The 61,292-nt window shown below is 40.0% G+C and overlaps 1 long non-coding RNA gene across 1 annotated transcript; it reads left to right on the top strand.

The window, feature by feature from the left end:
* Positions 1-18,025: 18,025 nt before the first annotated feature.
* On the top strand, positions 18,026-24,084 carry LOC121929606. The gene is made up of 4 exons (XR_006103700.1): positions 18,026-18,181; positions 18,561-18,688; positions 18,953-19,061; positions 24,025-24,084. It is a non-coding gene; the product is annotated as an uncharacterized LOC121929606 (long non-coding RNA).
* Positions 24,085-61,292: the final 37,208 nt, after the last annotated feature.

Here is a 61,292-nt window from a genome sequence, read left to right as displayed (position 1 = left end):
AATAATAATAATAATAATAATAATAATAATAATAATAATAATAATAATAATTTATGTGTGCAATGGAAAAACAGAATTCTGAGATATTTGCTAGAAACCTTCCTTGCCCCTCCCTTTGTGAGAACAAAGCTCTTTTGCTGTTAGCCTTTGTTGGAAACAAGAAGTAGCCCATATGCTGCCAGAGCTAGATTTGACAGACAAATGCAGGGCCTTGGAGAGCAATCATTATAGGGAAATAAGGCCCAAAACACATTGCAGAAATTATCCAGTTTGAGACCGCTTTAACTGTCCTGGATCAATACTAGGGAATCTTGGGGTTGTAGTTTATTGTGGCACCAGAGCTCTCTGACAGAGAAGGCTAAATGTCTCACAAAACTCCAGTTCCCAGAATTCCCTAGCATTGAGCCAGGACAGTTAAAGTGTTCTCAAACTGCATTATTTCTGTAGTGTGTTTTGGACTTAAGTCAATTTAGGAACTCAGGGCAGAGTGGCAGTGTGGTGTCCACACAACACATGCCTTGATGTTGCCCTGGCACCACCATTATGCTGTGAGCCCAACCACATGGTGAGAGGCAGCACAGTGCTTCTGTGGCATTGTGTCCAGATGACACTGTCCTGGACTGCAGCCAGCACTCACAGACACACACCGATAAGAATGGCTCAGCCAAGCAAGTGGATGCAAAACACAGACCTTGCAAGGATTCAGCGTGAAAGCAGTCCGAGAAGTCAAGCCGAGGTCAGGATAGCAGAAGACAAAGCAAACCGAAAGCCAAGCCGAAGTCAGGATACTGGGAGTCAGAGTGGTCAAAGCAGTCCGAGATCAAAGCAGCCAGAAGATAACAAGGGTCTGGTCCGAGGTCAAAGCAACAAGGAATCAAGATACAAGCCGCCAGTGCTAGCAGCAATCACACCAAGGGATCATGCAATAAACTCTGGCAAACAGTGAAGGTCTCTCAACAGTTTAAGTAAGGGAAACTCTCCCCCGTGCCACCTGAGGCTGGTTGGCTGATTGCCTCTCTGCAATCCTCTTGGATCTGCGTCTGCAAGCACTCTCAGCCCTTCTCTCTTTGAACGTAGGCACCTCCAGGCAAGCTTCCTCCCCAGAGTCACCACTAAGCTGTTGCACCATAGGAGACCCCTCTCAAGCACTAGGACCTGGTTGGGCCTCCTCCTCTGGGGCTGGGAGAGCAAAGCTGGGACCAGGCAGATCAGGATTGCCACCTGGTGTAGCCTCAATCAGCTCTTGCTCTGAAGGAGGCTCATCCTCCTCCTCATCCTTCGAGAGCTGATCTTGGCTGGCTATGACAGACACAGTGCCAAAAGGAACACCAGAAGGTGCTGCCATGGCAACAAAAGTGCCCTTTCTGCAGCACAAAAAGGAGCCACTTTTTGCAGCTCCTTTTTGTGCCATGGAAATGCCAGAGCAGGGCTGTGGCATGTTGTTGCTGCAGCCCTGATTCAGTACTGAAAGGGGAGGCAGCACGCCATCCCTTGGGGTGGTCTGTTCGGCCACTTATTATCCCAGTTAGTGTATTGTGGACCAGAAAAGAACAGAGGTATGCACTAAAACTTCACAACAGCAACTAGATTTAATTAAGTTCTGTGATAAAATTTTCAAAATGTGAAAGGTGCAGAGAACGTGTCTCATAGTACTGGAATATTGCATCACCCAGTAAAGCTGAATGGTGGGAGAGGGAGGACAGATAAGAGAAATATTTTTATTCACACAGCACATACTTAAGCCTATGGGATTCCTAACCACAAGACATAGCTATGGCTGCCAAATTGGGTGTTTTTAAAGGGGAATTGGACAATTTGTGATGGATGAGGATATCAGTGACTACTAGCCATGAAAGAAAGAATAGAGCCAGTGTGGTGCAGTGGTTTGAGGATTGGGCTAGGACTCTGCAGAACAGAGTTTGAATAAGTCCATATTCATTCATTCTCCAAAACAACATAAATGTAACAACTTGCTAAACCAATCTACCTCACTGTTTGCAACAGAAAGACATTCATGAACCATTTCTTACATCACCTAGCATCTATGGAAAGCAGAATATGTTATTTTGAACTCTGTCTCATGAGAAAGAAAGTTATGACAGCACCTTTCACTTGTTCCTGCATGCTTTCAGGTCAACTCTAACTTATGGTGACTCTGTTGTAGGATTTTCTTGGCAAGATTTATTAAGAGTATATCTACCATTGCCTTCCTTTGAGACTAAGTGAGCATAACTTGCCCAAGGTTACCCAATAGATTTTCCTGATGGACAGGGATTCAAAGCCTGATCTCCACGAGTCTCAGTTTAACACCAAAAACCACATGCATATCTCAACATCCTATTTAGTACTAAGAAAGATTTCCCCTACGGGCCATGCAGAGGAGAATATTTATGGCTGATTTTGGAAGGCTGTGTTTATGGAGTAGGGATTCATTGTTGCTTTCCCTGTACTTCTTGGTGACTAGACAGGTACATTTAACATCTAACTCTTTGTGTGTATGTGTAAAACTTTAAACAATGAATATTTGAAGCAGAGACAAATTGCTACTGCATAACTGGGCAAACCAGCAAGGAAGTCATATTGTCCTGCAGTTAATGACTGCACACATTTGGAGCAATTTCCTAGCAAAATGCTTTTGGTCTGTGAATATCTTCCTTTGGTAACCCAATGCAAGAAAAGATCAAGGATTTCACAAAAGCTTAAGTTCATCATTTATGGAGATTGATTGGTTATAAAGATAATTATAGAGGTAGTGTTTCAAACAATAAAGTGACTCAACAATAACAAAGCTTCTGACACAATGGGTTTAGAAGAGAGTAATAAAAGAAAGTACAATGCGCCCTTGCTTTACACAAGGGATCCATTCCAGACTCCTCCGTGTAAAGCAAATTCTGCGCATGCTCAAGCCCCTTTTAAATGAACGGGGCTTGTGCACGTGGCAGCACAGCAACGCGGCAGCACACATGCACCACAGGTGCACAGCCCATTACTCACAATGGGATGTGCAACCCCTTCCTCCCTGCATGGCTTTCAGTGTATGCTGAAAGCCGCGTAAAGCACGCCTGCGTATGATGCGGGTGCACTGTATGTTTTTTTTTATTACCTTAAGCATTCTGAATGAAGTAATGCCAAAGCATTACAAATATCAGCACAAATATCAGTTACCTCTTTGTAAGGAAAGATTTATTCAAATCAGATTTATATCAGCCTTTTGTTCTCTCAGCCAGGACATAAAAACATTGAACCAATTTCTGGACAAAATCTTAAACCATAGTCCTATTCAATCATTTTTGTATGAATGTTCAACACACAAGGTTGGGAGCACAATAGTTCTTTCACCTCTCTTATAGCTTTGCTCATTTGAAAAGCAATATTTGAGCCTGTTCGTTGAGAGGTTTATAACCAACAGAACTTCTATTTTCTTGGAGCAACTGTGGGAGGAGTGGCAATAAACTCAATACTGTATTTGCTACATGCATGACAATAGATCCACCAGCCATCCCACACCTTGAGAGGAGAGACACTTCTACTTGTGGAGGATCTCCTATGAGCCAGGATATGAGAAAAGTCAAGGGCCTAGATTGTTCTTTTCTTCATACTGGAAGGGTTGAGGTCTGCCTTGGAAGTGTGAATACTAAGGAGATTATTGTGCTGTTCTTAAATAGTGGGATAGAAGCAGAATTTCACAGAAATGGTGGGATCCTACAGCACAGCCTAGTGGCAGGGCTGTAGCTATCCTGTAGCCAATCCATGCTTTACCCATAACTTTTAATGAATGGGAAAATCACATGAATAGCTGTCAATTACACAGTTAACCTGCTATTGAGCATGTGTGAGATAGGTCATTCTGGGGTAATTTATGATTGATGATCCCATGTGGTGTGAGTTGGTATTACTCCCTTCTTTCCCCCTCCTTGTCCATGAACATCCATAGCTATTTTGCATCTATTGCTGAGAAAAGAAGCTTGTTTCTCAAAAGTGGCAGCCTTTCCTAAGCCTCCTTTTTGTTTTTATTTTGTTAAAAACCATATTTGTGCAAAGTTAATGAACTACCAAAATGCATTTCCATGATGTGAAAAATATGCAAACCATACAGGGAAGTAAAAATAAAAAAAAATTATTCAAAAAATTATTTTACCTCACTAGGGGAAGTTTTTTCTCCATGGGGGAAAAGGAGCACTAAAGAAATGGTTTGTTGGACTGATTTCCCACCAAGCAAAACCATGCACACATGAGGCAGTTTAATCTTGGATAGCTGATGAGTGAATCCTGAAAGTTATGGCTGAACAGAACAGTGTGCAATAAAATTAATTGCCAACCTACTATGAATTCACAATTATGCAGATACACAAAAAGAAGTGTTGCTGTTTCAGTTGTTTAAAAAGATGCAACTATATTGGGAGGGAAGCTTCATGGGATAATCTCCTAAATTAACAAAATATTGCATAGAAGAAGTCAATGTGCATATGTTTTGCTACCATGCATTGTCTCTGGCTGAATCTGCACAGCAGAAATAATGCAATTTGATATCACTTTAACTGCCATGGCTCATTAGTATGAAATCCTAGGATTTGTAGTTTGTTGTACCAGAGCTCTCTGACAGAGAAGGCTAAATATCTCATAAAACTACAAACCCCAGAATTCCACAGCACTGGGCCATGGTAGTTAAAGCTGCATTAATTCTGCAGTGCTGATTCAGCCTCTGTTGTTTCTTACTTCAGATAAAAATACTAGAATCCCACTAGTTAGAATTTAATACATGATGACATGCTGGTCAAAAAGAAATCTTCTAATGCAAAGTTCTGCAGCTCTCCTTCCCTATAGCTTCAGATGGTTTGTTTTTGTTTGTGACACGAAATATTACAGATAGGTTCAAATCTGTATTCATTCTCTGGAAAGATGTTATTCGCTTGTTCAGAAAATCAGTTAGATATTATATTAACCTCTGCTAAAGCAGATGCCAGACGTAAATAGCATTTCAACATTAAAAACATATCACTGCCAATTTTAATGAGATTTTGGGGAACAAAACAGATGAGGAAGAACTGCAGTTTAAATTGCCTGTGAGTATAAAGAGTTTCATTATTTGTGGTGCTGCTACTTTTTTTAAAGGAGTTTGGTTTATGTCCTTGTCTTGCAGTATCTCTGTCCCCCACCCCATATATTTTCCTCAGTGAATAAGTCTGAAGGATTGTATTATTTTTCCCCTTTTGTTTTAAGTTTTTTGAAAAAACAAGCTGTGAATTGAGAAAAACAAAATTTTAAGCTTTAATACATGCTAAACTTTAGGAAGGGTCATGGTTTACTTATGTTACTTCTCTGACAGAGAGAGAGCACTGCTGTGTAGGTGTCATATCATCTTTGCCTTTTTATAGCCACAGGTCTCTATTATTGATTGAAATTTGATTGAAATTTTATTTATATACCGCCGTTCCTATGATCTATTATATTATTCCTTTCATGCCAAATCCTTGAGAAGATCTGAGAATATTTTCAGGAAATGAGAAAAGAGAGCCTGTTATTACAATAATTCATGTTTTAGCAATAAGATGTACCCATTTAAAATATTTCTGCGTCTCCTTTAGATATGCTCAGAACAACCCATAAGAAGAAACCATTTAACAACAGTGCAGATTTGTGGAATATGAAGCTCTCCAGATGTGTGATTTCAACCCCTAGTTAACATAGCTAATAGTGAAAAATAATGGGAGATGCAGTCAAACAACATATGGAAAGACATAAGTTTCTTATCCTTGCCATAGTGTCAGTCTACTAATAGCACTATAACAGCATAGTGCAGTATTGTGGTAAGACAAACCTATCATGGGGGTTTCCTGGACAGATTTCTTCAGAATAGGTGTGCCATTGTTGTCGCCTGAGGGCGAGAGCATGTGACTTGTCCAACCCTCATCCAAAATGCTTGGAGCCAGAAGTGTTCTGTATTTTGCATTTTTCCAGATTTTAGTGTTTGAAGATGCAGGTCAAATTAAAAGAAAGTGTATCCTTGTGTGGGAAGTCAACACAGGCTTACATGGGTCTCAGGTTGCAAGTTCGCCACAGAGAGGAATGGGTCACCCAGCTGTTCCTCTTCAGAAAACATCCCCATGACTCTCACTGCCTGTTGTTCATGGATGCAAAGCACAGGCAGGCCAGTCACAAGATATTGTGAGTGTCACAAAGGCTTCCTCCATGGTATTAACCAAGCAGGAGTGACCAAGTGGCCTTGTTGACATCCTAGCAGCTCCTTCATCTACCCCATTCTCCTCTACACAACCATCTCTTGACTTCCCATACTAAAGGAGGGATGATGCCAGAAGAAAGGATGGGGCTGCCCCACCTGCATCACACAGGAAAAGTATGTTTTGCCAAGAGCTTCTTGGAAACAGTTCTCTGGGGAGTCCATTCACCTTCTTTCACCTTGTGAACAAATGAGCAAGACCACCACAGTCTCCAGCACTTCTAAGGTAGGAGCATGTGTGTGGTGGCAAAAAGGTATGGGTTTTGTAGGTTTTCTGATTTCTGGATAAGAGCTATTCAACCTGTAGTATAATAAAGCTATTTTGCAATTAAAGTGAATGGAAGAAAATTATGAAAGGAAGTCAAAAATTAAACCTTTATCCTCCATCCTACAGGAACAGTACCTGACTATGGTTATATTAAGAGGTGCTTTTCAGGAAACAATTAATTTTGTGTGTGTGCATATACAGTTCTCATCAAAGTAATCTTTTGCCTTTCTTTATACACATTTCCTTCTGAATACTCCCTAATATTTTTCCACTAGAAAAGAATCTAATTGCCCAATTACTGGACTGTAACACTGATGAAGTATGCTTCAGATTTATCAAAACATTGCTAAATTCATTTAGCACCTTTAAAGGCATAAAATTAATTTCTCTTATATATGAATGGATTTCTTGCCATGGATTTCCGATAAACTGTACACTCTCATATTGGAGAACTGTACTGTTTTTATATTTTCTGTAATTAAAACCAACAGCAGAAGAGACATAAATCAATAGCTGAATGGGGATTTTGTTCTTCCGTAAGAATTTTATGATCACAAATGGCAATATATTTCAATCATCAGGAAGGGTCCCTAATATACATTCTAGAAAGCCAAATGATTCTCCAAGGACTTATGGGAACTAGTTTAATGTAAAGCTGTTAAAAGAATAGTGATAACGAATGCAAAAATCATCCATTAGAAAGTGTTGTGCCCCCTAAACCTGAGAAAATTGCTTGAGTTTTCACCCATCATGAAATCAGTGGCAACATTTAGTTACAGCTCAGTTAAATTCCTGTGCAATCAGCAGGACTTAAGTGTGATTGAGACAAGTTTTTTTCATATACCACATTGCAATATCAATGGATGCAATGAATAGAATAGTATAGGATTACAATGTCCTTATGCTTCTGGACTAAGGCCTCTGTTTGTATATTTGCTGGGGGGGTGGGGAGCATAAATCGCAAGCTTCTCACCAAGCATCCAAACCATCATTGAGAGTTACTGCTACCCTGAATGTTTGGATAACCAAAGACATCTCATCACAGAGATGAAATCAAGGGAACAACATTTTTTTTAAAAAAAAAAAAATCCTTAGCCTGTTGAAGGGTAAAGTTACATGAAATAGAGAATCTCAGACTGAGCTGGAATTCACTAAATTTGATATAAGTCTTAAGCATATAAGTAAGAAAACTGAATAAATATATCAGATGTACAGTGGTACCCCGGGATACGAATTGATCGCGTTACGAAATTTCCGGGATACGAAAAAGTTCCATTGGAAAAAACTGTTCCGGGATACGAAGGTTTTTTCAGGTTACGAATTTTTTTTCAGCGCGAAATTCAAACGCGCGGCTTGCCAGCGCTAACGGAAAGCCCTTTTCGGCTTGCGAAATGCATCGGGTTACGAATGGCGCGGCGGAACGAATTAATTTCGTAACCCGAGGGAGCACTGTATTAGCAAGCAAGCAATAGAGCAGGAGTTCCCAACCTGGGGGTCGTGCGACCCTTTTGCGGGGGTCGCCAGCTTGGGAATCCCCCTGCCTCCCCCTCCCCTTTTCTCCGTGGGTGCCGGCACTAGCGCAGGCACCGCGTGGGGAAAAGGGGAAGGGGCGGGGCTCCCTCCTCTTTCCCTTCTCCCTGCAAGGGCTGGCCCTGGCACAGGCCCATGCAAGGAGAAGAGGATGGGGGCGGGGCTGCCTCCTCCTCCTTCCCTCCCTTCCCGTGGCTGCCAGACAGCTGTGGGGAGGAAGGGACGGTAAGGGGGTCCCCCTGCTCCTTCCCTCCCTTCCCGTGGCTGCCAGACAGCCGCGGGGAGGAAGGAAAGTGGGGGGTCCCTCCTGCTCCTTCCCTCCCTTCCTGTGGTTGCCAGACAGCTGCGGGGAGAAAGGAAAGGGGGGTCCCTCCTTCCCTTCCTTCCCGCGGCTGCCAGACAGCCGTTGGGAGGAAGGAAAGGGAGGGGGTCCCCCTGCTCCTTCCCTCCCTTCCCGCAGGTGCCAGATAGTCGCAGGGAGGAAGGAAAGGGGGTAGGGGACCCCCTGCTCCTTCCCTCCCTTCCTGCGGCTGCCAGACAGCCATCAGGAAGAAGGAAAGGGAGGTCACCCTGCTCCTTCCCTCCCTTTCCGCAGCTGCCAGACAGCCGCGAGGAGGAAGGAAAGGGGGCGGGGGTCGCTCCTGTTCCTTCCCTCCCTTCCCACGGCTGCCAGACAGCCGCGGGGAGGAAGGAAAGGGGGGTCCCCCTGCTCCTTCCCTCACTTCTCTCCCTTCCCTCCCTTCCCTGCAGCTGCCAGACAGACACGGGGAGGAAGGAACGGTCGGGACTGCCTCCTCCTCTTCTCCCCGTGGCTGCCAGACAACCACAGGGAGAAGGGGATGGGACTGCAAGTCCCAAAGGCCTTTGCGGTTGGAAGTCCCACCCCTTCTCCCCTGGTGGCCTCCCTAATTGGTTGGGAGGCTGGGAAGGGGCGGGATTTCCAGCCGCAAAGTCTGCTGGGGCTTGTATGCAGCTGAAAGTCCCGCCCCTTACTGGTCTCCCAACCTATCAGTGGGGCCATGGGTGGGACTTTCGTCCCCAATGGGGATTGTGGCCCAACAAAGGTTGAGAACCACTACAATAGAGGGTAGAAAATCCCTGTTTATATTGGGGGACAGTGTGGTAGGCAATGATACCTCTACATGCTATTACAGGAAGCCCCCACTTATTTGACAGGTGAGGGAACAGAGTACTTTTCAAAATTGGAAATTGTCAAAATGTGGAACCATTATATGCTCTGGTCCCTAACCTGTCAAATAAGTGGGGGACCCAAAGAAAAAGGCCAAATGTTCCCCAGAAAAGAAGGGAATTCCTGACACACAGAGGGAGAGAGACACTTCCCTTGAACCCAGGAGATGGTATTTTCCATTCTCCACCCCCACCATGCTCCCCAATCTTACAGGGTGACTATACACTGCTCCCTCGGGTTACGAAATTAATTCGTTCCGCGGCCGCTTTCGTAACCCGAAAAGCCTTCGTAAGCCGAATTGCCATAGGCGCTAATGGGGAAAAGCCGCGTTTCGTGCGAAAAAGCGCCGAAAAGCACCAAAAAAATTTTTCGTAACCCGAAAAAAATTCGTAACCCGGAACAATTATTTCCAATGGGATTTTTTCGTATCCCGGAAATTTCGTAACCTGGGTATTTCGTATCCCGAGGTACCACTGTACCAGACTTGCACTGGCTGGGAGGTGTCCCAGCTCTGCTCACGTGTGTGTGTGTGTGTGTGTGTGTGTGTGTGCGCGCCTCCAATAAGGCATACATATGCACACATTCACACACAACCCCATCAGTGGTTACTGCTCCTTCTTCTTCTGCTTTGCTTCCTTTACCTCAGCCCACCTCCCCTCATCCCTTATGCTGGCTGGGCACAGGGGGGAATGCCATCCCAGCTCCACTCACCTTGGCTTTGTTTCTGTGTTTTTGTGTGTGTGTGTGTGTGTGCGCGCGCACACACATCCTCCTCTGCTTATCTTAGGAGCAAAGGGAGCAGATTAACTGGGGGAGGCAGAGAAGCCAATGGGACCTATGCAGGCTCAGACCAGGGTGACCAGATGTGCTAACCACAAACGAGGCCAAGGTACTACAGGACATTTCTTTAAAAATAAATAAATAAATAGGACATTACAAACTAGAATCTAAAAATACTACTATAAATATAAATTCAGTTCATATGGCTTACTTCCAACTGTATTACATACAGCTGCATTTTATTATGTTCTTAATTGCATTCTTCTGATGAACTTACCTTTGTTAAAATGCATTGTTGGCTTGCAATACACTTGTGGATCTCTAGGCAAGAAAGAAGATTAAAATTGTACTTTACATGCAACAAATGCTAGACTACATTTAAATTATTCCTTTCATTTGTCCATTATGCTGAAACTGAGGGGGAAACTGAGGGGGAAACACTTGCATTTTCAAGCAGCCCATGGCTCCTTTTCCCCTCCAAGAATGAGGGATGGCTTGTCTGCAGCTGCTCCTAGGAAAAAAGAACTTTTAAAGGATCCATCCTACCAGAACCACCACCAATTTGCAGCGAGGAAAGGCTGCCAAGTAGACATATTTCTTGGAAGGGAGCAACAAATGTGTTGTTACTCAATAGGCTTCTTAACTATGTTCAAAATGGAAGACATTTTAGAATTTTACCTGGATAGAAGGTTGAAATGTAGCACATGTCCTTGAAAAGGAGGACACCTGGTCACCCTGGCTAAGGCTCCATGCACACACACATGCACAAGATGAGCAGAGCTGGGATGGTATTCCCTCTCACCTGGCCTGTGCAAGAAAACATAGAATCATAGAATCATAGAGACAGTAAGAGCCATCCAGTCCAACCCCCTGCCATGCAGGAAATCCAAATCAAAGCATCCCCAATCCAGCCTCTGTTTAAAGACTTCCAAGGAGGGAGATTCCACAACACTCTGAGGGAGTGTGTTCCACTGTCAGACAGCCCTTACTGTCAGGAGGTTCTTCCTAATGTTGAGGTGGAATCTCTTTTCCTGTAGCTTGCATTCATTGTTCCGGGTTCTAGTCTCTGGAGCAGCAGAAAACAAGCTTGCTCCCTCCTCAATATGACATCCCTTCAAATATTTAAACAGGGCTATCATATCACCTCTTAACCATCCCTTCTCTAGGCTGAACATGAGCCAGATGGAAGCAAAGGAAGGAAAGTAGCTGTAGAAGAAGCAGTAAGCTCAGTTGTCTATGAGAAAAAGAAAAGAAAAGATGAGAGTGATCAATTATATCAGGTGATCAGGTCCCTGTGGCACTATACTGATGTTTAATTTTAACTCTGCTGTAGAGTGTCTAATATGAGTGAGAGTAGTACTATAGGCTGTTAGCCCCACATCTTCACTCTTTAATGCTTCTGTCGTAAAGGTAAAGGTAAAGATAAAGGTTTCCCCTTTGACAAGGTTGTCAAGTCGTGTCTGACTGTAGGGGGCAGGGCTTATCTCTGTCACTAAGCTGAAGAGCCAACATTGTCAAAGATGACTCTGATCATGTGGGCAGCATGACTGCACAGAACACTGTTACCTTCCCACCAAAGTAGTACCTATTTATCTGCTTGCACTTTTACATGCTTTCAAACTGCTAGGTTGGCAGAAGCTGGGAATAGTGACAGGTGCTCAGTCCATCAATGGAACTTGGGTCTCAAATTGCCATGTGTCAAATTGCATCTCCACTCTTTTAATCCTTTTCAATGACCCCCCTTTTTATTCAAAATTATAATCAGAACATATTAATTCAACACATAGTTGAAAGAGCAAGTCAACAGAAAGTGCAAGGCCAAAAAGTGGGGGATGCTCATATTCCATCCTGTTTCTATGACAGCAACAGCAATAAGATACTTAAGACAGCTATCATTCAAAATACAGGAAAAAAACCATCACCAGAACATCCTGACATGCTAAAATAAGGTAACATCTATTAGGGTTGGTGTCTGTGTGTCAGTGGCATGGATGTTGATATGGTATGAAAACCATTATACAGTGTAATAGTGTTCTGCTGCTGGTTATACTTTTCAAACTGTTATTCATGATCTTGTCTAAGCATAATCAGTAAGACTTCCAAGTTCCCTTTGAAATAAATCTAAGAGCATTGGCAGAAGAAGTGAATGCTGGCTGGGAAGAATCACAATTAGGAGAGTAGGAAGGAGCTGGGGAAATGTAGCTGTTAGGCTAGATTTCTAGCATCTAATTTAAATGTTCTGCTAATTTACTGGTACGTATTTGTGAAGCTGTCTTCTCAAATGAGAAGGAACTCAAATGAGAAGAAACTATATACACACTTAATTGGTAGTGAGTTTCACTGAACTCAGTAAGACTTATCAGTAGACATAGATAGGACTGCACAACTAGGCTGCAACCTTAAACCAAGATGAACAAAGTTGCCAATTTTGCTTTCTCCAACAATTGAATTTTTTAAACGCTCCAATTCTTTCTGTTGAATTTATGTAGAAATATGAACACTTTAGTAAGTTCTTATCAAATATTATCTGAATGATCCTTTTCACCCAACATTATTGTAGCTTTGTATTCCACTCTAAGTGGCAAGGCTGCATCCTAAGGCGTCCTGGGATTTACAGTTTTGCAAGGCAGTAGGGTTCCCTCCCAAACTGAAAGTCTCAATATTCTATATGATGGAAACATGATTGTTAAAGTGGAGTCATAATGCTATAAATGTGTAGTGTGAAAGGGCCTTAAAAGAATCTTATGAAACCCCTTTTCACTATGAAATTATAGCACTATGTTTCTACTTTAACTGCCATGGCTCCATCCTGTGAAACTAGAGTTCTCTGGCTCAGAATTCTAATGACCCTCAGTGATGGTGAGTCTCACACTCACCCAACTAATTTCCTCTGATGGCAGCACAATAGGTCTTTTTATCCCACCGCTGCCACCAGTACGCAACGGCTACCTCCCTAGCTGCCATCAGTAACTAATGGGGTGCTCTGGGAAATTCCCACTCCAAATGCTCTGGTTAGTTTTTTTTTATTATTATTATTTCACTCCACTGCTTTCCTTGAAATTGCATGGCAAGATTCTCAAACTCAGATCTCTCACTTGAGTTCCTTCTACACTTGTCATTTCTCAAGGGCCACTCTTTAGGAAGACAGAGCACTCAATATTATCAATGCAATAAAAGTATTATTAATTCCTGGTAGCATCTGATTTATAGTTTCTTAAAATACCTCAAGCGACCACACATTGAGCCAAAAAAAGAGAAAACTTTGTTTACAAGATAGTTGGTTACAGTATTTTTCTTATGGTTTGTACTGAGAGTTGATATTTATTGCTTAAACAGTTACAAAGATTTACAGTATATGTTACTATATTCTATAAGTGGTCTCTAGGTTGCAGTTTCATATGAGACTCCGTCACACTTTTGACTAGACTTTGAGTTTTAAAACTCTGTTGCTACATTATGACTTTACCAACCAGACTAATTCAACTTCCGCACTTGACCTATTTTAAGGCCAACCTGGGTACACAAAACCACTTCCAACTGCCCCTTTTTCAATAGCTTATCTCAGCCACCTTGGGTGTTAAAACCCCTCAGGGTCTAATACACCTCTAACCCAGAGCTCGCTTCCTATCTACCTCACACATGTCTCACTCAGCCTATTTATATTCACTCCTGAGAGTAGCCACCACCTTTTTTTGGCTAAACTCCCATTGGCTGATGCGAGGTTCACACTGATTGGATGTTGCCAAAATTCCAATCTGCCTTTTCTCCATACCCTCCTTGAACTGAAAATCTTAGAACAACATAGCAAAGGGCCCTATAACTCCCTATGTAAAAATGTCTGAAATCGCTGTCTCACTGTAGAAGTAGAGCAGTTAGGCACCACTTTAACTACCATGGCTCAATGCTGTGAAATTCTGGGATTTGTAGTTTTCTGAGATATTTAGCCTTCCCTGTCAGAGAGCTTTGGTCACCCACCAAACTACATATCCCAGAATTCCATAGCACTAACCCACGGAAGTTAAAGTGGTGTCACAGCAACCTGAGGTTTGAAATCTTCATAGAAGATTTTCTTGCAGTCCTATTACATTCACAGGCATGTCTGAGGAATGCATAAAAATTGCTTTTTCAAAGCCTGTAGAGGCTAGTCTGTTCTTTCCATTTCCATACAGGTCATTTATTTGTTTATTTATTTGATAGGCTTTCAGCCCTTAATGGGTCAAAGCAGAATATTCTTTTAATGATACTGCTGCATTTTTTCCCACCTGCTTGATTCAATGAAAACCCACTGGTGACCTTGAGTGAGTCACACAGTCTCAGCTCCAGAAAACCCCATTTTAGGTTCCCCTTAGGTTCCCCATAAGTCAGAAATGACTTGAAGGCACACAATAACAGAAAATCTCTCATATATATATATATATATGAGAGAGAGAGAAAGTCTGTAGTGGTTTTAAATGAAAGTGATTCTGCCTTTTTTTTTTAATTAATACTTTTTTCTGGTTTCCAAACTGAGGTTTTGTTTCTCATTGAATTATTTATGACACATGTGTTTGATAACTAGGGCTCTCTGGGTGATGTCCTTTCAAAGGATAAAATACAAACTATAAATCAAAGACTGCAGTAACATATTCATAGCCGATACGACCCTGTCTGTAATTTGCAATTACCATCAGATACCTTATTGTACTTTTCACCTCCTAGAGAGGTTAGTCTGGTTGGAAATCAGATCAGTGCCTTGTTGGAAGTAGCACCTTGATTGTGAAATGCCCTGCTCAGGGAATTTGGGGTTGGCTACCTCATTGCAATGGAAAGGACAATAAACATTGCTTTGTTCCATTGGGTTTTTAATGCTTTTTGTGGTTTCTCTGTCATGTTCATTTTAATTATAGCACTTGGGTTTTGTTTTATTTTGCGTTCCTGTTTTGTTTTTGTTTTATTTTGTTAATGTTAGGTTTTATTAGCATTTTACTGCACATGCCCTGGAAACTTACTAAAGGGAGGATGTGATACATAAATTATTAAACAATTTGCCATAATGTGAAAAACAATACAACTGAATATTAGTGCTATATCTTTTTTTAAACAGCAGAAGTTATACTGTTAGTAACTGTTCCCAAATGGTTCAAACTGTTCTAGAATTTCCCTCATTGGATAGCCAGGCTGACAAGCATATCTATCATCACTACTGCAAAGCAGTGATAGAGTTTGAGGTCATGCACTGGACACTTAACACAGCACAATGAAGGGTCAAAGCACTGTGGTTTGCTTGTTGCTGAAAGCTAAAACTAAAGACAAAAATGGACAAGAACAGTATTGATAAGATATGCCACAAGATGCCTGTGCCTTCTGAGGGCTAAAAATAAATCACATGAGCATATGCTTCTCTACCCTGTAATAGCCAAATTATGTTTATATCATAATATGCAGCACATTTATGTTTTGAAATACTCAAACCACAACTAGTGTTCCAGAAGAAACTTTATTATTAATATGGTGTGTATATATGTGCCTTCAAGTCACCTGTCTACTTATGGCAAACCCATGAATTTCATAGGGTTTCCTTAGTCAAGGAAATATAGCTTACAACACCTCTTACTAATTGGTGGTCTCCCATGAACTCTTGCTAAATTAATGCACAATAACATATTTTCCTGTTCTAATAATCTCTAGCAAGGATGCTGCTATCCACCTTCAACATTTGCATTTTTGGATTCATTCATTTTTGTAGGAGAAGATCTCATAGCAAATATTGATTTGGCAGCACAGAACATACCAAAAACAGCACTCATTTATTCTAATGGCATACTGTTAGGGAAGTAATGATAGCATTCATATTTCTTGTGAATGGATATAGCAATAACAATAGCAAGTACATTTCTGTACTGCTTATCAGTGCACTTAAGTACTCACTAAGTAGTTTACAATGTGTAAACTAATTGTCCCCAATAATCTGAGTATTCATTTTAGTGACTTTGGAAGGATGACAGGATGAGTCAAGCCTGAGCCCCTGGCTGTTACTGAACTCACAACCTTGTAGTTTTGTGAGCGAGTGGCTGCAGTACAGCCATTTAAACACTGCACCACAAGGGCTCTTGGAGTTGTGTGGTGTGTGGATATGGAGATGTGTGACTTTCCCAAGGCACCCTGAAAAATCTGAACTGAACAGAGGCATGTCTTTCTTGGTCTGAGACCAGCAAGCACATATTAAATTTCATTGGTTCTACACCATGTCACTGTTATGAGGATTGCATCCAAGCCATTCAGATAACTGGTTTGACTAAGCAAATATCCCAGATTTAATGGTTGTATAAATGTTGTACTTGCATGGTGCAAGATTTTAACTCACTTCTATAACCATAGTAAGGCCACGTAAAAAGGGATTATGCTTAAAAGCCAAAGTGAAACAGAAAAACCAGTCATCCTGAGCACACTGTTGTGGAGTTGTTCCTCTGCATATATTTGCTCAGTGCCTGGAAATTAGACAGGTGATCTGCCACAGTGTGTGATCTCAGTGAAAGGCCCAGTTGGTACTGTCTTATTATATCATATCCTCCACATATTTAATAAAGAAAAAAAATCCCTAATTATGTAAGTTTTGAAATGCTCAAGAGGTGGGGTTAGGGGAAGATCTTGATCTTGTTACCCTAAAAGGTGGAAGGAATTGGGGTTCTCACCAACTGTGTCAGCATCTCCCTTGTGGCTCAAAAGGAGGCTTGCAAGAGATGGACAACTTAAGGGATCTTTTTACCTGCATATATCAGTACTAACTTCAGAAATACTCCAGTTTCAATGAATAACAGTTTTATTTAGAAATGAATGCAAACAGACATATCTAATGCAATCAACCATACAAGGCTAACAGAAACAAAGATGTGATAGGTTGGATATCAAGGAATTGAGAATTGGAGGGGGTGATAATTATCAGTCCTGAAGAGAAGGCTCCATAGAAGAAAGAGAATGGCTCAGACAGAGTCCGTGGGATATACAGAGACTAGTGATCTGGTCAGCAGAACAGAGCCTCAGTCTGTAGCAGCAAATTGGACATGCGCGGGGTGGATATTCTGTTTTGCATCTCAGTGGATACTTGATGTTCCCACATGGTGTAAAAAACACTTAATTTTTTCTAATGAAATGGACAAAAGGACTCTGGAATGACTGATGGCTTTAACTCTGGAGTGACAAAACTCTGATAGGCTCTGAGACAATCCCTGGATAGTTGGACAAGAAGGGTGAATAGTGGCACAGCCCAAGGTGAGATGGAGATAAGGTTTTTGTGATGATACTGTTTAATCTTCATTGTGAGAGGATATGCAGAAAGCCTGGGAGATGATGGAGTGATCAGTAAACCCATTCGGTGTTTACTGTAGTCTTATCTAGGTCTTCTACATGCCCTTGGGCCAGCATGCCTTTCCCACATAAAATGATCCTAGTGTTCCAAAGGTCATCATGACCTCTTAAAAACATGCCTAACACTAGATATGAAATATAAAAATATGAAATCCCATATTAAATTAGAGAGATGCAGGGTATGCTAACATGCAAGCTGGGCCTCTGCTGCATTTTTCCAAGAATAGAAAAATCTCATTCTTGAAAAGATGCGAGAGGAGTCCAGTGAAGGCCAGCTGGCAACAGGGAGATGTGATAAAATCTGTCGTCTTAAAGTTACATCCTGCAACTATCATGGGAGCCAAGCCAATGTGATAAACTCAGAAGATAGCAATAATTTCATATTAGGCCTTCTGGCTATCTTTTAGAGCTCTGATTATTCTTAAGATATTAGAAAATATATTTATCCAGTATGGAACCTGCTGTTGCTAGATATCTATTGTTGCTATCCAAAATAGTTTTATTGGGTTGTACTTCTGTGTGTTTCTTGCTCTGGGGAATCAAATTACCTTGAACTTTGAGTTTTAAAGGACACTTGGAACATATCACACATGATTAGACTGATAAGGACATCAAGTTCCTAGATGGTCTTTGGATGTTTTCATACTTTCTGTGCCAACTAAATTGTCCAAGTCCTAACTTCTAGTCAATAATTGTTTTTTGTTTCCTTCATGTGTAATTTTGAAAATTATGATTCCCTGAATGTCACTTCTCTCTAGAAGCTAAACTCAAGGACAGTTACTGATCTCTGCACCATAAAATTATGGCTACCTATCTGACACCATGAGATAAGGTGAGCTACACATTTAAATAACGTATTAATCATTATGTCCTAGTGAAAATGGTAAAGGAAGCTATTTTTCAGTCAACAGTAACACACAGTTCCTCTCCTTTGCCTAGCAAGCTTGATTTTAAGAATCTAAGATTTTAAGAACACATAATGTTCTGAAGCCATTCATGTGATTGCTCTTTATATAATTATCACTGTGAATAGAATGCAGAAAATTACCTTCTGAGGGGACACTGTGCTTGAATGCATCGATCTTTAGTTTGTTGGCAATGAACAAGAAGTTTGAAGAATTTGGGAGCTTTAAATGCAGGCTCTAACAATGATTTATTACATTTTATCATTCAGCTGCTTAGTTTCTGCCTTTTCCTATCCCACTGCTCAGCTACCCTTTTACAGATAAACAAGCTGGAGGCTTGCCTCAGGCAAGAAGGGTGAATGGACGATAATGGGATTCAGCAGAAGGAAAATGAGCACTGGATGAAAGAAGGCAGCATTACTTGGAGCTGTAAGGTATGTGTTGCTGAATGTTCACTCTTGGATATAAATCCTTTCCCTAGTACTATATCATGCCATCTTGAACCAACCTGCAATGAAAAGTAAAGGAGGGAGGTTGGCCTTGCCACTATGATGGATGAGGATAATAAGAAAGGTACATGTACAAGAATGTCTGGGATTTGAACATCAGATATGATCACAGTTAAGCACACTGCTGGTTTTTGTTTTTGTTTTTTAAAAATGGTTGGATTATTCTATGCCCCTTCATTTTTTTTAAAGAAAGGAGCATTCCATGCTAAACAAGAAGGTGCTGAGCAAAAATGGTCGAATTCACACCACCCGTCTCCTCTTCTGAAGGCCAAACTCTATGTGGTACTGAAGATCCATGGTAAGAAGTCTGGACAGTCTTTTTGGTACTTCAGGGCAAGTGCAGGGGTCTCTAATTCTACACCAGAACACTGCTACTAGGAAGATTTATTTCTTTTTTTTAAAAAAACACCTCACTTCCCCTGTGCTTTTTTTAAAATGTAAATTGCTCCGCTATACCTTATGTTGGCAAAGGGCATTCTGTGCCCCCCCTTAAGGATAAGGATTTCAGCTTATACCCCTCTTATCCTGCTCACTTTTAACCTTTGTTGCAGTTATATTTGAAGTATCTCCATGTTGGAAGCTTATTGCATGCTCATTTACCCTGACTGCACCCTAATAGGATGCAGGTAGGAATTACTGCACATAATTCTCTGCCAATTTCACTGGCTGAGTACAGCCTGGCTGTATCCCAGCTCCCAGGCATGCTTTGGAGGCCACTTTTCCAAGTCGGAAAGCTTCTGGCTTTGAAATGCAGCCTCCGAAGTGCACTTGGGAGCTGGGATGCAGCTGGGCTGTATTCACCTTCACCTGGCAGACTTGACAGTGAATTACGTACGATAATTTCCACCTGCATCCCGTGTCCTGGCTGCATCCTGTTAGGGTGCAGTCGGGTTAAATGTGCATGCGATAAGCTCCTTGTCAGTGCACTGAAAACTGACCCTTGGATTGATACAAGTCATTTTAAAAAAACTGATTATAAAATGATAAATTAGAAGTGGACTCAAATGGAGGGGAAAATTTGGCTCTGGACCTTCTAATGAACCTCTGGAACCTTTCAAATGTGGCTTATAATCATGAAAAGGCTCATTTATTTGTGTGTCCTAGGCAGGTCATTGTCCTTTTGTCAGATTCCCAATGGGTATAACTGAGACCTCATCCCAGGGCTTTAAAGGTGTTACTATCTACTTAATGCACTGGAAAATTCTGTTGCAAGGAATATTGCAATGGTTCTGTAATGTATCTTGTTGAAGGAAGGACACATTGAGGTTTTTTCTTCTTTGCATGTCTAATGGAACCAGATAATCTGTGCTGTTGAGGCATGTCCTTGAACAGAATACAAAGATCTCACAAGGGATCAAGGCTTCACTTGAGTATTCTTGTAAAAGTAACATACATTTTATGAAAGATCAGGATTCCAAATAAATTGACTAGTCAGTATTGTAGGGGGAAAATCACTTTTTTTTTGGCAAAGCAGACACACTTGATAATTACTATACTGTTTCATTTGTCAGTGAATGGAAAAACTGCAAGATGTCTTTATTACATTATGGTCAGTGTCCTGACATTAAAAAATCATTATAAGTTTGACTCATGAATTCATCTGAGTGATTTACATACTCTCAGATCTCAGGTTTCAGCATGTAGATAAAAGATTTCATTTGAAATTCTTTCTTTCTTTCTTTTTTGCATAAAGAGTTTTAAAAACAGTATTGGATTGCACTTCAGAAAAAAAATATATTCTTGTCTCCTGTATGTACAACAATGGGCACATTTAATTATGTTTTAGAACAAGGGTGGGGAAAGTACAGCCCCTGGTCCATATGTGGCCCCAAACCACTTTTTGCAGCCCAACAAGCCCCCCTCCCAATTTTTTTTATTTTTAATGGCTTTTAGTACCCAAATCAATAAAAAGTGCTCAGGGCTGTTATAAAAGAGTATACCTTTGCTCTTCTACTCTCCTTGACTCTCAACCACTTAAAATGTCCCCCCAAATGGACAGAATGGCGGGATACAGACGGGCAGGGGAGGACGTCTTGGAGGTGTATTTAGCTGAATGCGGAGTCTCCAGACGGCCCGCCCCGGAGGCGTGCTTCAGGTGTTGGGGCTTCCACACGGGGGGCAGTGAAGACGCCTCACCTGGGTCCGTTTCGGACCCGGAGTTTCCAAACCGCCGCCTCGGAGGACGCTGCAAAAAGAGAGGCAGCTTCCGCACGGGCGGCCCAAACCGCGGCTTTTTTCCCCTTTTGCAGGCTACTGGATGCGCAGCTGCGCAGCTACAGCGCTAAGCAGCGGCAAAAGAAAGCCTATGGGCGCATTTAAAGCGCTCATGCCCCTTTAAAACTTTCCCCCCCCCCGCTCTGCCCAAGAACAATGGTGGTCTCCTGCCAGCTGGTGATCAGCTGGTGTTGGCATCCTTGTCCACTTGCACGTTGCCAATGTCACCAGCATCATGGATGCCTCCTCTCCTTTGGTCCCCGCGCTCCTGCTGAATCTGCAATGCACAGCCACAGCTGTCTCCGCTGCCACCGCTGTCCCCCTGCCATCCCCCATCACCTCCCTTGTACATATGTAAATATTTACAGTTTTAGCGTTTTTTATTGATAGGTGAAAATGGCACAGGAATGTGTGTAGGGGTGCACTTTAAAGTCCAAACTTTACAAGCAGCGCATGCGTACATGTTGCTCTAGGGTTAGGGTTAGGGTTAGGGTTAGGGTTAGGGTTACGAGTCTTAAAATGCGCTGCAGCTGTGCCGCAGCTTCCACACCTGCATGGCAGCAGACGTTGCAATTAAAGCCTGACTGCAAACTGCGCATGTTCCAAGACCCCAACTCACTATGCGACGGATCTTTTAAATGGGCAACTTAAAGTAGCGGCGTAGCAATTCTGGTGTACCGGTGCAGCAGCTCTCATGGCTTCTTCCCCTTCTCGATATGTGTCAGCATTCAGGTAGGACTGCTCCAGTTTCTGCAAAATGTTTGGCTGGGACCATATAGCTATGAGGTCAGCCGTCTCAGTATGAGACCAAGACGTCCCCTTGCCTTTTTTCGGGGTGCTGGTGGATGGCTGAGCCATCCTGCCTGGTGGCAAAGGGGAGCCGCCACACAGCTGTGCCAGGAGCAGCCGAACTGTGCCCGTTCCCAGGTGAAAATGGCGCAGGAATGTGTGTAGGGGGTCACTTTAAATCCCAAACTTTCCCTTTTCACTTTCTACAACCAAAACATCCGCCGGCAAAACTTACAACTTCCCGCAGTTCTACCAACGCATGCGCACAAGTGGCTCTAGGGTTAGGGTTACGAGGCTTAAAATGCGCCGCAGCTGTGCCTCAGCTTCCTCAGCGTGGCAGCCTCAGCGTGGCAGCGGACGTTGCAATTAAAGCTTGACTGCAAACTACGCATGTCCCGGGAACCCAACCCATTATGCGACGCAGCTGACACGGAGCTTTTAAACCGGCAACTTATATTTGCGGCGTAGCAATTCTGACGTATCGGTGCAGCAGCTTACAGACGGAGCTGCGCAGGTACGCCGCAAATCAAAAAGAAGCGGAAAAAAGCAGCACCTTTTTAATGCCGCTTCTTCCCGCTTGGGGCGTGCGGGGGGCGTGTTCATGGCGGCATTCAGGTAAAGCCCATCTGAAGGCTCTACCTTCATTACGTCATGAGTACATCCCTTTTTGCCCGTCTGTATCCCGCCAATGAAACTGAAAGTGATTTGCATCTTCCACATTTGCTTCTGCATGTAGCTGGTTCTGCAGGGGGTGAAAAAACAGAGGCGGGTTACAGACCGCCCATTTGGGGTGGGCTGTACCCGCCCCTTTCCCCGGTGTATCGGAAAGGGCGCACTAAGTGCCCTGGCACGGACTGACGACGTCACGTCCGCGCCACCCCGTATAGAGGCGGTGCGGTCGTGACGTCATCATGGCGGCCCCCATCTGGAAGGGGAGCCGCCATTTTGTACGGACTCCGTCCGTACTAGGGTTAGGGGGGCGCGGAAGCGGCGGGCGTGCCTCCATCTAGTACGGACTGACTCCGTACTTTCATGGCGGTGTGTAACCCACCAGAGTTAAACCTGATTTCTGCCCCTACCTCCATGTACAGGGAGACATGCCTGGCCACACAGAGCTTGCCATCCTGTCCTAGACACCCCTGTTAAACAACTGAGTTCTTCCCAGGACACCTTGTCATTGGCACTTTCTACAGAATTCCATCTGGCAACCAGACTTCACTGTGTTAGAAATGCAATGATGTCCTCTCCACAGTACATTAGGTACTGATGATCATTTGCTTCCAACCTTTATTAAAAGGTTGTTTATCTTGGCTTCTCCCAACCATTAACCTTCTCCATCCATGTTAAGCCTTGTTTTCTGGCACTGTGCAATTTGCAATACAGTGGGATTTGTATAAAATGGCAAAATCAAGGTTTGCTTGATTATGTGGAAAAATGGTTTTAAATATTTTCAAGCCATGGATGATTGAATCTGTGAGGATAGAATCCATGATATGGAGGGCTGACTGTATTGTTGCATTTTGTAGTGTTTTATAATATACTGTAATTTTTAAAGAGGGAAAGTTATATAAATAGTTTAAATAAATAATAAAAAATCAGAATAGATTCAAATTTTATTTACTCCATCAGCAACAATTATGTAATGTATGCTTCCCATTCCAAAAGGTCTTTGGCTTTCTATGCACCTACAGCCTGTGGCTCCAGGGAATCCAAAATAAGAAAATAAGAGAAGAGCAACATATTGCTTTAGTATCAGTGCCATTTTGCTTCAACTTCTGTTTTGCTGTTTTGTTTCTATAATAAATAATTCATATTAATATAAACAGAACTGCCAAGGGCCTTATCTTGTTTTCCATGGTATGGAACAAAGTAGTCTAGTAGTACATCAATGAGGCAAATAATTGAAGTAGAGGGAATTTAAGTACCATTCTGCATCTGAAAACTAGCAAAAGTTCTGCTTTGGGAACTTAGAATAATTGCACATAGAAGAGTTAATGTCCTTGGTTTACTATCCAGTGCTAGCGATTTCTGTGGGAATAGAATGCCTGGTAATTGTTATTACACAATCGCCATTCAGTTATACTCTTGACCTTGAGAGAGCATCTTTTCTCATTAAAGATTCCCCAAACTCTGAAAACACCCTGTTCTTTCTAAAGCACCTTGCTTATTTTTTTTAAGATGCTACTCTTAATAATGCTTCCATTTGTAAATATGCTGCAGATAAGAAAGTCAAGAACTTACTATTTTTTTGTCTCTAGTAGACAAGCCCTCTCTTCATCCACCATCTTGAGAGAGAGAGAGGCAGGCTAGCTCCAACAGACCTGCCTGGAAGAAGAAGAGCCCTCCCTCCAGTTCATCTGCCTTGGTCCAGGCCTCAGAGGGAGAGAATAACTGCTGGACCTGATTTCCTCCCCCCTCACTATTCCCTTCTCCTTTTGTGTCGTGTCTTTTAGATTGTAAGCCTGAGAGCAGGGAACCGTCTATTATCCCCTCTGTAGTAAACCACTCAAATTCCCAGTGATTGGGCGGTATATAAATAAATCCTATTATTATTATTATTATTATTATTATTAAGAACTATTATATCAGATATAGTAATGAGCATAGGGCAATTTATTTCAATCAAACATGCAGCAGAAATATGTGCAGGACAGAGTGTTCTGTCCCTCTCTTTGAGATCTGCTAGTAACTTTGATCTTCAAATCCATGAGAGAACCCCCATATTGCATCAATCTCTGAAGGATGAACAATGATCTCCTAACCTAATTTCGGACTTTAACCTCCCCATAGAACTTTTCCCATCATATTTTTTTTAATATTTTATTTTCACATTTTTCCACATGACATATTACATTACAAAGCATAACATAACATTAACATTAATACTTACATTACACACCTTCTCCATTCCCCCGTCCCACCTCCCACCAACACTTGCATACCTACATGTCCCTCTGACATTTTGTAAAATACATTTAACATAAAATGCACTTCCAGCTACTTGCAGCTTTGTACATAGATATATTCACTATTTTTCTTTATTTTGTTTTATCTTTCCTTTCCTTATCATGTTTTCTTCACTCCCTCTTAGGTAATACCTTGTCACTAAATCATTAACTTTTTACTATTTCATACATTTCAAAGAGTCCGGTATTTCCCATTGTTCCTTCTTTATAGCCTACACATCACATTTCTCATGAAATTTTCTTACTTCATGCTATTTGACATTCTCTTAACACACCCCAATATTCTAAAATAAAATTCCCGTTATTTCCACTATTTTTAACATAAACAATATTTTACAAAAACATTATATTTTTCCACTTATTTCTTAAGAAATCATAAAAGATATGCCACTCTTTCCCCACCTCTTCTTCTGTCTTATTTTTAGTCCAGCATGCCCGCTTGTCCATTTCTGCAACCTCGAAGACTTTCATCACCCATTGTTCTACCGAGGGGGTTTCTTTTTGTTTCCAGTATCTTGCATAGTTTATTCTGGCACATGTAAATAAGTAAAATAACATTTTCCCACAAGTTTTGTTTAGTTCATCACTTATCATACCTAAAAGAAATGTTTCTGGCTTGAAAGTAATTGGTATCTTTAGTTCTATAGTTATTGTTTTGTATATTTCAACCCAGTATTGTTTTGCTAATTTACATGTCCACCACATGTGGAAGAAGGTGCCAATTTCTGTATTACATTTCCAACAGAGTGGGTTACTTTTATTTTTACACATATATGCAATCTTTTGTGGGGTTAAGTGCCATCTATATAACATTTTATAGGTGTTCTCTTTTAGTTCTTAATTAGTTGTAAATTTTGTTCCTTTCCAAACTTTTTCCCATTTTACATAGTCAATAATGTGTCCCACATTCTGTGCCCACTTAATCATACTGTCTCTAATTATTTCTTCTTCAGTTTCCCACTCAAATAACATTTTGTAATTCCTGGTTATCATCTTTCTCTCACCCTTTTCTACAATTTCTTCCTATTTAGATTTCTTATTACTAATCCCCATTAATCTTTCATCCATTCTCCAGCTCTCTCTCAGCTGTCTATATAAATACCAATGACAATTGATACCCACTGCCTTCAGCTCTTCCTGGGATTTTAACTCTTTCATTCCCCTTACCTCTTTCATCAAATCAGAATATTTTATCCATTTAGTCCTAGGAATTTTTTCCTTGTTGAAGAAGGCTTCATGGGGCGAGCATGCTAATAGTAACTGTTGAGAAATTCTTGGTCTTAGTTTTTTCCCAAACATTCAACATAGCCTTTCTTAATATGTGGTTTTTACATTCTTTGTGTACTTTATGTTTACTATAAAACAAGTACCCATGTAAACCGAATCTCAAATTGTCCCCCTCTAGTGCTAACAATATGTCATCTTCCAGTAACAACCATTCCACAATCCATGACAGCACTGCAGCATAGTAGTATAACGTTAAATTTGGTAAGCCTAGTCCTCCACGATCTTTGTCGTCACAGACAATCTTTGCTTTTATTCTGGCTTTCTTCTTTTCCCAAACAAAACTCAAGATTTCTTTTTGCCACGTATTTAATGGTTTGAAAGTGTGTAATATCGGTATGGTTTGAAATATGAATAGCATTTTAGGCAATATACTCATTTGAATCACTGAGATTCTGCCCAATAGGGATAGCCTTAAATTTCTCCACCTCTCAAGGTCTTTCTTACATTCTTTCCATACTGTTTCATAGTTGTTATGGTAGAGATCTACATTTTTATTAGTGATCCATATTCCTAAGTATTTAATTTTCTTTTTTACCGTGAATCCACTTATTTCTGCTAATAAAATCTCATCTTTCCTCTCCAGGTTTTTCGTCACCATAGATGTCTTATCTTTGTTTACTTTCAGGCCTGAGACCTTTTCAAAGTCCGATAAGATTTCTGTTAGTTTTTCTATGCTTTCTGTAGGATTTTCCAATATGTACACAATATCATCTGCAAATATACGCATTTTGTATTCATTATTTCTAATTTTCATACCTCCTATCTGTTTTTCTTCTCTGATTCTGTTATTTAATGCTTCTAACACAAAGATAAACAGTAGTGGGGATAGTGGACATCCCTGCCTCGTGCCTTTGGTGATCTTAAATTCTTTTGTTTTGCTATAATTTACAATTATTCTGGCACTTTGTTCTTTGTATATTTCTCGAATCCATGTCTCAAATTGGGTTCCTACCTTCGCTTCTTCCATCATGGTGAATATTACTTCCCAGCTGATATTATCAAATGCCTTCTCCAGATCCATAAATACAAGTGCCAGACTTTTCCCGTTGTTCCTCTCATAATACTCTATGGCATTTAGAATTACACGTATGTTCTTTTTTAGTTGTCTTTTAGGCAGGAAACCAGCTTGTTCTTCTCGTATCCATTCTGCTAATACTTTTTTAAATCTTTCTGCTAAAATTTTTGCAAATAACTTGTAATCCGTATTTAGCAGAGAGATTGGCCTATAACTTTTTACGTCTGTCGGATCTCTGCCTTCTTTGGCTATAAGAGAGATATTTGCCATCATATTGAAGGGTTATCAGGGACCTATATAAACAGGAAACGAAATACCACGCATTTGAAATTCTGTCAAATGTTGTATACACTTTCACTTTAAATGAAATATTGTGAAGCAGAGATCAAGTATAGGAACCAAATGAAATCACTTGCTCTTGTATCTGTGTGGTTCTGTGTAGTGTTTAGCCTTGTGGTAACTGGTGTCTTGCATGCTTTTTTTTTTTTTTTGCATGTCAGTGAAACAGTGAACCTGCTCTGGTTTTTAGTCCAAACTTTAAAGGAACTATATAATGGTTGACACTATCCTACAAACAGGTTCAGCACTGGAGTAGTGCCTTTAAAATGTAGATGAAAACGGAGAGTGGATCCATCATCCCACTGGGATGATGGTGGCACATCAGAATAATGGGAAGCTACTGTCTAAGAAAGGTGAATCAAGCCCAAGTAGGCATATTTTAAAATTTTACCACTGTCTATGTTCAGACATAAAATCTAGTTTTAATAAGCCATGATATGCATGGGATTCATATACTATTATACAACACCTTTTCTTCCACTTTGACCCATTTGTGTTGGGGCAAACAAATCAGGAGTCAATGATTACCCACAACCAGCACTGCCATAGATCCAAAGTACTGGGACTTTCTGATAAGCAGGGAGCATGACACCATCTGACATCTCCTTTCAGCTTTCCTGTTCCCTGTGAATTTAGTTGAAATCTTAAAATAGTTGATGGGAAAAGAGATGTTGCCAGAGAATGAAGTGTTATGAGCTACATCCCTGTTATAATCTGATAGATTTGGGCGTTTTCTTGTCTTGAGTGGGCAAGACCCATTAGGTTGACATAAACCTGATCTTGTTAAAGATGAAAACCACATCCTCCCTACCCTCCCCCCTCTCTCCCTATCTATCTATCTATCTATCTATCTATCTATCTATCTATCTATCTATCTATCATCTAGAGAGACATATAAAAAGATTTGCTTCTTTGGACTCTCCTTGGGAATGTTACTATAGGTTCTGTCATAATGAGGGTCCACTGTTCAAAGGTTTATATTATGTCTGAAAAAGGAAGAATGGCTAAGGCCCTCCAAACAATCTCAATTAACAAGTCAACTTTAAATTATGATTAACCATTTGGAATATAACAGGAAACAATTAATTGTACCTTTCTGGTCAGTCAGTTCCCTCTTCCCCTTTGGGTGAAATAAAAAGTGATGTGGGAGCAAAAAAGCTGTATAAAGAATGCATAAAGGAAAACCAGGTTTTCCTCATCCAGATTGAAAACATTATTTTTATTGCATTTAGTAAAATGTGTTTGTTGTATTTATTTGCTCTCAGGTTAACTTTGGCCCATTACAGACTGCCCAAAAGGGGCGGTCTCAGGCCGCTGCCGGTTGCAGCGTGGAGGAGCCGCAGCAGCCAAACCGCGCGACTCCTCCGCACTGCAAAAAAGGAGTGCGAAAATCGTGCTCCTTCCAGTAACCCGGAAGAGACGTCGCAAGTGCCAAAGCACGCAGTTGCGATGTTTCTTCTGGGTTGGGACGTGCGGACGCAGAGCGTCCGCTACGTCAAGATGGCGGCACCCATCTGTATAGGGCACCGCTATCTTGACGTATTGGTTACGCGCGAGTGGCAAGGCGTGTCCGGAAGCGCCGCCCCTCGCGTGTAATCGCGGCGCAAGGACGGCGCCTCTTAGGCCCATCTGTAATGCACCTTAGATTCATGGTGACTGTATGCATAAGATCTCAAAGAACTCTGGGCATCAGCTGCCCTTCTGAGTTCTTGCAGGCTCAAGGCTGTGCCTTCTTTGATAGAATCATTCATGTGTGCTGCGTTCTCCCATTTTCCTTCCTGCCCTCCACTTTACCAATCATTATAGGCTTTTCTAGTGAGTCATATAATCTCATGATGAGTCTAAAGTACAATAGCCTCAGTTTAGTCATGTTGGCCTTTTATGAGAATTCAGGCTTGCTTTGCTATCAGACACATTTAGTCATCTTTTGGTTCCCATGGCATCTGCAGCACTTTCCTCCTACACCACATTTTGAATGAGTTGATTCTCTTCCTGTCAGCTTTCTTTACAGCTTTTACAACCACACACAGAAATAAGGTTTAGCTATATATTCCTCACCCAGAACAAGGGTATATACAACTTTCATATAACTGGCTTTCTACCTACAGTATTTGTAGACACTTGGCAGATGGCATGGATGAAATCTGGTCAGGTCTAGTCCTAACTCACTTGTGTGGATATACCTAAAGTCTAGTAATGTATCAATATTGTAGTAATCATTAACAAGTCAAAGTGGAGTGACAATAAGTCAAAGTGATGAGTGCCAATCTTGCATCCTCCTTGTTTTTACATTTGTAATGTAATTTATAAGTGTATGGTACTATTTGCTTTGAAAAGTGGATGTGTTTAATTTAATCTTTGGCTCTTGAGTTCCATATGAATTTCAGTAATCATATATATGTTTTAATATTTTGCTTGAAATCTTTGCATTTTTGTTTTAAAAAAACCCTAAAACTAAAACTAAAGCCTAACTACATTAAATGTTCATTCATCGGAACATTTAATTTCTCCCATTTCATTACAGAGGAGCAATTAATTTCTTTGAGGAAATTCAAGTAAACATTCTTTTAATGTATGGATAATTATGAAATGGGGTATGTAAAATTGAGAGTTGTTAGACTGAGAGGAAATGTAATGAATGTTTGATTGCAGCCAAACATTGTTTCAGAGCACCACTATTAAACTATATGAAGTTCTGCTAGATTAGATTTTATTTACACCATTGGTTTCATTGGATGATTCCACTATATCAACCAGTAGGGAAGCATGTGGTTTTTGTGCAATATGACTTGAAAAATCAACAGAAGGCAAGTAGGAACATCCTTACTAATTTCTGCAAGTAGTATTTGGAAGAGAATCACAGTCCATGCTGAATGAGCCTCCCCCAGTTCTGCACATAAACACGGTAATGAGCTATGCTGGACAGTGAGAAGTGCTGTCCTGCCACCATTTTTATGTTAGACTGAGTTAGCATATCAATAATTAGATACAGGTATTGTTGAATCCTGGCTTGACCATGAAAATCCACTGGGAGATCTTGGCCAAGTCATACTCTCTCAGCCTCAGAGGATGACAATGGCAAACCTCCTCTGAAAAAACTTACCAGGAAAACCCTGTGATAGGTTCCCCTTTGGGTTGCCATAAGTCAGAAATGACTTGAAGGCACTCAACATATACACACACATGTGGAAAGAATATATGTAAATATTCAAAAGTGATTTAAAAACAACAACCATGTTTTTGAGGGTTGAGAAACCCCAATAAGATGTATCCTGGACTGGCAAAAATCTTTGGGCTTGTCTACATGATTTAAATATTCCTCATTCTGTTTCAACAGAATGTGATTCTTCCACATGCAATGTTGAGGAATTTGGGCTTTTCATATGGGAGAGGATACCCCTCAAACTCCACAGAAAAAGGAATGGTATTTTTTACCAGAGTATCTGTAAGTATCTGAAAGGATGCTCATTATCCAATGTGTGGCTGGTCATAATTTCACATGGATTCACATGTTTGCACATTTTCAGTAGAGGGAAGGCAAATAAATGTGAATTTGTGTGGGAAAGTGAAGACAATTCAGCACTGACATGAATGTGCAAAAATCCTCAGCAGTTTGCATAATACACTTACATATAGATTATCCCTTGTCATTCAGCTGAAAATTCACATGTGGGTGTTTTGCATAGAAAACAGCCTTGTCTGCACAGGAATTAATATTTCAATATAGAAATATTAATTCCTGTGCAGACAAGGCTGTTTTCTGTGCAAAACAATCAGGTGCAAATTTTGTATTGATGAGCCCTGAATTGTAAATTGCAATTCTCACAAAGGAAAGAAAATTGTTGAAATTCCTTTTTGCTACTTTTGAGAAGAAACTTAGGCTCTGTACAGACCGGCACTTTGGGCTGGGTTGGGGGCAGATTCGGGATATAGTGTCTCCATGATGCCCCAGCTCCACCCCCAGGGTGCCATAACATGTGTTGCTGCACATGGTGTGTGGCATCACGATGCTCCTCCAGCATTGCATCCATATGATGTAGTGCTGAAGGAGTGCTGTATAGCTGTGGCATCGTGGCTATTGTGCCCTTTCCAGAGTGCAACAAAGAGCTGCTTTTCATGCCCTGGAAAGCTGGATCAGGGCCATGGCATACAGTTGCCATGGCCGCAATCCGGTTGAAATAGGGCTGTCTGAACAGCTCCTTAGTGAAAAATTACTGTACATCCCTAATTAGATGATTCCTTAATAACTTCCTATGTCCCAGTCAAATGAAGCAAGATAGCATATGTCATCTGTCTGCATGCCTCGATACTAAATAAGTGAACCCCATTTACACAACTCTGTCCAAAGTGTATGGAGTGAAGCAGGGAATTCAACTTAGTCATAGCAGCCAACCATCCATGTTACTGAAGTCAGGTGGAGTGAGAGATGCTAAGCTCTTTTAGAGTGGGTCTTCAGAAACAGGCTTCATGCTTGAAGTAGTCTGCTGGCACCTGAATCTCACTAACCATGTGATGAAGGTCCCATGAGACAAGTTCCACCAGATATCAATTCAAGATGACCTTAACAGATCAGAAAGCTGTGCCAAAGCTAACAAAATGAATTTCAACATGGAGAAATGTAAGGTCTACACTTAGGGTGGAAGAATGAAATGCACAGATATTTCAGGGTGGTTTTTTTTGTATTTGTTATTTTTTTTACAAATAATGAGACTACAATGGAAAGGGATCTAGCAGTCCTAGTAGACCACAGATTGAATCAGCAGTGTGATGCGGTAGCTAAAAAGGTAAATGTGATTTTAGGCTAATTCAATAGAAGTATAGTGGAGTTTATCGCACCAGGGATAAAACGTTCCCCGATACGTTCTAACGAGCATGAGCGCGGGCACACACGGAGCGTGATGGGAACCCAATGGGGCCCAGAATGCAACTTTACAGCACAGAGAACGACGATGACGACGCGCGTTCCCGTTGCATTCTCATCGGGTTCCAGGGGACGCCATTTCTGGGAATGCTTTGAAACAGTTCCCAGAAATGGCGCCCTCTGGAACCCGACGGGAACGCGTGGCGGCAGTGGCGGTGGCGTTTCCTGTCCAGTAAAGTCGCGTTCTTGGCCCCATTGGGTTCCCATCACGCTCCATGCGCGGCCCCGCTCGTGCCCGTTAGAACACATCGGGGAACGTTTTATCCCCGGTGCGATAAACTTCAGTGTCTAGATCAAGGGAAGTAATAGTACCACTGTATTCTGATCTGGTCAGGCCTCACCTGGTATATTGTGTCAATTTCTAGGCACCACAATTCAAAAAGGATGTTGACAAGTTGGAGGGTGTCCAAAGGAGTATGACCAAAATGATGAAGGGTCTGGAAACCATGCCTTATGAGGAAAGATTTAGGAAACTGGGTATGTTTAGCCTGGAGAAGAGACGGATAAGAGGTGATACGATAGCTTGTTTAAATATTTGAAGGAGTGTCACATTGAGGACAGAGCAAGTTTGTTTTTTTGCTGCTTCAGAGACTAGAACATGGAACAATGGATGCAAGCTACAGGAAAGAGATTCAACATTAGGATTAGGAGGACCTTCCTGACAGTGAGAGCTGTTTGACAGTGGAACACACTCCCTCAAATTGTGGTGGAGTCTCCTTCTTTGGAGGTCTTTAAATAGAGACTGGATGGCCATCGGTTGGGGATGCTTTGATTGTGATTTCCTGAATGGCAAGGGGTTGGACTGAATGGTTCTTGTGGTCTCTTCCAACTCTATGATTCTATGATCCTTCCTTCCTTCCTAGGTGTCATCTTCATCCAACCACTTATACATAAGAAAGTGGTGAATGTGTAATATTATTGACCTTGCACAACTATCAGTACTTGCTAAAATTCTGTTTGCTACATACAACTTTTCAAGAAAGAGAACCCTGACCTCCCTGGGCATTAAATCTATAAGACATAGCATAGCTTATTATCATGGACAGAAGAACTATTCTGTTACAGTGAGGAAGGGACAGTATCCTCCACTGCACCTGAGAGCAATAATCCATCTTTATGACTTCCAGGCAGATCATCTGGCACATGTAACATTATCCTTCAATATTCTTGTTACTCATTCCCATCTGGCTAACATTTGTCACCTGAGGAGCAAGAATTTTACTATTGCCTCATGGTAGGGCTGGCCTTGGTGGCCAACCAATGTAAATTCTCCAGCTGCCTCTGAGTGCACTGTTGTATTGAAAATATTAAGAATATTATTTTCTTTAGGGATATGAAACAAAATGCTTTTCTAGATGCTATTTTCACTAACAGGCACTTGTTAGTGCTGTGTGCTGAGCCTTGAGCATTTGTCCAAGAAAACAGCATGCAGATTTATATAATGTGTAAAAGAGAACAGGTTTATACTGGATTCAAGCCACACTGTGGACATTACTTTTATCAATGTTGTAAAAAGGATATTATAAAATGTTAGTAATATGAGGCCTAAGCTAACATGGGCTTAGACAGTGGATATAGTATTCCTAAACATTTCATAAGATTTCAAGAATACTATTCATGCTTTTTTAAATTTTTTTAAAATGCTTCTTTCTAAGTGCTATGCTGCCTCTCCCCACTTCTTCTTTCAGCTTGACCTAGCTGACATCTGCAGCAGATACTTTATCAAAGACCAGATCACAAGAGACACACAAAATGGTGCCAGAATGTCTGAGCCAATGTCACATTTCTGTCTGTGGCAACACAGATGGAAGACCTGGAATGTATTCATATAAAACAGAGGGTTTGAAACACTATGTTGAAAATGTGCCAGAACCTAAATCTTGTGTTGGATTAGAGCAGCCAATGTTCTCACCATTTAGTGATTATGTGTCCTGACATACTGCTCATCCAACAAGCATCTTGAGAAGATTTGAATCTTACAGATTTCAGAAATATTCATTTTTGGAACCGTATTATTTTAATTATTGCCATAAACATTCTATGAATTCCTGAATTCTATGCATGTAATATTGTGATTATCACCACAATTATTGTGTTATTCCCACATACACTAATGTTAGCATAACCATATGCTTGCAGCTCAGTTTTCCAAAATTGCAATTATGGATATTGCATAAAAAGGGAGATAAGCTCAGTGGCAAAGTGCTTGTGATTTTTGGATGCAGTCAGCTTTTCCTGCTTCTGGTTTCAGTCCTGAAAAAAATCCAACTAAATAGAACTGTACATTTCAGAAGATCATGCCAGAAACCCTGGGGAACAGTCAAGGCCAAACTAAAATGTGCTTTTTAAAGGTTCAAATAGCCCAGGAGTGTATGAGAGAAAGAGACAGAGAATAAGAATGACAATTAACAAGATCACAGTAAATGGGAAAGGTAAACATAAGACTTTCTTCACCTGCTTGGATCCTGACAAAATTCTGTGGGAGCTTTCCTTCTACCATCATGAATAGCTTCAATAGAACAGTTTTCACCATTATGTTTGCATGGAAGGAAATAGTTAATTTCATTCTTCCATCTGGCTCAATACTACTAATTGTCAGCCTCAGAAAATACCCTTTAGTTATTCATTATTTATTTATTTATTTACTTTTAACGTGAATATTAGTGGTCATACCCATAGTCTACATTTGATTATAAATAGTTTTATGATGTCATATACAGTATATGAAGCTTATCCCTATCATGAAACCAATCCTCAAATTAAGTTCAGATTTTCTACTCTTTTTTTTTTTTTTTTTTTTTTTTAGCACAGAATGGATTATCTTTCAAATTTATGTTTGGAAGACTACATACAGGGACAGTCCTGGGGGGTAGGGGTTGACTTAAGTACAAATGTGCAATTTTCAGATTACTTTCTTTGTGGGCAAGCCTCTCCAAAAGCAGAGTGTGTGCAAAACAGGATATCACACCTATTTTGAGCATCACACAACTCTTAATACCACAGCAGAAGAAAGAAGTCCTGCTAGTCTTATAAATAGGATCATGTTAGTAAGGAATATGATTCATGCTTCTTTAAACATGCACCTCTGTGTGACAGACTTGCTAACCCAGAGATGAAATAAACCAAAAGGAGTCAAGATCAGCACTATGAGTTGCGTGATATGGGGTTTACTACTGCTATCAGTAACTGAAATGAAATCAATAGAATTTGCTTTTCGGTGAACAGCTTGATATAGATCTCATCTTCCCTGCAATCCAATGCATGCCACACTGTTAATCATCTCCCAAACATGCCTGAAGGAGGAAATGTTCTTTTGAAACAAGTATTAAAAAGTAACAAGTGCTGGAGGATAGAAGAAATGATCTGAAATTCATTAAATTCCCTAGCATTTCAACCATTTAAATCCAACCATTTAAAAGTTCATCCAGTGACCGCTACAGAGTCACTCACAGTTGCAACGTGATCTAGCATGGCTTAATGCTTTCAAAGATAAGTATATGTGCTGGGAACAAATCAGAAACACACCAGAAAGCAATTACAGTACACTCCTAACACTTGGTATAATGAGCTTTCTATGAAATAGACCATAAGAAAATTGTCTTAACCTCGATATAGTATAATTTCCAAGTGAAAAGTGTACAGGTGACCTTAACCTATCCCTGACTTATGGGTTGATAATGAAATGCACAAATGGCTGCTCCAGGACATGACACCATGTGATGTTTTAAAAGTATCTCCAACAAAACAAGAAGACAGTACACCATTTCTGTTATGTTAGATGCAGCCCTGGTGTTGCTGTGGTTAAATGTCAGCACTGCAGCCACAGTGTTGTAAGTTCAAACCCACAGGGCTCAAGGTTGACTCAGGCTTCCATCCTTTCATAGGTCTGTAAAATGAGTACCCAGCTTGTTGGGGTAATTGGCTAACATATTGTAAACCACTTAGAGAATTCCAATATGAAGTGGTATAGAAATGTAAAGTGCTGTTGCTATGTCAGCAATAGCTTCTGTCCCCTCCGGTCCCAGAAATGCCAATTCTGTTGTACAACATAATCCTGAGCAAACATGATGTGTAGTAAATACAGAAGCAAATCTGACAATAGTTCTCAAATGTGCTATGCTAAAGACTTTTAATCTGAATAGGGTTTGAGGTGTCTGACATTTTTTTAAAAAAAAGTGTTTGAAGAAGTATCAAGAAGAATGGTGATGGAACTTGCTCTATTGGCATGCATAGTTATTTGAAACAAAAAGCTAGAGTGCATGGTGTTGCATTTAAAGGATGAGTTTCTTTGATGAGTTCATGAGCCATTCCTCCCCTTGAGTATGCTAATGTTTGCACTAAATGTTTGTAAATAAATAAATTAATCAAATCCTTTTGGTAGCCCCAGCCCCAGTAAAAGTCATTAGGAAAGTATGCTCATTTCCAGCTATTAAGGTTATAAAGTCTCAGTTCAAGGTCTGTTTCCAGATGACTTCCTTTGCCTCAAAGTTAAAAGCAGAAAAGGCCTATTAAATCAGTCAGGCCATCTGCCTCCCAAAGCAGTTATTCCGGAGTGTAAAATTAAACTTTGTCCACTGCATGTTTAATTGTCCTGAGTGATGACTCTCACTTCTTCCTTTGGAAGATTCTCATGGACACATGCTTAATAATAGAACAAAGGTCGCCATGTTTTGATTTGCTCCCTTTTATTTCATTGTCTTGATTTTATCTATTTACTTCAATAGTCATAGTACAATGAGGTTTTTATTTCCTAAATATAATCCAACCCCCCCCCCCCCATATCCTCTCTTTGAATAAAATATCAGTGTCTGTATTTTCACATAGTGATTGCTCACAAACATGTTGCACAGAATATCACTGCACATCTGATGGGCTACTGCAACATCTGCAAAAGCAGGTTTCACCCATCACATTGTTGCTGCCATTGTAACTGCCCTCAAGTCAACCTTAACTCATGGCACCCCTGTGGATGAAACATCTCCAAGATCCCCTGTTCTCAACTGCCCTGCTCAAGTCCTATAGACTCAGGTCTGTGGCCTCCCTGATTGAGTCTAACCATCTGATGTGTGGTTTTCCTCTCTTTCTATTGCCCTCCATCTTTCCCAGCATCATTGTCTTTTCTAATGAATCATGCCTTTTCATGATGTGGCCAAAATACACCAGTCTCACGTTAGTCATCCTGGCTTCCAGGGAGTGTTCAGACTTGTTCTAGAACCCATTTGTTTGTCTTTTTGGCTGTCCACAGTACCCTTAGCAATCTTCTCTGGCACCACATCTCAAATGAGTGCCCCTGTGTGGAATGGGCACCACCATTTTGTATGGACCCAGTCCGTACTAGGTTTAGGGGCATCAGGAAGTGACGCTCCTTTCTAACCCTAGTACATCCTGGGGATGTACTATACGCCCGTCCGGAACGGGCCTTTGTTTTTCTATCGTTAATTGGTACGAAGTGTTTTTTTACAGTAACCTATACATTCTCTCAATATTTGTGGTAGTTCAACTTTAATAAAGGAAAGGAGGGCAACTTAATTAGCATACAGGAGTAAAGGGATGCTAACTGTGCACAATCTAGGAACATGAAAATCCTGTGAGGTAAAAGTCATAGACAGGCCATTAAGATTCAAACTGTTGCAAGAATACAGCCTTTGCATACTCCTGCAAAGGACACTGCTAATAGCATTGGCTATGTTACTGGTAATTTCCTTTTTACAGAAATCTTCCCATATAACTATAAACAGCCATGACACACACAAAGATCCCGTTACTGCCAAATGGAAGCTCCAAGGATGCTTTACGGATGGGATGAGTGATTGATAACACCTCCACTACGATTTACTGATGGGCGAGGTGTGTGGGGGCGTGAATGCCGATCACTCTGTTTGCATGATTTCTGATGATTTAATGGCGATTTACACACAGTAAGCCTCCCATGTGATATTCTTCAGAGACAGAGGGAGAGAATCAATTCATATTTTCCATTGCAGAGTTGTGCTGGAAATTAAGCATCTTATTCTTTTAAGATCAGGCAAAACTTATCTCCAAAATAAAGGAACAGTGGTGGGAAAGCCTGTGAAACAGAACATGAAACTATAGGCAGCTATGGCTTAAAGTGTTTGTCTATCTGTTATCTACCCAACACAATTCCATATGCTTGATCACAAAACTTGTGTTATCTGACTGAATCAAAATAAAAATCATGGAAAGATTTGTTCCTGATCTTTCAACTTTTTAAGGACATCCTAAGCAACCCGTTTAGATCTTTATTTTAAATAATAATAATAATGATGATGATAATAATAATAATAATAATAATAATAATAATAATAATATGCACCATTATGAACCTATTTTGATGACATCCCAACCATTTTCTCATACAAATGCCATATGACAGACATTGATCTGCACCTTTTTAATATATCTAAATGATAATCTCTGACCTACATCTTGATATCAAAAGTGCATCTTGACCTGAATAGCTATATGGTTCTAGCATGTGATCTAAAGAACAGGGTCCCACTGAAACAAAGGGAGGCCATGGGTTTTGATATGTAAACGAATTTCCTTTCCCAGCCCTGGAAATGGATGAGATCATGCAAGGAGCTGCAAAGATGCTATCAGGAAATGTCTCTCTTTGTGGTTGAGGGGGAGCCAGGTGAATCGAAAGAATGGCATTTGTATAGCTATTTGGGTCCCTGCTCTGTTGGAAACATTTGGTAAGATGTGAAATGCACTTCAAACAGTTGCCTTTGATTGCCTTTTGTCTGGAGACCCAGTTAAACCCTTAAAGGGTCTCCCAAATTTGGGGAGGGGCTGCTACCAGCCACAGGCTGCTACTAGCCACACTCACTGCTGTCAGCCAACATCTATGTCAGTTTGAAGTCAGTCTCTCTCTCTGACTTTGTCTGCTAAGCCTTAAATATTAAGCAGACTTGCAAACCCTCACACAAATTGGACCTCCCAAGATAGAACCTCTACATCAGGTGCGTATTTCCATGAGTGAAGCCTAATATCTATCCCACATTTACCACATTATTTCCTGAGTCTTGTATGAATGTATGTGCGTATGTGCCTGTGTGTTTGAATCCCTGTTTCCAATAAAAGAGACATTGATTGTACTTAGAGCCTCTGCCTCATTTCTGGATTTCTAGTTCCTGGTATACAGATCGAAGGGGCGATCCCTGAAGTGTAGTAACAGGCCTCCTCTTGTGACCTTGAGCTAATTAAATTCCCCATTGATAATTTGGTCACTGTTCACTGTTACACATACAAGTTTTGGTCTTTTGGGAAAATTGCTTTTTTGGGATCTTTTTGCATGGAATACTTTATATTTAGCATGTGCTGCCACTCAAACCTTGGTTTTGTTCAAATACCATATGAAATTATCAACCTGAGAAATATCTATATTTATATCACTGTGTATATAATTTCTTAGATATTGCAATTCCCCATTTATTTATTTATTTATTTATTTATTTATTTATTTATTTATGGTATTTATACCCCACCCTTCAGCCCTAAAGTCTCTTGGGTTAAAAGAAAGAAGAATTATTTTACATGTTATTCACTTAGATTTGCATTTCTCCAAAGAACACAAAAATTGCAAATAAATTTCAGGAAGACATTTGTGGCTAAAAAACTAAATATAAGCAAAATGACTTGGCTCATTTAACTTAACAGGTGATTGATTTTTTAAAAAGGCCCTAACTGGTATATTGAATATCATGTAAGTGGTAATTTATGTGATAGGCACTGTAAGATCTCTGATGTGATCATGATATTAGGATACCAAGCCATTACTTGAATCTAGTAATTGTCATATTGAGGAGGGAGCAAACTTGTTTTCTGCTGCTCCAGAGCCTAGAATGCGGAACATTTGGATGCAAGCTACAGGAAAAGAGATTCCACCTCAACATTAATAGGAACTTCCTGACAGCAAGGGCTGTTTGACAGTTGTGGGACACACTTCCTTGGAGTATAATAGAGTCTCCTTCCTTGGAGGTCTTTAAGCAGAGGCTGGATGGCCATCTGTCAGGTATACTTTTATTGAGAGTTCCTGCATGGCAGGGGGTTGAATTGGATGGCCCTTGGGGTCTCTTCCAACTCTATGATTCTATGAATGACTGCTGGTATTAGTAGTTGCAACCAATATTTTTCATTTACTACAACTTCTGCAGTTATCTTTTCTTCAGGACAAAACTAATGATAATGGCAATGGCACTAACCTATTTACATCTGTTGCACAAACCTTCTCACACCAGTGCTATGAGCCTTTTCCCTAATCCTGTGGTCAGTTGCTAATGCTGCAATAGCACAAAGTAGAATGAATATGCCATACAATTACACCTAAACTAACAAAGCAGATATGTTCCTGGGCATAACTTCTTTAATGGAAAAATAGGTCCCAGAGAGAGAAATAATATGGAAAGAATAGGGATATTCTGTTATCACACCACAGAAAAGTAGAGCACTCCCACATGTTTCTACAAACTTTTATCCAAAACTTCACATTCACATGTGAAATGAAACCACCAGGTCAGGTAAGCCTTGCATAAGTAAACAAAAATAAACCTTCTAGAGACCACTGGGAGATTTCTCTAAAATGTATCTGGATGATTTCTTTTCATCACTAGCCTATCCCCAAATATATATATATATATATATACACAACTCTTTGATATGCTGGGGCTATCTGGCGAGGCAATGTTATCTGTGTTCTCCTTTTCTCTCTGTTCATGCATCTTCAGCCTGTTGTAGGCAGGTACCACAGCTTCAGTGGGTCAGATAGAGTAGAATTCTGGCCTTTCCCAACTCAAGCTTGATAGAAAATTGTTTATCACAGATACACTGTTGAAACCCTGCACCAAAAATTTATGTTTCTTCATACCTCCTTCACTGTCTTGCCAATACCATTGCTGCTAAAAAAAAGCCTCCATCTAGACAGATTACTAGGAGGAAAATGGAGTTTGGGGAGGCACAAGAGAACTTCTTTGTCAGGAGCTTTGGCCCAGTACAGACTGCCAGTTTGCGGTGGCCTGGGGCCAATTCTAGGGTTCTGGAGTGTGCAGCCTCCACCTGCTCTGGAGCCCTAGCATGTATGGGTGAGTAGTGCCATCTTTACACAGTGCCGTCCATAAAGTGTGCGTGTCCATGACGCAAACACAGCACACCTCTGGGCACTGTGCTTCCATCATGGAAGTGTCACAGTACACCAATGGCTCACTGATTACGTCATTCGCGCACATCTTCAAGAACCTGGTTTTTCCGGGTTTTTTGTCCAGAGGGACACTGTGGGATTTGGCTGCTGCAGCGTCCCTCTGGAGGAAAACTGGGTGCCTCCAGCCCACCCTTTTGGGGCGGTCTGGAGAGCCCCTTTGTTAACTAGGATATGCCTGTAAATTGATCTGATGATCTCATGTAAAAATGCTTTAAGAACAAATTGACCTCAGGACATCTTCAGTCAAGATGTTTCGTGGTATAAACCAACATTTTTTTTTAGAGTCACAAAGAAATGTGTAGGGAAGTCTGAGGTAATGCAACATGTAAAACTTAAAAAACCCAAGGATTTTTTTAGCAATGAAAATAGAAAGATGTTTATCAGAATATTAATCGGAAAAGTCCCACATACCCCCTGAATTGTAATCAGACTCTCCTAACTTTAGTTTGAAATATGCCTGCAGGTTTGAAGTGTATGTGTGTGTGTGTGTGTGTGTGAAAACTGTGAGAAATTGAAAGAAAAATATAGTTTATGTAAAGCTATTATAATTTATGGAGGCAGGGTTCCACCTATATTCTTTTGGTTAAGCAACCACAAAAAGTGTTCATAGAATCATAGAGTTGGAAGAGACCACAAGCGCCATCTAGTCCAACCCCCTGCCATGCAGGAACTCTCAATCAAAGCATACCTGACAGATGACCATCCGGCCTCTGCTTAAAGACCTCCAAGGAAGGAGACTCCACTACACTTCGAGAGAGTGTTCCACTGTCGAACAGCCCTTACTGTCAGGAAGTTCCTTCTAATTTTGAGGTGGAATCTCTTTTCTTGCAGCTTGCATCCATTGCTTCGGGTCCTGTTCTCTGGAGCTGCAGAAAACAAGCTTGCTCCCTCCTCAATATGACATCCCTTCAGATACTTAAACAGGGCTATCATATCACCTCTTAACCTTCTTTTTTCCAGGCTAAACATCCCCAGCTCCCTGTCTGGTCCCTTATGGCCTGCATGGCTCTGATTTTCACTGAATGTGGATGGCACATGTTTGTTTTAATAGAATTACCTGTGTACATGAAATTCTAATCACCTGGCTTGAAAGTTAGAATGTTAGTAGATTTCAGTGTTCAAATTTTGGAAAATCATCCTCCCCCCCCCCCGAACCCCAATTCTGTGTTTAACCAGTGAGGAAGCTCTCCCCCCCACCCCTACTTTTTTTTTGTTACTTGTGATAAGATGGTTAAATTGGCATGTATCTTTAAAGATAGCAGAATGTCCGCCTTGTAAAGTCTGGCTACGTTATTTATAAAAATAAAGGATACCGAGAGCCTCTTCTTTACCACCAGTAATGTGGATGGCACCAGAGGGTCATAGCAATTTCCATTAGTTTGATAAAATGTCAAGAAGATTCAAACCTAAATTAAGCAATTGTTTGATTGCTTTGTACCAAGGTTCAACAAGTTACTTCTTTTTTAAATAGTTACACATAAGTACAACAGCCTTGGAAAATAGCATGCACTTATTTTCCTCTGCTCTACAGTACTTAAGTTGTATATCAGTTAGAAATTAGACATCAGACAACACATTTCCTTTTTGATTACATTGCTGGACATAAAAATACTGAGTAGGGTGAAGGGCTGATGTTAAGAGGCATTGCCTGTGTGCATATTGTGCCATTAAGGGGTAGCTTGCTAACTGTTCATTAAAAATGTTAATTAACTGTCTTCAAATAACTTTGATTTATAACAAATAAGAACAGAGTATTTTCTGCCCTGGCTAATTTCAGCTTGTTATATGCTATGTTACTGTATTTAATTAGGCAAAACAAAGAAATATGGCCTCGGTTGTATATTATACTGGAGTTAAAAAACCACAGCTGATGTCTTTAGTATTGATTGATAGCAGTTTTATCTAACACACTGGAGCAAGAGTTTGGTGTTTAGACAAGTGAGCTGTTAATTTAATTTTTGCTTGATTGCACATTTCATCTTGATGGTTGATCCTTATTTATTTTTTATACATTGCTTGAACAAATAGCAAAAACACAGCATATCTTAGGATAAGGATGACTGGAACTTATTATAATGAAGAGGGTTTACTAAAACTACTAACTACTGTAGGTGTTTTACAGTGAGGTCAGGTCTCATATTACATTTCTCTTTATTTCCTTACATTCAAAGCAAATTCCAGAATCCTTTAATATAAACCAATATACTTTTTACCAAACTTGCTTGTAGCAATAAATGAGTTTCCTCATGTATGTTCAGAATATTTTCAGTCTTGCCCTTTTTATCCATCTCTGTGCCTCCTTTGCAGAACCTTGAATCCTTTTTTTTCTCCAGTTACCTCCCAATGGCAATAAAGGGTGGAACAAGTTTTTCAAAAAAGGAACAACTATTAATTCATGTCTTTATTAGGTCCCCAAAGTCATAGTAACAACCACTTTTCAGTAAAAATATATGTAGAAACTGGCATATATTTTACAGTTTTAGTCTTAGTAAGGTCTCCTGGGTCCTTACTAATGATCCAGAAGGATAAGCAAACTGTGAAGCCTATATGAATTAGGACAACATGCAAGAAAGGAGGGCAAAAACAAGTAGATTTTCCCCACTGTCCACTCTGTCCATGTTCAACCCCCCCCCCCCCCCCCCCCCCCCCCCCCCCCGACTGTGATGTAGAATGAAGGATGCCAGGTTAGGACTATTCTAAGACCTCAGATTTCACTGCCAAAAACTGAGAGCTAAGGATAAACCCTAGTGATGTCACTATATCCTCCAACTGCGCCAGTTTGGCAGAGACCATTCCAATTAATGCTTTGTCACCCCACCTTTTCAGCTGCTTTTAAAACGCCCCAGATTCTCTTGTCTCACTTTCCCTTTGTCTTCAGCTGAATTCAATTGCTGAATTAACGTGCTAAAATAGAGTAAAAGAATCATAGGGCTGGAGGAAACCAAAACGGCAATCAAGTCCAAACCTCTGCCATGAAGGAAGACATAACCAAAGCACTTCTGACAGATGACTAGCCAAGCTACCAAAGAAAAAGACTTTTTTTTTAATGTTCTGCTTCTGGAGCAGCCGAAAACAAATTTGCTCCATCTTCAAGGTCAGAAGGAGGTCTGAATAGAATGCTACTGCTACATCCCTCAATCTAGATGTTATGGTCAGAGACAGACAGGTGGTGGTGATTCTAGGGTTCAGGTGTGCGCAGGAACCTCATGCTCCCGAGCCCTAATCTGTATGGACACCACCATCATGGCGGCCCCCTGTTCATATGGGGGCCGCCATGATTACGCCACCGACATACAGCTACCAGACGTTGCTGGCAGGAAGCGGCAACATAGAGATGCGTCACAGCCCTTATGTCAGATCAAAAAAGGAGTCATCTAGAGTGGCTCCTTTTTGATGGCGTGTGGCGTGTCTGTGCTGCAGCATTCGGATGCTGCAGCACAGATGCCGGCTTACAGGGGAGGCTTCTAGCCGCCCATCTGTACTGCCCCTATGCACCTATTGATGCAGCCTAGAATTGCATTGCCTTTTTTTAGCTGCTATATCACACTGTTGACTCATGCTCAGCTTATGGACTACTAAAGGTCTTGGCAAACCTCTGCTAAGAGATGCTGTTGCTCCCGCCCCTAGAAGCCCTGAGTTGGGGACGAAGCAACTGCACACCATGCCCCCAACCTGGCAGTTCCATGGTGCAAAAAGAAGCCACAGAAAGCAGCTTCTTTTTGTGCCGTGGAAAGGGTGTAGTAGCCACCACCGCTGTGGTTTTTCTGAGGCTCTTTGGTGCAGTGTGTCTGTGGTTGAACCCTTTGAAGCCAGGTGTCACCTAGACTATATCTATGCATTTCTTTTCTTTTTTTGCTGTCTAAATATAGCAAGTTTCTATATTTATCCCTATTGAAATTAAATTTGCTTTGGTCCAGCTCTCCAATCTGTTAAGGTCATACCAATTACAAATCCACCTAGCAGTGGCATTTAACACACATTGCTACCCAACCCCAGGCATAATGAGACCAGACACAAGAGATGGGATAAAATAGGGCCATTTATTGACCTATTTATTACATTCTTAACGGAACTGCAACTAATACCTAAGAAAACCAAGTGTGGGAGAAGCTACATCCGGAGTCTTACTGCAGACCACCTCTGCAATTTAACAAGGACAATCACACCCAAGCCCTCAACGACAACCCAAAGTTGGGTTGCTCGCTGGCCGCCCGCATAAGGAAGCCTAACCAGAAAGCCCCCTTCCCAATCTGCAAAGATTAAAGTCAGAATTTTCTTTCATGTCAGACCTAAGGGCAATTTCTTTCCACCACCCCCCAGGTTGCAAGGCCTAAAGAGGTGTTTCCAGAAATGTCCCTTCCACCCAAATGGTGTCCAAGGTGCTCGCCAAAATATAATCCAATATTCATGCCAAATTAAATAAATTAAATTAGAATTAAGAGTCTTAAACCAAATTAAGTATTATTACGACACCAGCCAAACCACCTTCGTCCTTTAATCTCTGTCCAGCATTCAGCTGCACGCATTATCACTTCCACCCACCGCTCTGACCACATCTCTCCTGTGTTGGCATCCCTTCACTGGCTCCCACTCCGTTTCCACATTCAGTATAAGCTCCTGCTGTCAACGTTTAAAGCCCTCCATGGGCTGGCCCCTCCCTACTTATCAGACCTTATTTCCCCTCACCTTCCCACTAGGGTCCTCCATTCTGGTAGTCAAGGTCTGCTGTACCAGCCCAGGATTTCCTCTGCCCCATCTCGGATTCGCCTCTTTTCACTTGCTGCCCCTCACTCCTGGAACCTTCTTCCCCCGCGAGCAAGAGCCATCACTTCCTTAACCAGCTTCAAAAAGGAGCTGAAGACCATCCTGTTCAGAGAAGCATTTCCAGGCATTGCATAATTGTCACTTGCTATTTGATGTTCTTTTGTTGTCTGTTTTATTGAATCATTTCCTGTATTGCTATGTATTTTATATGTATTATCTTACTAGACAGGCCCCTTCCCCACCACCACTCCCCTCTCTTTCTGTGTTGTGTCTTTTTAGATTGTAAGCCTGAGGGCAGGGATCCGTCCAATTAAAAAGATTGTATGTACAGCGCTGTGTAAATTTACAGCGCTTTATAAATAAAGGTTAATAATAATAATAATAATTTCCCATATGGCATTGGAAACAGTATGGGGTAGGTGAAAAAGTATGGAAAAGGGCAAACATTCCTACCTGGTCCCGAGACAGCCAAGTTAAACTTCATACTATACCAGTGGTGGGTGGGTGGGTCGATGAAAATCTCAAAATCACACCTAAAGGGGGCGATTGGCACAACTTGCCATTAACCACGCCCCCTACAATCTCATGCCATGGCAACGCTGCCATGGCATGGTTTAAAAACACTGGTATCAATAGTGGGAGGGCAGCAATAGCCCATCACCCCTCCAACTCCTCTGTTGTGGAAGGTTGGGGGATGGCCATTAAACTAGCTTATTTGCAAGAATATCATCAGGTACCTTGACAAAGGCCTTACTGAAAACTCAGCTTGTTCTGTTCTTTAACTTAATTTTTTTGACTTTTCTCTGCAGGTGCTGGCTATTTATTTGAACCCCCCCCCCCCTTTTCCTTTTCTTGTACATGTCCCTTTAAAATATTTGGTCAAATGACAGCTCTTTAAACATCCATCATAGTTTCTTTAGACAACATTTTTCCTCCTCATTGAAGTGATTTGATGTTGTACCTTCAATAGCTTATGTTTAAGAATCTCCCTTTGATCATGAACACCCTTCTCTTTTAGTATTCCTGACCAGGGAATCACACCCAGTATTTCCCTAACTTTATTGAAATCAGCTTTTTAAATGTCTAGAATACGTGTCTGACTTTGCTTGGTTTTCCTATATAACAAACTCCAGGAGAACATGATCACTCCCACCTAAGGATCCCACCACTTCTACCCCATTAACCAGACTGAAAGCAAAGTAGTTTGCATTCAATTAATTCAGCACGGGGAGAGGAGAAAAGGGGGTGGGATCTTTCCCTTTTCTGTAGGCTCGGGGAAAAGTAAACTGCATCTCCTAGCTCATTTGTTCTCCATAATTAACAAGACATCATGACCTTACTCTGATGTTGCTTGGCCACACATGCCCCAGTTTTCATCTGTGAAATCTGGAGAGGTTGCGTGACACTGGGCTAAGCCTGGTAATGTTATTAAGCATGATACAATAACTATCAACCATAGTTGCATACAGTATGCCATTCAGATAGAAAGCAGCAAGTGCAGCAGTAGAGATTCCACTCTCTTGCTATAAGAACTGGAGAAGAATGGTCAGGCCCAAAGATCTGGGAACTCTGTATATAATACTCAACAGATATTACTTATCTGAAGAAGTATAAAATGGCTTTTTGTAAGTTACCAGAATTGTCCTTCTCCCATAACTGTATACCAATATGCCATTAGGCACTGCAATCCTAACTCAAAGATGGTTTGGTTGTACAGGGCTGCAATTAGGAGTACACCTCTTCTGCCAGTAGAGGTTTTCTAGCTGATTTTAGAGACCTTGAAAAGAAAGCAGTCTTCTACCAGAATTGCTCTGCTGGCTTAGATCTGCCTGCAGAAAAGCCAAACTGAGGGTGAGGGTCAGTCCTCAGTAATTTCCAACACACAAATTATGGAGTCAGTTTGAATTCAGTAAAGCTTTAGCTAAACTGGTGTTAGCTCAGCTGGCCTTTGGCTGCTTTGGTCCATTTGCATTCTAAGCTGGTTGGCTTATCCACCATCTTTCCTTCATTCAAGCACAACAGTTAACATATCTGGAACTGCCTTCTGTCCTACTACTTTTTTTCTTCTGTTGGCCAGGTGATTATAATTTTTACTCTTCCCTCATGAGCTTTTTAGCTAGTCAGTTGTTGGATTTTCTCTCCTGTTGGTTCTGTTAATAAGGATAATTGAGAGTCAAGCAGCTGGATTTGTTATTTTGTGTGCCAAAAACACCATCTTTCCTGTTGAATTTTGTTTATAATGGCTATATTTCCTGCTAGAAGGATTTTGAATCCAAAGACAGAATATATACATACGTCAGCACAAAACTGTTTCAGTCCTTCTCATTGGAAGATATCTGAATTTTATTTTATTTACTGCAACAAACACTAATACTAAAATAAAGTTTGCCTTAATAATACTCTAATTTATAAACCAATTTTATTGGAATATTTAAATCTATGTGTTTATTTATAGCACTGGCAAATTGGCTGCAATGAATTCAGGAGAGGAAGCTGGTTGAGGTCTGAGTGCCCTAGCTTAATTAGTTTCTCAGTCCACCATTACTATGGTAATGAATTATTTTGATACCTAATGGGCCAATTCTAAACTTTGCTTCACCAGCAAAAAATATGTGCTTAGAAAGGGATACAATGAACACTGTGCTAGCTGATTACATTCTGCACAACGTGTTCCAGAACTGCAGCTATATTTTTTCTAGGTTTATTAGCTGACCTGGTGAATAACATTTCTAGAAAATTGGAAACAATGTTGGGGGATCTTGAATTTTTTGGGGTGCTGCTTTCTTGCCAGGGTAAAGTAATGTTTAGAAAATTTTAAATATATGCAATACTTATTTTCTTTTCAAATATCTTTTCATTTTATCAGTTTGACAACATAAAAAACAGAAGCAGAAGACCTAGAAAAGGGAAGAAAAGTAGCTCAGACTCTGGAGGAAAGAAAGGCCTAGTACAGACCACTGCAAAACGGCAGTCTACAGGCACCCATTTTTACTCTGGAGGGATGGCACAGCCCCCAAACCAAGCACCCTCACTCCAGAGTAAAAAGAACCCGGTGTTTCTGGGTTCTTTTTTGGGTGCCAGAGTGATGTTGTGAGTTCTGGAAATGGATGTCCAGGTGTAATAAAATATAGCAGTAATTAAATTTGCTGACTGTTACTATTTGGAGGCCTTTGATTATCTTTTTCTTTATGTGGATATGTGTGCTCATTATGTGTGTTCAGTGTGAAGTTAAATGAGGGCTCATGGGGCAAAGCACTGGGACTTTTTATTTAGCAGGGATTGTGGCATTATTCGTTGCTGCTCTGTTTTTGCTGATCCCTTGATCTTAGCAGCAATCCTTTGATTGTAGGGTTAGCAGCTGGTTTTGCCTAGTATCAAAAATTGTTATAAGCTATCCCCTTTATAACAGAAGGTATTTGGGGATAGCATGGCCTTAAAAGGACAGCTAAGACCCATTAGATGTACATGACTTCAACCAAGGTGCAGATGAATGAAGCTAGAACAGGTTTGTTGATAGGGATCAATGCATTCTGGGACTCTCTCTGGGAAGCCATGGCTATGAGAAGTGACACAATGGGGAATTACAGTTTAAATTCACTATTATGTCCTGTTTGACCTTGGAAGCTAAGCAAGGTCAGGAGACCTTGGATGGGAGAACACCAGTGAAAGCCAGGTGCTGTAGACTATATTTGAGAAGAGGGAACTGGTAAAACCACCTAAGATTCCTTGCCTAAAGAACCCCTATAAAATTCATGGGGTTGCCATAAATCAACAGGCAACCTGAATGCATGCACACACACATCTGTTGAGGTTATAAAATGTCTCCTGCTGATGTTAAAATAACAATTTTAAATGTCGTTTGAAATGTTGCAGTATAGTGTCTTATTTGTTTGGTAATCACCCTGTGTCAAATACAGTCCCACCCTAGCTAAAGTTGTCTTCTCAACGGGGTGGGAGATCAGCAGTTCTCCAAATGTTGAACTTGAGTTTCATCAGTCCTAGCTATCCTAGCTTATCCTGAAATATGGTTGGAGCTGTATTTCATCAGCCTTGTAGGGCTAATGTTTCTTCACCATTGAGCTAGCAAGTTTGGACACTGGTTTGTCAATGCAGATAGAAAAGTTGCACAGTGTCAAGTTGAAAGCTAGGTCAGAACGTGTCTCCCTAGCATATGAAGCTGGAATTGGGTCTTATGTGTACATATGTTCCCTCTACAAAAAGTGGCTGGACATTTTTGTCTAATGTAGAATGACCAATGTCAGTTCACGGTTGCAAAAGCTTAGTTCTCTGTTTAGTGCCCTTGTGCACAGTTTCACAGTGTGCAAGAGTGTGTATGTTCATCACGGACTATTGCACATGCCACATATAGATGCATATGCACACTTGATTGCACAGAAGTGCAGTTCATTAACAAGGAGGCATTGTTCAACTGTTGCAAGGCTCTGAGAGAGTAAGCTGTCTCCCTGAGGCAGGATTTTGGCTTTGTCCTGATAATGTCATTAGTTTGGTTTAATTTTTATTCATGTATGGCTCATATATGTATGGCTTCTCCAAGATACAGTTTTTGTTCCTTGGTGAGAATCAGGCCACTCTGAAAGTTCCAAGATTCTAAAGAAGAAACCACCAAATTATCAAAACCATGGTTTACTTTAATTAGTTAGATAATCTGTTATATAAAATGGCAAAATCAAAGTTTCTATTTCTGTAATTTATATATTTTATGAATATTTTCAAGCCCTGGATGCTTGAATCCATGGATAAACAATTCATGGATAAGGAGGGAAATTGTACAGCTTTCAGAATCTCACAAGCAACTTGTTCAATCTTGTAGTACACTTTTCCAAGAAGGCTTTGACCAGCGCACCAAGGAGAAATGACAGTGTGATCAGAGTGTTCTTGATGGTAGGGTATGTGGGTGGGAACTTGCAAATACTCTGTACCTGCTTTTTTTCAGGCAGGTGTATGGTGTTGGTCTTCCATATTGCCATGTAGTGTTCCTGAGAGGCAGAAAAAACAATTTCCCGAAATCCCTTCATCCCTAGATGGTTAGCAGAGGCCAGACTATGCCTTAATCATCACACAGGTGGATTTGAACAACCTAAGCTTATTTTTAAACATGACCAGTCAAACTTTTGGATGCATTGAAATATCCCACCTCCTCAAGTTAAAGAATGACTCATCCTCACCTGCTGGATCTCAGCAATGCAGATTATAATGAGAATTTGAGGCTCTTTTGGAAGCAGAGTGATGTATGCTCTCTTTCTCTATAGGATATATGCCCTTGAGTGACAAAAGAAGTTTAGCCACAGCTGGAGAGGTGTATTAAAGTTATTTCTATAGCCCCCACCCCCTGCTTGTAAATACAGTGATGCATGCAGGAAAATGAAGTTTAATTGGTATAAGAAAACTTATTGCTATTATAACATGTAAAGCTACCTGGCTTGCTTAATTTTATGTTTCATGGTGTTTTATATCTATATTGATGAGTAATTATCCATTTAACAATGACTGCTCTTCAAATCTATTGCAGCATATAATAAAAATCAACTTTGTTTTTCAATTTCACATAGAGGATTCCAGTTTAAATTGTTTCCCATCTATGAAACATTTGCTAGACACTCTGTGCTCTGATACAATGCCTGCTCCTCTGACATTAAGTGAAGCAGCTCAAAAGAATGGAGGGGCATAGAATTCTGGGGAAAAAGTGAGAAGAAATCATTAAATCTACAGCGCTATATAAATAAAGTATAATAATAATAGTAGTAATAAGTTGGTGGCATTAGTTGGTGACACTGCACAGTTCTAGTGCCATTAGTCCACTTTAATTGCCATGATTTCATTATATAAAAATTTAGGAATTTTAGTTTGCTGAGGCACTAGCACTCTTTGAAAATTCTAAATATTTTTCATTTCTTTCTTTCTTGCTTGCTTGCTTGCTTTCAAGGATTTACATCCCACCTTTCTCTTACAATGGGATTCAAGGCAGATAAATATCCCTCCCTAAACTTCAGATCCCAGGATTCTATAGGATGGAAATTCTTCAGAACCAACTGCTTGAATTGAGCTCAGATGAAAATTGGAAGCCAATTTTGTATTAGAGGGTGTCACTTTTATGTATTTGTTGTATTTATTTATTTTATCCAGTCCTGCCTTTCTCCCACTATGGGATCTAAGGCAACTTACAATACAGGGACTGAATGCAAGTCAGCTAGCAAGAGATAGCTGTCAGTGCTGGTGTGGAAACAGCAGTTTTTAAGGACTGGGCAATTTGTGTGAGAGAATCTTATTTATTCATGGCTGTATTTCTTAACTAATTAGTTGTGCTAACTATTTTCAAGCTATAAAACTTAGAAATATTGATCATTTTCATTACACTCAAGAGTGATTGCACATCTGCTTCTCTTCATCCATGGTTGATTTATCCAAAAGATAAATCATTGCAGACCTTCAAAGTAGATGAAGATACAAAATGGAATTTAGCAATGCTTGCTTATTTAAATAGCAAGATATTAAATTAATTATTTATCATTTTAATAGATTATATCCTGCCTGTTTCCCAGAGAGCAGCAGCAAGGAAGACAAAGTTAGCAAAATTTACAATAGTTTCTACTTCTTTGTCCATAAAACATTTTAAAAGTAACTTTATTTTTAAATATTTTTTTTAAAAAAGTAAATGACAATAGTTTACAGAAACAACAGTTAACCATGAAAACTAAGATATGGACAGGGGCTGCTTTTTCAAGTACCTTCTTAAACAGGCAGTTTTGCACATAGAAAGTAAAGTTTTAGGGCCACATTAATCATGATTGGCAAAATGTTCCGGAAAATGGGGTCCCATTGATTTTAGTGTCATGTGGTCCCTAGAATAAGGGTATGGAAGGTGTGATCTTCCAGATGTCTTGGACTATAACTTCACTTACCATTGGCCATGCTGGCTGAAGCTCTTGCCATTTGAAATCCAAAAATTATTTTATTTTATTTTATTTATATGTCCCCCTTTCTAGGACTGGGATCCAAGGTGGCTCACAAATAAAATTGGTTAAAAACTTACCAATACAATTTTAAAAACAGTGAAAAATCTCTCTCTCTCTCTCTCTCTCTCTCTTTCTTTCTTCTTCTTCTTCTTCTTCTTCTTCTTCTTCTTCTTCTTTTTCTTTGCAGGTAGAGGTTCCCCAGCCCTGAGTCAAAATCTTGTTGGCTACATTAAAAAACAAAAATCCCTGTACAAGGGCTTTGTAAAGTGCAGTGGAATAATCACAGAAAATGGTGGAGGGAACCAGTAGACCTGTAGCCTGGCTTGAAATGTAGTTTAAAACATCCCAGCCTCAACATCATCAGATTTTTCCCCCCACCAGATATTGCTGTGTGGGATACTATCTTTTATCCTGAGAAAGGGATGAAATCTCTGATGTTTAAACATAAATTACAAGCATCTGCTCTTCCAGTACTATTTCCCCCAAAAGGAAATTAGTCTCTTCTCAGAATTGCAGCATTAGTCAAATGGTTGATCCAAAGCTAAATGTCACAGCCAGTATTCAGTGTGAAATTAAATATCAAAAGGCATAAATAAAATTATTATAATTCATATATGAATGCAAAAAATTAAAATATATTTTCTTGGCAATCATTGAACAAAAATAGAACTGCAACATTGTATGACAACCTGGAAGTTAACAAAAGGGAGTTGGACTGGCTAGCCCTTGTGGTCCCTTCTAGCTCTGTGATTCTATGTTGCTATGAAAACTAGATCCAGGAGAACCCCTAGACTGTACATGTGACCCATAAACCTTAATGTCTGCAGTCCTCTTCAACAGATGCATCTGAAGATGTAGCATTGAGTCCCCAAAAGTAACATCAAAATAGACTTGTTAGTCTTTAAGGTGCCACAAGGCTCTTCTTGGTTTGCTTCATAAGAACAAAACACTTGCCCCCATGGAAAATCATGCCTAGAATCAGCGTTAGTCTATTGTTTGTCACCCATCTTATCACTTTATCCAGGCACCAGGCCAGAGCCTTCACCTGATTTAAATACTACAGAGCTGGATGTTATTAGCACACTGATAATACTTTGCTCCATATATCTTGACACTGTGGCTTCATGTAGATATTAAACATAGGTTGGTATCCTTTGGTACTTTAGCTCAAGCCTCAAGCCTCTTCAACTGAAAATAATCCCAATCAGATGGACTAAATATAGCATCAGATGTCTTAGCTAGGCCTGTCACATTAACATTGACAATGTCATTGTGAAGTTGTTCTCATCCAGCCAATTTTGCTTTTCAAAAATTGTGAAAAATGGATAGCTATCCTATACTTCACAGAAAATTTATTTTAGAATTTCAGAAAACTACAACATTTTAAGGGCCTAAGAATTTTTGGTAATAGAAAAAGTTTTAAAAAATAATAATAATTAGTTCACTTCATTTTCTTCCAGTAACTGTTCATACACAAATACAGTTAGTGACTCATGCAGACTGAAGTAACAACATGCAGAGAAAGATTTATGCTACCTGCAGCTATAGAAACTGCCTTTGCTTAGCAATGGCAAATGGACTAAGCTCTTTGATTCCCAAATGCCAGCTACAGCAACACATGCTGTGTTATTGAAGCTAAAAAGGACTCTACAGCCTTGAGGGCTTGACCTGAGTTCAGCCTCTTCAATTTGTGACTTACTTTCCTGGATGTGATAAGTGTTCCTGCAGCTATGTGGGACATCAGTTTTCTAGTCATTCCACTAGACCTTTGTAGTTGCATGATCAAACAGGAAATACGAGTTTACTATGGTGATCTGAAAGGAAGAAAATGATCTACTCACTGATTAAAGTGGTAGTGGGAAAGACTGGATGTAGCAAAGAAAGAAGAAAGATTAATACAACAAGGCGAATGCAAGTGATACCTTTCTGGAGCAGAGAGGAACTGAACTGAACTGCCACTTTTTTCACTTTTTTATTCTGAGAAATCCCTCACCTAGCATGATGACTCAAAGCAATCAGCACATTTTTACCAAGAGCAGGCACTACCTTTAGAAGTGACTTCCTGTCTCTCTTTCATGCTGCTCTACTAGAATCCCTATGGTTCTGGAAGTAGCAACTGCCCACCATCACCACCACGGCTGCTGCCACCATCACATTTTCAGGATTTTTCCTCCAAAGGGGGGAATAATCTGTCTACAGATTAAAAAATGTGACATCATTTTGGATGGGAGAACGTATATTCTTTCATGCTGACGGTGCCTGTTAAAGTCATTAGTGAAATTAAGAGAGTGATGTATTCAACAATAAACTGGTCCAGAACTCCAGCATTCTGTCTGAGCAATCTGGCACTGAAGTAAACATAACCTTATCATTTGTAGCACTTTTGCAAAAGCTAACCAGAAATAGCATATGACGGCATATAACAAATCTATATTGTACTATACTATACTGGATATGTTTTAGCCAATCATTAAACAGCAGTCATTAAACCATAATATAAAACTACCAGGCAAGCATCAGGTGTGAAAACCATCGATGTTAAACTTTTCCTTAGATTTCAGATTGTTAATATTATTAGTAGAAAGTACCAGTTAGCTGATGGTAGGATCAAGATGTTATGGAAATGTTTATTCTGTTTTTCCTTGAAATTCCTAACAATAACTATCCAGCTTCTAGATTTTTCCTTGATTCAGAATATTTTCCATCTAGCATGGCTCTACCATATTTTTTCTTATGCTCAACATTTTACCTTTTCCTTCAGATGGAAGCCTCTTCATACAATATAGAGACAACTCTCATACATGGAGTCACATCACTGGTGCATCTAGCCCAGTACTGGCAGGAGTGGATTACAAAGATTTCAGAAAGGATTGTTTCCAGTCCTACATAGAAATCTCTGGTTTTCCTGGTCACCACCCCTCTCTTAGTACAAACTAGGCCTTACTGTGCCTAGCTTTTCAACTGAAACATGAGCAAGTGTGCTCAGAGTGATATGGATGGTATGGAAGCCACCATGTCCTTTCTTGCCAGACTGAAATCTAGGTAAAGGTCTGTCTTTTTCTCCATGCTAGGATTTCAAGCACAGGGAAAGTGCCTGGTGGCCAGAATGCCATCCTGAATAGTAGGGATGAGAGGGGCAACTGCTTTGCCTATCGCCTCAGGCAGTGGGAGAGCTTGGGCTACAGCTAGTTAAAGGTGGTTTAGAGGGAAGAAGTTGGGAAAAATATGTGATTTAGCTCTGCTCCTTCATCCAGACCCACATATGATACAAACTCTTGTGTCTCCAATGCTCAAAATAACCAGTGGTATTGATGAGGAGAGTGAAAAGGTTTGTGAACCCTGCCCTGAATCATTATCACTATATGTGGCAGTTCTTATCACAACAGCCATGCTTTGTATAGACAAATATTTCCATGATAGAATTATGGTAATGGACTATTTAGACTATTTCAAATTTAGAACAGACCATAGCGACTGATTCACAGAGCCACTAGGATTTTTGCATTCTCTGAAGAATCTTTTTACAGAGCTTAGCAGCATGGCATCCTAGAATGACTATTCCAAAATCTACCTGAGAGTTAGCTCTACTGAATTCATAAGTGAATAATCAAACTGAGGAATGGACTCTATATAATTCTATGGCAGCTCTCAGGAATCCTTTTCCATCACCTCCTCAACACATAATCCTTTGATTTGCAGAAGCTCTGTGATTAATGAACTGGAAAGTAAAACAACTAGGACACAGGTGGTGTTCAATTTGCACTACAGTTAATAGATCATCTCCTTTAGTGGAGTGTGGAGGTTTAGTGCAGTACTCAGAAAGGGTTTGGGACCCTTAAAGAGGCTTCTGCACTCACCCAGCCCCTATCCTGAAATGCAAACACTCCCCAAACTTACCCTTTTTCTAACCTTCCCCATTTGTCATCATAAAAGTGGATCAATATAAAAATATATTAAACATAATATGGACTTGGACCATTATTGATACTGCCTTAAAAATGGCTTCATACTGTTGATAGGTCAATTTTATTAGCATGCAAAGTAGCATAACTCTACTTCTTAAGCTTCTCAGGATTTATTTCAAAATATAAATGGATTACTATGCACCCATAATTTCCCTTAAATATTTGAGAGTGAAAACATTTTATAAATTGGCAGGTTATCAAAGGAAAATTGTATATCTATTACTCTTGCTGGAACATAAATGAGAAAACAATTTAAATAACCAGAGAAACCTATTTAGTCATAAGGGAGTCTGCTCTTTTATTTGCATCAGTACTCATAGAATTATCATTATTTTGCAGTTTGTAACTGTGTTACATTTTAACAGTTGAAGGGTTATACTCACCCTCTAAAATAAACCTGATAGAAGGCTAAGCATGACACTATAAAATCCATGATAATCATGGATTTAAAATATTAAATAAGATATTAAAACTAGAAAATGAACAGTTGTGCTTAATTCTTGTTTGTTTACGTGGAAGAATGTACCAAATACTTTTAAAAATTATTAATATGCTATGGAGTATCTCTCTGACAGTAAAGACATGCATTCCACTGTGAAACACAGAATGCAGTGGCAAAAAAGCTCAGTGTTGGTTCTGAAATCAAAACGAATATCTAAATCTAAAATATTAATTCTAAAGGAAATGGAATAAATGTCTAACTGGTTGATCCTGTCACACCACCAGGCCATAGAAATGATGGTGTGTCATCTACATTGTGAGATAATCTTAATAGACAAGGGGTAAACTTTCCAAAAAGTGCTTCTATACAAGGCATTAGCTTCTTCCATTGTTTACCTACTCTTCAAGTAAAGAACTCTAATTTAAACTAAAATTCAAGGTTGTGTATAGCTTCTTTCCCCTATAATCAGTGGACAGACTGAGCTATTCTTGGTTCCCTTTATTTTGGAATTGTTTCAATATTTGAAAAACAAAACCATGTAAACATGAAGAACAGGGCTGACATTTGTTCATTTTATGTGCCCATGTACATTAAGAAAGAGGTAGCACTGCATTGTAGTGCCATAAAATAAAATAAAGGGATTGATGATATAGACTGAGAATCCCTTCTCCAGAATTCAAAAATCTTAAATACTCCAAAATCATCCTCTGTGTGTGTGTGTGTGTGTTTGAGATAGTGACCCTTTTGCTTTCTGATGGTACACAAACTTTGTTTCATGCACAAAATTATTAAAAATATCATTTATAAAATTACCTCCAGGCTATGTATATAAGGAAAATATGAAGCATAAATTAAATTCATGTTTAGAATTGGGTCCCATCACCAAGATACTTCATTCTGTATATGCAAATATTCCAAAATCTGGAAAAAAAATCCAAAATCCAATACACTCCTGGTATCAAGCAGTACTGTATTTATTTTTCATTGAAGTAGTCAATCTTACAATTTTCAGCCACTTGAATGAGAATGCTCATAGAATGTATTCAGATCAGGAAAGAATCAGAACATCATTGATTCTGGTTGAATCAATCCAGAGAGGACTCCTAAATTAATTTGTCATATACAGTATCGGCTGCATATTTGAAAATAATCTAGTAGAGTAGTATAGAGTGCCTTCATAACGCTCAGGCTAAAATTTTTCATACCAGGATAAGTCTGTTGAAAACACTGGAAAACTAGCCGGGGCAGTGTCCAGAAGAAACTGACAACTGTTTAGATGTTTTGCTGGTTAGAAATTTAATATCTCTTGCAGGACTTTCCACTATGAAAACATTAAATGTAATGCAGGTATAAACGTTTTTAAATTGCCTACTGTCCTGGGAGTTTTGATAGGATAGGAGGTACAGTCTAAGCCATAAGGAAACCTGCCAGCTGCATTACATTGTCACATGTTGGAGGGGAGGGAGATGACTGCCAAATTGCTCAAAATTAAGTTCAGAACATAGAAAAATTACTTTTTTTGGACTAGGACTCCACACAAACCACCAGCCAGCATGGCCACTGGCCATGCTGGCATAAGAACTGAGAGAGGTGTAGTCCAAAAAACTAATTTTCTGAAGCTCTGGGAAAGACTGACAAAATGTGAGAGTAAATGAGATCTTTTACTATCTAATAAAAAAAGCCAATTTATCCTCATTTGTGGAGAAACATGAAATAAAAAATAAGTAACATTTTTAAAAGATAGTTTAGTACTAAATAATCTTGAACAAACAAAAACTATTTGTTTATTTAACAATTGGTTAAATGGTCACTGGTTTATTTACTGAATCATTGTCTAGCGGTTTCTGTATGTCTTCTTGACATGCATGTATTCTGTATGTCTCTTTGAGACATATGTGTATGTTTCCTTGAAATTTGTTAATGAATCATGGTATATAAATATTTTAAATGAATAAACAGAGGTAAGGAAATACAAAAGGATGAATGATGGATTAAATGGTTAGCTTCTATGACGTTTGTTCCAAAACTTATGCAAATAAATAGGGTTTGATGTGAATTTATTGAGTCCTTATAAGATCTTCTAGAGATTGTAGTTATACTTAATGCTTTAAAGGATGAGTTGTTTCTGGCACCCAAATCAATACAACTTAACAATAAACCACAGGACTGAAATTAGCACAGTGTAATTTGGCTCAACTATTTGAAGACAGCAACCATTACAACATTTTAACAGAAGGTGCTAGTAGTGATGATTAGCTGTTTCACATTAAAGAAAATCTAAGTGTTAGTTCTGTTCTTTTGTAACACACACATTTTTGTCAGTAATCTACAAAAGAATACTTTCATGAACACTCATTTTCAGAATGTGTATTCATATAACTAATGAAGAAAATAATATTATAGCTAAACTACTGACTTTGGATGCATCTACACTATAGAGGTAATGCAGTTTGATGCCACTTCAAGTGCTGTAGCTCGATCCTATTACTTTGTAGTTTTACAAGGTCTTTAGGCTTCTCTGCCAAAGACTACTGGCGCACCACAAAACTACAAATCCCAGGATACTGCAGGATGGAGCCATGGCAGTTAAAGTGGTGCTAAACTGCATTATTTACTCACACCAGTGTGAGTAAATACAGTGAAAATGCACCCTCAATTAAACTCCACTGTGTGTCAGTGTTTTCAAATTAAATTAAAAATTTTGCACGATGATATAGTAAGGTACTGTTTAATAACTATAATGGAATAAAATGGAGTAATATATAAAAAAGACTAGCAATCTGTTGGTAGTAATATAAACAAAATTTCAAAGTACCTAGGGGCATCACTAGGGGGAACTAGGGGTCCAAACCACACTGGATGACACCCTAAAGATGTGTGTGTGTGTGACATGACTGCTTCCCAAACATTTGCATTTTGGCAGAAATGATGTTTGTCTGAGTTCCTTTAAAATGCTGGAGCTCAGTGGAAGAGATGGTGTGAGTGGGGCAAGGCTCAGTGGGAGGAGAAAGACTACATGGTTTTTTTAAATTAAATTTTTTAAAATTTTAAAATTAAAATTTATTATTGTTTTTAAAAAATAATGTCTTACCGAATTTTCACTTCAACCACATGAAACTATGTACATGTAAATACATTTAGGCTAATTACAATATGATATTGTAATATATGTGTATAATTCTAATTTTGCTAGTTCTTTATGTCACAACTATTGCCATTATACTGAGCAATATGCAGGAATTATGGTTTATGAGCAACACTGGTTAAAAAAAACCAACGTTATTGAGGATTCTGTATAGTATAGTATGGGAAGAGGTCAATGGAAGGGGGGAGGGTGACACCATGAGTTACTACACTGGGTTATACCAACCCTAATGATGTCATTGAAAGTGTCTAGTTTGGAATGTGATTTTGGCATGTTCATAATGTGTACTATTATTCTGAATCATGTCCCACCAATCTGTCAATGTTCTTCTCCAGCTCAGACTGTAAATTAATGGGAAGGGGCCACTCCACTCACCTTCTCTTCTTTCTTCCATTCTTTCTTATTCATCCAGCTTTTCCATCAGCTGGCATCTGCAAAGCAAGAAGATCTCTCAGAGGCTGTACAGGCCGGGCATTAAGGCCAGCCTGGGG

This window comes from Sceloporus undulatus, chromosome 4 (assembly GCF_019175285.1).
Source record: "Sceloporus undulatus isolate JIND9_A2432 ecotype Alabama chromosome 4, SceUnd_v1.1, whole genome shotgun sequence".
NCBI lineage: Eukaryota > Metazoa > Chordata > Lepidosauria > Squamata > Phrynosomatidae > Sceloporus > Sceloporus undulatus.
This window is presented reverse-complemented; position numbering and strand designations above follow the sequence as displayed.